At 34.5% G+C, this 72,089-nt stretch overlaps 3 protein-coding genes, 1 long non-coding RNA gene and 1 pseudogene across 6 annotated transcripts; 2 read left to right on the top strand and 3 right to left on the bottom strand.

Moving 5' to 3' along the window:
• Positions 1 to 18,254: 18,254 nt before the first annotated feature.
• LOC114405304 lies at positions 18,255 to 19,327 on the bottom strand. Its single transcript, XR_003665178.1, has 2 exons — positions 18,939 to 19,327; positions 18,255 to 18,846 (listed from the first exon to the last, which is right to left on the bottom strand). It is a non-coding gene; the product is annotated as an uncharacterized LOC114405304 (long non-coding RNA).
• Positions 19,328 to 20,014: 687 nt separating this feature from the next.
• Positions 20,015 to 32,170, top strand: LOC114416938. 2 transcript variants are annotated; one of them, XM_028381991.1, is made up of 5 exons: positions 20,015 to 20,735; positions 21,075 to 21,114; positions 25,279 to 25,508; positions 25,866 to 26,093; positions 31,844 to 32,170. In XM_028381991.1, exons 1-3 carry the CDS (start codon positions 20,169 to 20,171, stop codon positions 25,425 to 25,427), a joined length of 756 nt encoding a protein of 251 aa, XP_028237792.1. In that variant the 5' UTR covers positions 20,015 to 20,168; the 3' UTR covers positions 25,428 to 25,508; positions 25,866 to 26,093; positions 31,844 to 32,170. The 2 variants fall into 2 exon arrangements, with proteins under 2 accessions (XP_028237792.1, XP_028237783.1); XM_028381982.1 differs by having other exon boundaries at positions 25,276 to 25,508.
• An 11,398-nt stretch (positions 32,171 to 43,568) lies between these two features.
• Positions 43,569 to 47,013, bottom strand: LOC114416928. 2 transcript variants are annotated; one of them, XR_003667666.1, is made up of 4 exons: positions 46,301 to 47,013; positions 44,528 to 44,593; positions 44,069 to 44,409; positions 43,569 to 43,981 (listed from the first exon to the last, which is right to left on the bottom strand). XR_003667666.1 is itself a non-coding variant. In XM_028381966.1 (3 exons), the coding sequence occupies exons 1-3, from the start codon at positions 44,677 to 44,679 to the stop codon at positions 43,960 to 43,962; spliced, it is 438 nt and encodes a 145-aa protein (XP_028237767.1). In that variant the 5' UTR covers positions 44,680 to 45,214; the 3' UTR covers positions 43,569 to 43,959. The 2 variants fall into 2 exon arrangements, 1 of the variants encoding a protein (XP_028237767.1); XM_028381966.1 differs by lacking the exon at positions 46,301 to 47,013 and having other exon boundaries at positions 44,146 to 44,409; positions 44,528 to 45,214.
• Positions 47,014 to 57,953: 10,940 nt separating this feature from the next.
• Positions 57,954 to 65,965, top strand: LOC114416919 (B3 domain-containing transcription repressor VAL2-like). The gene is made up of 13 exons (XM_028381960.1): positions 57,954 to 58,311; positions 58,415 to 58,552; positions 59,610 to 59,691; positions 59,835 to 59,936; positions 60,325 to 60,965; positions 61,104 to 61,200; positions 61,336 to 61,510; positions 62,015 to 62,091; positions 62,271 to 62,588; positions 63,490 to 63,539; positions 63,718 to 63,831; positions 63,917 to 63,984; positions 64,660 to 65,965. The coding sequence occupies exons 2-13, from the start codon at positions 58,440 to 58,442 to the stop codon at positions 65,439 to 65,441; spliced, it is 2,619 nt and encodes an 872-aa protein (XP_028237761.1). The 5' UTR covers positions 57,954 to 58,311; positions 58,415 to 58,439; the 3' UTR covers positions 65,442 to 65,965.
• A 459-nt stretch (positions 65,966 to 66,424) lies between these two features.
• On the bottom strand, positions 66,425 to 69,002 carry LOC114405293 (annotated as a pseudogene).
• Between the last annotated feature and the right edge of the window lie 3,087 nt (positions 69,003 to 72,089).

Here is a 72,089-nt window from a genome sequence, read left to right as displayed (position 1 = left end):
GCTTGCTCTGAACCTGAACATGATGAGGCCCACATGCATTTTTCACTGCCTCGCCTCCTTGACCCACTACATCTGAGACTAGACAATTCAATTGATTAAAACCATCCGGGTGAATCGGCTCCATCTCAGTAGCAGTACTCGCAGCAACAATTATATCAGTGTTATCCTCCATCATCTTCCACATGCTCATATTACTTCCATCATCGTTGTCATCTTTTCTTCATGGCCTCTATATTGGCCTTCATTTGTTGCTGTACTTCTTTGATTTCACTCATTATTTTGGACTTGGCACGCATCTGGTAAGGGTGTCGTAAAGTGTGATCTTTCTCTTTGGTTACAATGATTACAATTTTGATTTCAAGAAAAGAATGCAATGAGCAATGCAACCAAAGTGTAAAGACAAACAAGCATAAATGCATGTGAATGATACGTTGCTAAAGTATTGTGAATTTTACATAGGACATTCAGTAGAACATAGGGTCAAATCAACTCGAATTTTCATTAAATCTCGTTAGAGTCAAAGTGCAACTGGAAATAAAACATGGACACATCAACGGTTCCTAAATTTGTAAGTTATTAGCTCAATCATGTGTTGGCAGTAGTCAAAGAAGCTATGTAAATTTGACCCATCTTCTGCCCCAACTTTTGCAAGTTGGTTACTTCCATACTTTGACCTTGACTTGATAAAATCCTTTTCTTAAAAGACTACACTCAGTTCGACCCTATGTTCGCAGGAACAGAAATTTTGATCGCCAATATTTCAACAACCGACATAGAGGAGATATCATGAATGATCAGGGCATAGTTATGCTATGCATGAAAAATGTATTTATCAAACCGACACAGGACGCCCAAAAGACCACTCTTTCTTGTTAACAATGCATTGGGTACCATGTTCATGTGATTTCAATCATTTTCGGGAGAGAGTATTGTATAACCCTAACATGGTTTATTTATAGCTATTATCATGGTACCCAACACATGAAACTAAAAACATGGTGTAAACTTTCATACTCCATTTATAGCAATCATTTTCGGGAGAGAGGATTGTATAACCCCAACATGGTTTATTTATAGCAATGATCAAAACATCATATGTGAATGATAAAAGTATTATACCCGGATGAAATTAGGGTCTGATAGGTAGATATCTTCACTTGATCTTCATCTAATGATAAATGGTCGTTATGGGCATTCAATGCACGTCCTTTCTTTACGTAGAGAGTCGACTCTTTGAAGCTAGCGTGTTAAGTACTGCAACAGATAATCACTTTCTTTATGTCAGGGTAGATCTGGTGCATTAGAGCTCTTCTTTTGATGGAAATTGAGGAATTTCAGACCTTGACTTCATTTATTCATCATAGGATTCGATAGATCCTAAGAGTATGTTTTTGCAAAAGAGATCTTAGATACAAAGTGTTAAATGAAAAGTTAAATGTCATATTTAAGTGCCTTATCCGATCATTCCTACAAGTGGATTTTCCTCAAGTTCTTTGATTGTTCTTAAGGTTTTGGGTTAGATGATGGTGGAGCGGAGTCTTTTCTTTTGGTAGGAAATTTGAGTCTAGGTTGGCTAGATTTAGATGGTTTTGGCTTGGTTGAGCTTGCTCCCCACGAGTCTAGTGAGTCACTACTCTAGACTCTAGATCTATTGGCTGCTCCTGAGCTTTTTCCATCTGTCCAACCACAAACCTTGAATCCTCCATAGTTTCCCTCTTAACCTTTCTTTTGATGAGCTTGTGAGCATATTCAGGAAAGTTGTCAGCTATTCACATTTTGACAAAGGTCATACATTTGATTTGTGTAGCACCTGTAGATGGTTCTAGCACAGACACATCAACTCCATTGTTCCTCATGATCTAGGTTAACAATATCTCATAAGGAACAAGATTCTTCTTGTGTTTAGTGTGAAATCTGTCCTTGAATCTAATAGAAGAATATAACTCAGGAAGATTCACCTTTTCACCCACCATCACCTTATACATGTAGAAATAGTCTGTCGTTTACATAGTCTATTGATCCCAATATAGGCATCACTATGTTGAAAAGAAAATTGTGGACAAGTCTGCACACATATACGAGGTTGGCGGTCCTCATGAAGTTGACCAAAGCCTTTTTGTCAAACAATTATGGATGCAGCTTTCCATAGAGCATGATGTCCACCGTCTCTTGGGTTATATCTTTCTGCTAATCTTTATGAAAGACTAAACCCTTTTATGGAGACCCAATCACAGTAATAAGGGTCTTAGGCGAGATTATCCCCTTCTTTCCATTGAAGACTCCTTGAATGTTGACTCTATCTTGTTTTGAAGTCCCCTAGAATATGGCACAAGGACCATAGTGTCATGAGCTGAACTTCACCAAAAATGGTGTCTGATTAGCATGATCAAAAATGCTATTGACAATAGAGCCTTCTTCCATTAGACTCTGAAAGTTCACCCATTTCCCAATGATGAACCAGTCTTTTGGAAATACCTTCTTGGCACTTTCAATGTTGTTGATAATAGGAACCTTAACATGGTCACTCTTATTGGGGGCCATTGTTCACAAAGATTCAAACTTTTTAAGAGAAATGAGAAAGTTTTTGAAGAACCAAATTGTCAAAAGTATTTCTTTGGTAACCCACCTTTTCCTTTTATAGGTTTTTGAAATAAGAGAGAGAAATAAACAATAATGGTTCAAATCATAGTTAACATTTTTGAAAAATGTTTCTCAATCATCATGAAAAGATGGCGACACACTATTTTCAAAAGGAAGCTAAAAAGTTGTCTTTGTGAACACACTTCTCCTTCTGTTTGTACACTTGAAAACACATTAGTAAAAAAAAAATTAATGAAGTGCTATAAGACGATGATATCATCTGAGACAATATACATCGTTAGTCAAATAAGCTAACCATATTTAAGTGTGCCCTTATACAGACAAAGGCTTAGTAAAGATACCAACACATTGATGATCTGTGTCTGTCAGACCCTAATTTCGTTCGGGGACTATCATTCACTAACATTTTGATTCTCACTAGCCGAATTGAGTTGTTCGACACCAGTTGCCGCATAAGACGAAATATTATTCGACGTCTTGGTATAGAATGCGGAAAATACCCAAAAGGGAGGGCAAAAGGGTCATTTTAAATCTTTTTCTGACCCCTGGCTCGCCCAAGCTAGCGTTTGGCTCGATTGGGCCCCCAAATAGCTTAGGGGTGAAGTAACCAGCTCGCCAAGGCGAGCAAGGTTACTTCATGTTCAAGCAAAAGCTTGCCTAGGCGAGCTGCAGATTAATCAAGTCCCCTCATTTTCTATAAATAGGCGTGAAGAGGGCAAAAGAAAGGGTTTAGCTTTCAAACATTGAAAGGATTTTGTGAAATTTGAAGAGAAGAAGAAGAAAAAAGAGAAAAATGAGGCCAAGGCGCTACCAAATCGCAACTGTAATCAACTTCTACATTGTTCTTCATTCGTCATCTGGTTAGTATTTATTTTAAGTATTTGGATACAATCTATGCACCCTTAGGGGTCCTCTTTGTTGCTTTGTACATCTTTATCTCATTCTTCTACCATCTGTAATCTTTTTTCTTCTTGTAAAGTGAGTTTTGATTGATCATTTACATCAGAAATCATCTTTTAATGAGTTTGAAAGTTAATAAGTGAAACCAAGATAAAATCAACATGTAATTGAGTTTTTATTCGTAAAATTCGCTTGAATCCGTTCAAGGTCCAACACCTTAATGGCCTCTTTTGTTTTTGTCGGTTAAAATGAACCTTTCAAAAGTTTAAAATAAACTCAATGCACAACTTTCTCGCTTTTAAAGAACTAGGTAGGTCTGAATTCCTCATCGCACTTAAGGATACGTAGGAGCAAGGGCAACTCTCTTGTCGACCCCAAAAAGTAAAAAAAAACATAAAAAAGGGAAATAAATAAATATTGAAGTCATGATTTTGCACGCTCAATTAAAGGCTATCGCCCTTTGTGACGGACACGTGGGGTGCAAATACCTTCCCCGAGCGTAAACAACTCTCGAACCCTTATTCTTAAAATTTGCAAACCCCCTTTTTGGTTTTCCTAATGTTTTCCTTGAATAAACCTTGGTGGCGACTCCCGTGCATTTTTTTTTTGAAGACACACCCGTGAATCTCACCTCACCCTCCCGCCGAAGGGTAGGTTGCGACAGTTGGCGACTCCGCTGGGGACATTTTGTTAGAGAGTTAAGCCATTTAATCTGTGTGTAATATTTATCGTGGCCTTTTCTTCTTTTTGTTACCTTTCTTTCTTTTGTGTTCTTATGTTCATATAACTCTCTTTTTGTGCTTTGGTATTTGGTGTGGTTCTTTACCTATCACATGTATATTTAGAAATATTTGTTTATTTTGTGCACACATGGCACCTACACCTTTGCACACACAGTGAGTTGTTGGGCCCTATACCCAGGTCCGTGGAGACATAGGAAGTGGAGGTTGATCTGTGGTCATGTTGGGTTTCTGACTCGCTTGATGACACTAAAGCCTTATCTAGAGTTTTTCTCTTTGATGATACATTGTCGTTGGTAGTCCCTGCCGCCACAATGTTTGATATCAAAGAGGATGATATCTCTAGAAACCTTTGAAGTTATGTGCGACCACCTTTGGGAGTTGTCACTAAATAGCGAACCTTTAGCTCTTTCCAATAGATTCCTATTTTAGGGACATGGAACAAACACACTATGTTGTTTCCTTGATTTGTCCATGCATATTTTTATGACGTCGTGATTGTGTGTGTCATTCTTGTGTTTACCATGTTGTTATGTCATTTCGGCATTAATTGATTGTGTTATCATGCTTGTTCGTCTAGTATGTTTCTCTTTGTGCTACCAACCACATGCTCTCATGCATGCGTACTTATATCGTGTTATCACTCATGCATCGCATTTGTCTCGTCATCTTTGTCAGGAAGTCGGGAGGTCCACATCGCCTTCTTAATTGCATGCATGGGGCACCATGGTAATGACTGTGAATGAACCATGATACCCAATGCATTATGGTAAGAAGGGATGATCTTCCGAACTCTTGTGTTCGTAGGTAAATGCATTTTGTCACGCATAGCATAAACATTCCCTAATGCATTCATCATACCTCCTCTATGATAGGGTGTTGAAGTATTGATCATCAAAATTTTCATTCTAGCAAACATGGGGTCAAACCAAGTGCCCTCTTTTAAAAAAGGGTTTTATCATGTCAAAGTCAAGAGCCTAGAACTAGCCAGCTTGCGAAAGCTAAGGCCGCGGATGGATCAAGTTCAATGTCAAGCCTTCCATAAGGCATATGGAAAAATTTGGGATTTGGCCATGATAGAAGTTTCTGTTGAAGCCATTGCATCCCTCACTCAATACTATAACCAGTCACTCAGATGCTTCACATTTGGGGACTTTCAGTTGGTGCCAACCATAGAAGAGTTTGAAGGGATCTTGGGATGCCCGCTAGGAAGAAGGCAGCAGTATCTGTTTTCCGGATTCTACCCCTCCATGGCAAGAGTAGCAAAAATGGTCAAGATCTCGACACAAGAGTTAGACCGAGTGAAGCAAAATAGGAATAGGGTGGTGGGGATACGAAGGAGGGCTTGGAGGAAAGGGTCGAAGCTTTGGCAGATCAAGGAGAGCGAACTTCATTCATTGATATATTAGCACTGTTGGTGATTGGGACCGTTCTCTTTCCAAATGTAGACGGGCTAGTGGATTTAGCAGTGGTCGACGCTTTTCTTGCTTATCACCATAGCAAGGAAAGCCCGATCATTGTTGTTTTGGCCGATGCATATGACACATTCGACCTGAGATGCGAGAAGAGCAGTGCAAGGATTGTCTATTGTACACCTGCTCTTTATGTATGGTTTGTCTCCCACGTTTTTCGTCATGAAGGTAAACATGTCTATCCCCTACAAGGTCATTGCATGTGTGCCGAAAAAGGAAAGGAAAATTGGGAGGAACTCTTGGCAGGTATGATAGGAGTGTCCGTTCGTTGGTTCCCCCAATGGAAGGAAGGAGAGGCCGGAGTTTTGTGCTCATGTGAAGGATTCCCAAACATCCCCTTGATAGGAGCAAAGGGTTGTATTAATTATAATTCCATACTGGCCATAAGACAATTAGGCTACCCTATGAGAGGGGCACCGTCGGAAGAGATCATCATGCCTTTCGTCGCATGGGGTTTCAACGAAGGCAATGCAGAAATGCTTCAGAGAATCCGAAAAGTGTGGAATACAATGGAAAGAAAAGATAAGGAGCTTTGGGGAAGCAACAACGGTGTTATTGGTGGCTATCATAAGTGGTTGAAGACTCGGACGCAAGGGATAACTTGGCTCTCAAAGCTAAAGAGTCCAAGTAGGGAAGAAGCTGAAGTCCCTGAGGAGAGTGATGAAGTGCCAGCCTTGAAAGCAGAGCTTGAAAGAACGAGAGTGGTCAAAGAAAAGTTAAAGACGACAGTCACCAGGGTTAGGAAAGACTGTGATGAGCTAAAGGATGTCAACGTGACTACGGCCCCCGAAAAAAAGAATATGACAGAAACAAGTTTTGAGGGGCTCTATAGGGCAGTAACAATGAGCTCAAGCTTCGAAGGACCGAAAGGGACGAGTCAAAGGTGGAAAGTATGATATTAGAGGATAAATTGAAGGCTTGTCAAAAGTCGAAGAGAAGTTTGACCGAACAGTTGAGTAGAACAAAATAAAATAAGTTGACAATCATTGACCAGTATAAGAGGAGCTAAACCTAGTTGCAAGCCATGGGTAGAGACTAGAAGATGAGCATGCGAAGGTATCGGCTCTGCAAGTGGAAAGGGAAGAAGGAGAGAGGGTGATAGAATCATTGCACGGGGAAGCTGTAAATGGATGGATAGATTCGCTCTCCCTCTAAATGGGAGTTGAGAGCTACCAAGGCTGTTTGCCAAAGCCAAGGCAATGGCGGATGTATACTCAGCTCCCGAGGAAGTTCATGGGCTTTTCGATTATTGCCAACACATGGTCGAGTTGATGTCCCACATAATTAGGAACCGCTGAGGCGTTTGTATTTATGCTTTGGCTTTGGCGAGATAAACAATGTTGTTTCTTAATAAAAAAAATGAGTTTTGATTCAACCCTATGTCTTTGTTGAAATTTCTGTGTAGCTTCAATACTTCGGCAAGTTATCATTATCATGCATTCATGTTTATTTCGTTGTCGCGTTACTCATTGCATTTTGTTGTTTTTAGTAGTCGTAGTCAAAAAGTAAACACACTAACCAAAAAGAACGAACGTGCTTTACGGCACCCCTACCAAACACGTGCCAAAACCAAAATCATGAGTGAAATAGAGGAAGTGCAAGAGCAAATGAAGGCCGACATGAAGGCCATGAAGGACCAAATGACCTCCATGATGGAGGCCATGTTGAGTATGAGAAGGATGATGGAGGACAACACGACCACAGTTTCCACCTCCAATGTCGCCGCTTAGGCAGATCTGACTCACCCATGTAGCATAAACCAAACAAGTCATCCAGCCCCACACATGGTAGGTTAGGGAGGAGAAGTGTTGGGTAGTACGGGCGGTCCCCATATGGTGCAAAGTAAGAATTCTTTCCTACCATACGGCTTGCCACCTAACTATACACCACCCAATGCGGTGCATGTGCCCAGCGAGAACGCCAACCACTTTGTTCTTGTTCTCCTTGAAAGCCAGCAACCCTAGTTGGGGCATGCACCCTTTGCTCAACCTATGGGAGAAGCCCGTGAAGAGCCCCGGGACCATGCTCTAGGCGAGTTTGAACCTTACACTACATATGCCACTAAGGGGCCAACGTTTGGTGGCATGCCTCAGCCCCATACCTCAGGGGCCCCTCAACACCACCCGCTGCAACCCCTGCATTTCTCGATGGGGAGACTACCTCTGACCATGGAAGAAAGAGAGAAATATGATCTCATAGAGGAAAGGCTGAGGACCATTAAGGGGATCGGTGATTATCCATTTGCCGACATGGCGAAGCTATGCTTAGTTCACGACGTTGTCATCCCTCCCAAATTCAAGGTGCCAGACTTCGACCAGTACAAAGGGACCACTTGCCCCAAGAATCACTTAAAGATGTATTATCAGAAAATGGGGCATACTCAAGAGATGAGAAACTCTTGATGCACTTTTTCCAAGATAGTTTGGTTGGGGTGACAATCACTTGGTATACTAACTTGGAAGCTTCCCGGATTTAGGGTTTGAATTGAGGAATTGGTAAGTTGTCAAACAACCCAGGATTTCCATGGCAAATTCAATGTAATTCGTTAGTTCCAACCCTATTATTGGGCCTAGGGTTTAGGGTTTGCTTCCTGTTTGGGCATATCTTTTTGTTCTGACTAATTATAAATACAAACCCTTTTTCATTTAATGAGTTCAATCTTGCACTTTCGTCTATTTTCATTCTTCTGCATATTTATTTTTGTTGCGATTAAATGATTTGATATAGATCTAACAGTGAGTCCTATGAAGGTAGTGATGTCGAGGACTCAGATGTTGATTTTGAGCAACTAATAAATCAAGTTGAGGAAGAGGAAGATGAGGATTGGGGGCTTCCTCTAGAATTGAAAAGAATGGTCGTGCAAGAAGAAAGGGAAGTGAAGCCGCACCAAGAGGAAACAGAAGTTGTAAACTTAGGGGTTGGCGAAGAAAGAAAGGAAGTCAAGGTCGGCACTGGCATGTCCACAAACGTCCGAGATGAATTGGTAGCTCTGCTGCGAGACTACCAAGACATCTTTGCTTGTCCTACCAAGATATGCTTGGTTTGAGTTCTGACATCGTATAGCACAGACTACCTCTAAATCCCGAGTGTTCTCCGGTAAAGCAAAAGCAGAGGAGGATGAAGCCCAAAATGTCCTTGAAAATAAAAGAGGAAGTAAAGAAGCAATTTGATGTTGGCTTTTTGGCCGTTTCACAGTACCCAGAATGGGTTGCCAACATCGTGTCAATCCCTATAAAGGATGCAATGGTGCGAATGTGCGAGGACTATCGGGATCTAAACCGAGCCAGTCCAAAGGATAAGTTTCCTTTGCCGCACATCGACATCCTTGTAGATAACACGACCAACTTTGCCTTGTTTTCTTTCATGGATGGGTTCTCGGGCTATAATCAAATAAAGATGGCACCAGAGGATATGGAAATGACAACCTTCGTCACCCTATGGAAAACTTTCTGCTACAAGGTGATCTCTTTTGGGCTCAAGAACGCTAGGGCAACTTACCAGCGGGCTATGGTGGCGTTATTCCATGACATGATGCATAAAGAGATTGAAGTCCACATGGATGGCATGATCGCTAAATCAAAGACCATGGAGGAACACCTTGTCAACTTGCAAAAGTTGTTCAAGCGGCTGCGTAAATACCGATTAAGGCTAAATCCCGCAAAGTGTACTTTCAGGGTCAAATCTGGAAAGTTGTTCGGTTTTATCATGAGTCAGAAAGGAATAGAGGTAGACCCAAACAAGGTAAAGGCCATCCTCAAAATGCCCGAGCCACGCACCGAGAAGCAGGTCCGAGGTTTCCTGGGACGATTGAACTATATAGCAAGGTTCATATCACAACTAACCACCACTTGTGAGCCTCTCTTCAAGCTATTGCGTAAGAATCAGTCCGTCCAATGGGACGATGATTATCAAGTGGCGTTCGAAAGGATTATATGATGCCTTATGAATCCTCCTGTGCTCGTTCCACTGGTGCCCGGAAGACCCCTTATCATGTATATGACTATGTTAGATGAGTCAATGGGGTGTGTGCTGGGATAGGATGACGAGTCCGAAAAAAGGGAATAGGTTGTTTATTACTTGAGCAAGAAGTTCACGGCGTGCAAGATGAACTACTCTTTGCTAGAAAGGGCGTGTTGTGCCTTGGTATGGGCAGCTCACCGTTTGAGGCAATACATGTTGAATCACACCACTTGGTTGGTATCCAAAATGGATCCAGTCAGGTACATCTTTGAAAAGCTCGCTCTCATTGAATGGATCGCTCGGTGGCAGGTTTTGTTGTTGGAGTTTGATATTTTTTATGTCAGTCAAAAGGAGATAAAGGGGAGTGCCTTGGAAGATTGCCTGGCTCAACAACCCATTAATGACTATCAACCTATGCATCCAGAATTCTGAGATGAGGACATCATGACCTTGTTCGAAGAGGAAATAGAGGATGAAGATAGGGACAAATGGATTGTGTGGTTTGACGGCGCGTCTAATTCACTAGGCCATGGAGTTGGGGTAGTATTGGTTTCCCCGGACGAATAATATATACCTTTCACGGCTAGGTTGGGTTTTGACTGCACATACAACATAGCTGAGTATGAGGCGTGTGCCCTTGGGAAACAAGCGGCAATTGACTTTAAGGTCAAGTTGCTCAAGGTATATGGGGACTCGGCCTTGGTAATTCACCAATGGAAGGGTGAATGGGAGACCGGAGACCATAAATTGGTGCCTTACCAGGCTTACATCAAGAAGTTGATAGAATTCTTTGATGACATATCTGTTCATCACATTCCTAGAGAAGAAAATCAAATGGTCGACACTCTTGCCACACTAGCATCCATGTTCCAGCTAAGCCCACACGAAGATTTGCCGTACATCGAATTCAGATGTCGTGGCAAGCCTGCACATTGTTGCTTAATAGAAGAAGAGAAGGATGGTAAGCCTTGGTACTTCGATATCAAACGATACATCGAAGACAAGGAATACCCACAGGAGGCCTCTGATAACTACAAGAGAATGTTGTGAAGGTTGGCGGTCGGCTTCTACCTGAGTGGGAATATCCTATACAAGAGGAACCATGACATGGTACTGCTTTGATGTGTGGATGCCAGAGAGGCTGAGAAAATACTGGTAGAGGTACATGAGGGATCCTTCGGAATGCATGCCAATGGACATGCCATGGCCCGAAAAATTTTGAGAGCGGGGTATTATTGGCTCACTATGGAGAGCAATTGTTGCATCCATGTGAGAAAATTCCATAAGTGTCAGGCCTTCACTGATAATGTTAATGCCCTACTCATACCTTTGAACGTCTTGGCAGCACCTTGGTCATTCTCTATGTGGGGCATAGACGTGTTCAGAGCCATTGAGCCTAAAGCTTCAAATGGACATCACTTCGTCTTAGTCGCCATTGACAACTTCATCAAATGGGTCAAAGTAGCTTCATACGCCAATGTGACTAGGAGTGTGGTGATTAGATTCATAAAAAAGGAGATAATTTGCTGATATGGGTTGCCCAGGAAAATTATCACCGATTATGCCACCAATTTGAACAACAAGATGATGAAGGAAATGTGTGAGGATTTCAAAATCCAACACCATAATTCCACACCTTACAGGCCTAAGATGTATCGTGCAGTTGAGGTTGCTAATAAAAATATCAAGAAGATAGTCCAGAAGATGATTGTGTCATACTAGGATTGGCATGAGATGTTCCCCTTTGCGTTGAATGGTTATCGAACTTCGATGCGCACATCTACTGGGCAACCCCTTTCTCTTTGGTGTACGGGATGGAGGCTATGCTCCCGTTTGAGGTGGAGGTTCCTTCTTTGAGAATCCTAGCCGAGTCGGGGTTGGAAGAATCCGAATGGGCCCAAGCTCGCTTTTTGATCAGTTGAATCTTATCGAGGGTAAGAGATTGGCCGCCATGAGTCCTGGGCGACTGTATTAAAGCAAAATGAAGAATGATTTTTACAAAAGGGTGTGCCACGCAAGTTAAACGAGGGAGATCTTGTTCTAAAGAAAGTATCGCAGGCTCAAAAGGACCACAAAGGGAAATGGGCCCCGAATTATGAAGGACCATTTGTTGTGGAGAAGGCTTTTTTCAGGAGGAGCATTGTTGCTTACAAGCATGGATGACGAAGAGTTGCCTTCGCCTGTGAACTTTGATATCGTCAAGCGGAATTACGTATAACGCCTGGGGCAATTAGAAGGTTCGACGTATGGTCGTCCTCAAGGACTCATTGGAATCTCCAAGTCTTGAAATCTTTTGTAAACCATAAATCGTAACATTAATAAATGTGGGTTAATGATTTGAATATCTACCTCCAGTGTTGTGTCCTTCACTTTTTATTGTCTTTAAGAACATACACTCTCGATCTTGCTCACTGAACTCAGAGCCATTCGGCTCAGTCAACGGGGTGTCGTAAGCATTTAAGTAAAATTGAACACGATAACACTTGTTACATTTAATGTTCGATCATAAACATGCATGCATTTGCATCTTATCTTCTGGGATCCTGCAAATCGGAATATGAATAAAAAGTCATTTTGGGAGATGGTCAACAACACACCAATTTGGGTAAGCGCTAGGGGTGAGCGAAAGGTAATGCAAGCATCTTGTAGTATTGTTTCACATTTGTTGCATGATGCCACTTTCTTTGTCCAACTTAGGGGCAGGTACGAACAGGTGCTAGGCCCGTGATCGATCGATCATCACCCTACGTCTAGCTAAAGACATTAAGGAAGCACTCTTAGTAGGCAGCCTAGTATCTCTAACTTTGCTCTTTAATTTCCTGTTTTGTACTTGTTCATTTTCTTGAATTATATCCTGAATTCGCCTAATTTTATATGCAAATATAGGATTTTTAGAGAGAAAATATAACAATGAATAACACAATTTTGCAAAGGATCTTTTTTGCAAAAAAAAATTGAAATTGGCTGGGGTGAAGCCATTTTCACCCCATTCTTCCCCAAAATCAAAACTTTCACCAAGAGCTTACGGGAGCCACCATTGGAAGTAGCCCCAAGCTTCCTTTGTGCACTTTTGCTTTCGTTTTTTCCCATTTCTTTCATCTCACACAAGTAAGTACCGTCTCCATTCAAATTTTACCTTTCCATTCTGGTATCTGGGTGCTTTATTTGTTATGTTCTTTGCAATGTTTGTGAGATGAATTGTTTGTGAATCCATGACTTGAATGCTTGATTAGGGGCTGCAATGGATGGCCCTATGCCTATCCATGATCCTATTGTAGTTTGGCATGTCATATTATTCTCCATTCCTCATTCTTACATGCTTGAACATGTGCCCACCAACCGTTCAATAAAATGCCTCAATGACCATTTCGTGAATTGTTGTGGAATTTGAATTGTGAAATGATGTTGGCACATGTATAGCCATCATTTAGAATGTGTGAGAAACTTAGTGGTTAGATCAAAATGCCAAGAGCATGAGCTAGGCATAGAAATCTAGACTTTGTTTTAAATGCAAAATGCATGAATTACATAAATATGTGAAAGTGATTGGTTGGAATTAGCCTGATTATTAGTTGAGCTTGCTACACTTGATAGGCACCTTGCATCTAGGTAGCTAAAATGTTTTTCAAAAAAAATAATATATGCACCGATGTATGATTGGTTTTAATTAGTTGCATGGTAACACTTGCAATTAGTAAAAAGAAACATACATCGTCCAAAATTGGTTGGCTTTTGCTTGTTTAAGATAAATGAAATGATGGTTGTGTGTTTAATGCAAGCTAACTTTTCATGGATGTGTCTTTGCAGGCAATGGCTCCAAAGAAGCTTCTCTCTGAGAGGGCAAGGAAGGATGCCGCGGGAGAAGGATCCAGTGTGGCTCCACAAGCGGACATGGAATTCGACGGACACTGGTTCCAAAGTGAGGAACACCAACGCTGCTTTGAAGCGATCAAGAGTTGGTCTTTACTCAAGGAGAAATGGGTCTAGCTGAGAGAGGGAGAATACATTGAGTTATAGGAGGAAGTTGCCAGGAGGCAATGGACTCAACTTGCAGGGCCCATGGATAAATATGACTCAGAAATAGTCATGGAATTCTACGCTAATGCATGGCCTACAGAGGAAGGAGTCGGGTATAAGCGCTCTTGTGTGCGGGGCCAATGGGTCCCCTTTGATGAAGATGCCATTAATAAGTTCTTAGGGCATCCGTTGGTCCTGGAAGAGGGGTAACATTGCGAGTTTAGTGAGAGGAGGAGCCAGGCTTCGAGATTTGATGAGGAGGCCATAGGCCAGCTGCTGTGTGTTTTGGGGCAGGACTTCGCATGAAGTGTGACAGGAAGACCGGTGCGGATCATGCGCACTAGCATGACCACCCTAACACAGATCTGGATGACACTGCTTCTCAGCAACATCCTCCCAGCGATCATAATTCTGATTTTCCCTTGCCGAAGTGCCAGCTGGTCTACGCCATCTTGACTCAGGTTAGTATTCATGTGGCCCATCTAATCTCAAACGCCACTTACCAATTTGTAGGGATCACGCCCCCCAGACACCTAGTGGACCCAGAAAAGTTCAACAGAGCATTGGGGTTTTCGACCTTGATCACGGGTCTCTGCCAGTTCTATGAGGTGCTGGTTACGCCCACAAAGCTTATCTGGCCTCCCATTAACAGGACCTTCATAGAAAAGTACTGCATGCCAACATAGGCGCAGCAACAGAGGCAGGACCATCAGCAGAAGCCATCGGCAGATGCACTGCCGCCGCCTCTACAACAGCCACCATTCCTAAAGTCCATCTCTGCTCACATGCAGAGGATGGAACTCTATATGAAGCATGTGACTGACCAGCAGGCGGCCAATCATAAGGGCCAGGTGCAGCTGAATGAGAGTTTTTATCAGTATACCCTGCATCAACAGAGCCAGGATCCCAGTCCTTACTCGTGGCCTACTCCCAAGCAATTTGAGGCCACAGTTGCATGGCCTGGAGATAGGCCCAGTTTTCAGGAAGGGGCAAGACCCATAGGGACCCCCAGAGATGAAGATGGAGCTCAGGAAGACGATGGCATGGCCGATGTGATGAACTTCTTCCTTTGAGGAGGCTGAGCCGCTTAACTAGGATCGCTTAAAATTGTGAACTCGTCTTTATTTTATTCATCACTTTCAGTATTTCGTTTGTTGTTTCGTTGTGATGGAACTTTATTTTATCGCTTTCAGTATTTTGTTTGTCATTGTGATGGAACTTTGTTTTGTCGCTTTATGTATTTTGTTTGTTATTTCATTGTGATAGAACTCGTCTTTATTATGTAGCTTCCAGTATGTTGTCATGTTATTTCATTGTGACGGTCCGTTTGAAACAAGAAAAAACCAAAAAAAAAAAGAAACAGGGGGATTTGTGTATGGTTTTCTTTCTTTCAGGTGTCCTTTGTCCCTTTAATAAGTGCGGTCTCAGGTTATAACTTTGCCTAGGATTCAAACCTTTTCTTTAAAAAAAGAAACTAAAACTAACATGCTTTTGGAAAAGAAATGATCGTCGGTTTTCTTTGAAAAATTCAAGGATCAAAACACGAAAGGTTTTTTGAAAAAAAAGAAATGTGCACCTAGAGGGTGAAAACAACGAAAGACTTTCCCGAATGCCAAAATGGACTCAGATGTTTGTATGACTTGATAAAAAAGCAATCATTGAAACACTGGTTTGGCCTGAATATGGAAACAAACCCTAAGCCTTAGTGTTTATATGGCCACAAAGCCTTATATTTGAGTGTCCGCATGGATGCGTGCTATGATTAGTTTTGCATGAATTTCTAATTATCATAATATGCGTTTCATGGAAATGATTTGGGTATTCCCTTCTTTCTGAGCCATTGGCCAAATAGATATCATGACATACATTATGTCCCGCCATTTGCAGGCCTTTTGAACCAAACATCGAATTTTTGCCATAACCTTGACCTAGGATGGAAATTTCCAACCTTACCCTAGGATGAGAGAGTAAGAGGGTCTTCCAAGTGAAGTTTCTATTATCTTGGTTTAGAGGTGTTCATCAAAACGAAAAAGAAAAGCAAAAGAAAAAAACACAAAGAATCAAAAAAACAAGGAAAGAAAGCAAGAAAAAAGAAAGAAAGAGAAAGAATTAATCAATCAGAGATAGAGGAAGAGCAAAGGAAAATGGAAAAGAAAAACAAGTTCTTTGGACCAAACAATGTCTGAAGAATGTGCAAAATTGTCAAAAAGAAAAAAAGAAGAAGGAGAGGAGCAATAGTAACTTGGTTAAGACATGGGGGTGTAAAGTGATCTCCTTCTTTGGTTACAAACCAAATCTTTGTGTCTGTTCTCCTGTTCCACACCAAACAAAAAAAGGGTAGGGAAACAGAAAGGGGAAAGGCCGAAACAACCAAAGCCAAATTTCCTACCAAAATTCGACCTTATAAAGTCCTATTGATCCATGATGATTATGCATATTATCTTTGATTTGATGGGAAATGATTTGCAAAGTCAATCTATGACATATTTGTGGTTTGGAATTGAGATGAAACACTTGCATGTGTGAGACTTTGTACACCTTGAGCGGTTTTCCTCTATTCGGTTGGACCCAGTGTTTCTTCTAATGTTCTTTTAGAGACGAAATGATAATGTCTTAAATCTCATTTTTGGTTATGAGAAATTCTATCTGCATGCTTTCATTTCCCATCAGTCACATTGTTTTTCTTCAAAAAATGTATGTTGTTCTGATCGGTTTAGGGGTCTGTTTCTTTGCTAAGTGTGTTCCCGTTTTAGTGAAAGATTTCAAAGACTATCAATGTCTTTTGTCAAGACTATCAAAGTCTTCTTTACATTTTAAAGACTATCAGAGTCTTTTGTCAAGACTATCAAAGTCTTCTTTACATTTCAAAGACTATCAATGTCTTTTGTCAAGACTATCAAAGTCTTCTTTACTTTTCAAACACTATCAGTCTTTTGTCAAGACTATCAAAGTCTTCTTTACATTTCAAAGACTATTAGAGTCTTTCGTCAAGACTATCAAAGTCTTCTTTACATTTCAAAGACTATCAAAGTCTATTGTCTTGCAGAGACTATCAATGTCTTCTGCGCTTTACTTTTCAAAGACTATCAGAGTCTTTTGTCAAGACTTCAATGTCTTCTTTACATTTCAAAGACTTCAATATCCTTTGTTAAGACTTCAACATCTTTTTTACATTTTAAGACTTCAATATCTTCTTTTACTGTCAGACCCTAATTTCGTCCAGGGACTATCATTCGCTAACGTTTTGATTCTTGCTAGCCGAATTAAGTTGTTTGACACCAGTTGTCGTGCAAGACGAAAGATTATTCAACATTTCGGTAAAGAATGCGTAAAATACCCAAAAGGGAGGTCAAAAGGGTCATTTTAAAGCTTTTTCTGACCCCTGGCTCACCCAGGCTAGCCTCTGCCTCGCCTAGGCTCCCAAATAGCTTAGGGGTGAAGTAACCAACTCGCCTGGGTGAGCAAGGTTACTTCAGATTGAAGCAACAGCTCACCTAGGCAAGCTCCAGCTCGCCTGGGCGAGCTGCAGATCAACCAAGTCCCCTCAATTCCAATAAATAGGCGTGAGGAGGGCTAAATAAAGGATTCAATTTTCAAACATTGAAAGGATTTAGTGAAATTTGAAGAGAAAAATGAGGCTGAGGCACTACCGAATCGCAACCGTAATCGACTTCTACATCGTTCTTCGTTCGGTGTTCTTCGTTTGTCATCCGATTAGTATTTATTTTAAGTATTTAGATACAATCTATGCACCCTTAGGGGTCCTCTTTGTTGCTTTGTACATCTTCATCTTATTCTTCTACCATCTGTAATCTCTTTTCTTCTTGTAAAGTGAGTTTTGACTGATCATTTACATCACAAATCATCTTTTAATGAGTTTGAAAGATAATAAGTGAAACCAAGATAAAATCAACATGTAATTGATTTTTTATCCTTAAAAGTCACTTGAATCCATTCAAGGTCCAACGCCTTAACGGTCTCTTTTGTTTTTGTCGATTAAAATGAACCTTTCAAAAGTTTAAAATCAACTCAATGCACAACTTTCTTGCTTTTAAAGAACTACGTAGGTCTAAGTTCCTCATCGCACTTGAGGATACGTAGGAGCAAGGGCAACGCTCTTGTCGACCCCAAAAAGTAAAAAAAAAAACATAAAAAAGGGAAAATAAATAAATATTGAAGTCATGATTTTGCGCACTCGATTAAAAGTTAGCGTCCCTTGTGACGGACATGTGGGGTGCTAATACCTTCCCCGCGCATAAACAACTTCCGAACCCATATTCTTAAAATTTGTAGACCCCCTTTTTTTTGAAGACGAACCCGTGAATCTTGCCTCGCCCTCCCGCCGAATGGTAGGTTGCGACAATGTCTACAAATTTTATATCAAAAAATCTTTTTTGCACATAATCACAAATGAAATAATATATTATCTCAATACACACTTAGCCTTTGAATGTCATATGGGATTTTTAGACAAATTGATTGCACTAGTGTTGTCACAACATAATGATATATTATTCTCAATACTAGAGTAATCTTCTAATTAATATTTTACTCAAAACAGTTGTGAATAACAACATGCAACAACCATGTACTCAACTTCAAATATAGATAGTTCAATGGAGTTTTGCTTCTTACATGCCCAAGATATTATACAAGGTCCAAGATAATGGCATCCGCCACCTATACTTTTTCGTTCAACTCTATCTCTTGCATAGACTGCATCACAATATCCTACTAACCTTAAATCTAGAATTTTCTTATAGACCAGACTTTGGTTAGTAGTGCCTACTAGATATCGTAATATCCTCTTAACAACTTTGAGATGTGACTCTCAAGGATTAGACTAAAATATAGCACATAGACATACACAATACATGATATCAGGTCTATTTGCAATCAAATATAGAAGTGATCCAATCATACCTCTGTAGATTGTTTGATCTACTAGTTTACTTGATTCATTTTGCTCAAAGAATTTGAAGCATGGATGGGAGTTTCCATTACTTTAGCATCTTCCATCTTGTACTTCATTAGAAGTTCTTTAGTGTATTTATGTTGATGAATGAATATACCTTTGTCATGTTGCTTCATCTGAAGCCCTAAAAAGAACTTGAGATCTCCCATCATGCTCATTTAAAACTCAACTCCTAGAGAATCTACAAACAACATAGGGTTGGCCTTTGAAGGAAGACTAAAAAACAACTATCTATAAACAAAATGCTCATAGCTCAAGTACAGTCCTTGCTACCTTCATTGTTGGAACCATCGATGATTGATTTAAGGACATGTGAACACCACCGCTATTGGAGGAAGGGTTTTCAACGACATCAAAACCATTAGGATCTTGAAATAGATATGAACCGTGTTTTTCTTAGTGAACCACTCACCCATAAGTCTAGAAGTATATCTTCAAGCAGATTTGATCGTCGGTGTTGATGCCACCCTCTAGATTTGTCCCTGGTCCTCCAAGGCTATCACTTGTGTGGCCATGCTTCTAACATGTTGACAAGGACGTCATCAGAGGTAAAGGTGGCCTTGGAGGGGTTGTTAGGGGAAAATTGGAGGAGGAAGGGATAGGAAGGAGCGACAGATGGAAGAGGTCAAAAGAAAAAGTATAAGAAAGAAAAGGCATAGATGGTTGTTGAGAAGTGAATACAACACTTTCTTATTCTCATATTTTTTATATTTAAGGTTATTGCACATAAATTAAGAAATATTTAATGGAACTAAAAATTATTATATTCGGACTAAAATCTCCTTATTTAATACTTTGATCTTTGATATTTATACCACTAGTAATAAGTCTTAAATAAAAGTATATTGTATTTGTGGGAAAAAAACATTAATTAGACTTTCAAATTTTAAAGCATTAGTTGTTTTGAAAAGAAATAATAGAAAGTTAAAACATCAAAAAATATATAAAAGAGATAGTATTGTTTTTGAATAATAATAAAATTGATGTTAAGTTGTTTGTGCGTAGGTCAGAACGTAGAATGAAATGAATTCATTAATTTGAAGGGAAAATTTATAATTGTTCGATCAATTTTGGACCGAAAATTATGTTTTAGATCAAAAAATCAATTTGACAATTAAAAGTTGACGTCAACTTAGCTGGGCTTCATCAAAATTGCAGGACTGTCTCTTCCATTAAATTTTATATTATAATGTTATTTTTTAATCAATATCAACATTATTTATTTAAAATAAATGTGATGATTCCATTTCCAGCTCAGCTTTGTCTTGATACAAGTTGGTAGTATATACTACATAGTACAAGTTGTCCAACGACCATAGTATTAGTAGCCGGCCATTTCAATTCAAAGTAACGCGTTTGACAAATCAACAAAGAAAGATCAACTTTAACATATAGTATAATGCTTGACCTCAGTCTCATTATACTGTATAGAGAGTTTGCTCCATCTTGATCTTTGTGTACGTTGTTGTGACTGTTTCGGTGTTTGTGTTGTGCTTAATTGTCATGGATGCAGCTTTGGGGGCTTTGTTTGGGGAATTGCTGAAAGCCATTTTGCTCGCAAAAGACAAAGCGATTATGTTCAAGGAAACCATGGACCACCTCGAATCCACTCTGAAATCAATAGAACCGGTGATAAGAAAGATAGAAAAGCACAACAAGAAGTTGGGGCGTCCGAAGGAGGAACTCGAATCGCTGAAAACAAAGATGGAAAATGGCGCGAAGCTTGTTTCCAAGTGTTCCGAAATCCACAAGCTAGATTTTGTGACCAAGATTCGTTACCAGAGTAAACTAGAGGCACTTGAAGACTCTCTCACGAAGTTTTTCGTCATTGACCTGGCAGCTCAGACGGCGAGAGATCAGAAGGAGACCTTGCGTAAGGTTAGAAGAATGGTAAACGCCGCTAAGAAGTTGCCCTTCAACTCAGTTGATGAATCTAACCCTAAGCCTGCAGGGGAGGTGATTGAATCTGAGATCGAAGCTGAATCAGATTATGATGATGCAGTGAGTGTCGATTCTGCACCCATCTGTGAGAATGAGTCAGATACTATTTCTCATTCTGATGAGCAACAAGTAAGTCCTTTTACATTATTCTAGCAGTGTGCTACTTTTCAGAGAAACTATTGTAGAATACTATGTTTTGTGCATGCAACATTATTTCGTTACAGCTACTTATTTTATGCAACCTTTTTTTAGATAATTAAGCGTTACAGTTCTGCAAAAGTGATGAACATTAATTTGATATAATTAAGTATAGAATAGAAATATCTTCTGGATATGAAATACCATGATTGATATTTTCTTGGTGTCCAAACGAGGAGTGCATGTAGCTATATTACAACTTGTGGGAGGAGTACCCTAACCCCCATAGATCTGACAAATAGTATTTTTATATTTCTTTTATGAATTTAGGTCAAAATTAATGAAGGCGTGGATTCAAGCGTCATACAAGGTATACAAATTATAGCTTAAATTTTATATATTAATTGTGATTGAATATGCTTGCATTTACGTGGATCTTATTCTCCAATATTCTATTAAATTTCCCACAATATTGGTGCTTTTCTTTTCTCTCTTTTATTCTCATAAAATGTTTCGAACGTCATCACTTTTACTTTTAGACTCATATATTGTAAGTAGTATGTATTCCCTTAAGAAAAAACAAAGCAGTGTACAAACTCCAAAAAATAGTGAGAGTCCGTATCCTTGTCAGCATCTGCGTGTGTAGGGCATTCCATGTGAATTGGTTGCTTCAGGCACCCTCCGATAGGAAGAAGCTGCAGCATAAGTCCAAAAGAAGCACAAACAAACCAACATACCTTGAGAACTATGTGTGACTTTTGTGAATGTTAGATAACAGCATAGCTTTCTGTTTAACAAAATGCTAAGGTTTGTTAGTAGTTATTAGTGGCGTAGTCTGTCAGTAGTGATATTAGTGGAACGTGAATTCTATTAATAGTGGAATGTTATCCAGGTTAGCACAGAAGCTTATATAAGCATGAAATAGAAAGCAATGAAGATAAGATGAATTTCAGAAATTACCTTAGTGTAGTAAGGAGGTCCCTTGTCCTCGAATTCAAGGTCTCTTTCCCGTTATCTTTCCCTCTGTTTGTCCTCAAGATGTTGGGTGTAGGAAAACAAAACCTGGATTCCAAATTAAAGTAGGTGTAGGATTGAGTGAATGAAGATTGTTGAGGAGGCAGAGCCATTTGACAGCAACGAGAATGGTGTAGATAGTGAGGAGGATGGGGTGGTCGAGTTCTGTGTCTCTGACCTTGGCGGCGAACATGACGAAAAGGGATAAGCGAAGGTTGGAGGGAAGGATATGGCAGCTGGGGGGCTCCGAATGGACCTGGTGAATGGCGGCCCGACGAGGGTCGAAAGAGGATGTATGGGGCTTGCCATTAGCAAAGAGTTGGGAAGCTGCCATGGGAAGGGGAGGCGGCATGATTTCGGCTATTGGCGGTGACTTTGCAGAGGAAGAAGATGAGAAAAGTTGGCAGGTTACCATGGGAAGCAGAGACGGCATGATTTTGGCTGGTGGTGGTGACTTCCTAGAGGAAGAAGATGGGGAAAGTTGGTTGGGTACCATGATATTCAATTTCAAGAGAATGACATCGAGTTTGGAGTCCATGGAGGCTTGGATCACGACAAAGCAGAGTTGAGCAGCAACAAGTTTGGCAATGACGACCTCGAGGCGGTCCAAACTGGCTGAGGCAGGTTCGGCTTCTGCCATTGAAGGGTGACAAGTCGGACCAATTGATAGAGGCAAAGGGAAAGACAACGGGAAAGGGACCTTGAATTTGAGGACAAGGGACCTCCTTACTACACTAAAGGTAATTTTTGATATTCATCTTATCTTCATTGCTTTCTATTTCATGCTTATATAAGCTTCTATGCAAACCAGGATAACATTCCACTACTAACAAAATTCACATTCCACTAATATCACTCCTAAAAGACTATGTCACTAATAACTACTAACAAACTTTGGCATTTTGTCAAACAAAAAGCTATGCTGCTATCTAACGTTCACGAAAGTCATACATAGTCCTTAATGTATGTCAGTTTGTTTGTGCTTCTTTTGGGCGTGCTGTCATGGGCTTCTCCTGCAACTTCTTCCTATCACCCTCTCAATTACTTGAACTTGATTCTTTCTAGCAAGAGCTAATACACCATATCATTCCTTCTGTCTAATTTATAAACTTTTATTTCACTTGTTTTATCTGTGTGAATAAAAAAAATACTAAAATTTTACAATATTCAAGTATATTTTTCAATCAATTAAATTAGATATTTTTGGTTTTATTTCACCTTTTTAGTTTGTCTATAATATTTTTTATTTTAAAAAAATAAAAATCAAATATTTCTTTTTCAATTATATACTTCCATTGATTGGTACTCCCTCCGGACCAGAATATAAGCAATAAAAAAATAATTTTGGATCTAAATATAAATAAATATTAACTAATTTTTATCTTATTTAATGATAGTATTCATATTATGTCATTCATTTAATAAAATCTTATTTCATGTAAATCATTTATTCTTATTTTCGAGTATTGCGATGAAGGATATTTTAAGAAAGAAAATAAATTTTAAATAAATTTTTTTAAATTAAATATTATTAACTGAATTTCTTAATTCATATACTGATAATTAAATTTATTTATATTTAAGTTTGGAGGAAGTATACTGCTTAAATATTTAAATGACTCGACCAACTTGGAAGAAGATTCATATCACAGAAAATGGAAAAGTCAACCAGTATCGTCCACCCACAAATCCCCTTCCCAAAAAAATCCAAGGAGTGACATATAAAGACCTCCAACTAGCTTTTATGATATACCTGGACATGCATAACAAAAGGACGCAATTTGATTCACTCCAAAACAGCATCCTTGCCACTTGTAAAATCATACAGGACATCAATGCTAGTTAATTGCCTGCGTTTGCTGTCGTAAAAGCTTGTTTGCACTATAGCTAGCTAAAACTAGCCCTTCATCAATCATCCAACTACTTGTCCATGATGTTAAGTTGTTAACCTCGATCCTTTAATCCAAATGTACCTTTTTCATTCAACTACTTGCAACCTGCAACATATTAGTGGTCCCACCTTAAACACTAGTTCATTGTCCATGAGTAACCAACCTCCTTAAGCACTACAATATAGTTTACCAAAATGCTCAAGTTCTTTCTATGGCCTTTAGTTGGTGGTTATTACAATACTTTACATTAGATACCATCATACTAGTATTACAAATAGAATTAATAGGTATACACTTTAAACATAAAAAATTATTCAATATGAATAAACTTCATCATCTGGATTAGGGTAATTATCATCCTTCTTTCTCTTTCTCTTACACATACATGTAAAAAAAATAATGCAAGTAATTTGATTCCCTTCGATCTCACTCATCACCACCATTCCCATCATCCAAACCTTCCTCGTCTGGATGGGTTGCTTTATTGGTTGTTTTCGAGGATGTTAAAGTAATTAAGACCCTTCAACAACTTCAATTCCCTTCTAAATTGATTAATTAAAGTAATTAGTTGTTTTAACGTTTTCGTACTTTCTAATGGTGTGACCAGTGTGACTACAACAAATTGTTTAATTCACATTAAAATTGGGTTTCACACATTCCAAGCATTAAACGTGACTACATACAAAATTGAAGCTTTTGGGTTGAAGAGATTAATATTTTAACGCTTTTTCATGCACACCCTTTAATCCTTCAACCACATTAAGAGACATCATTTTATATACTATACACACAGTCACCAACACAAAAAGCTTCAACTAGAAATAGAAAGGACCGTGCAGTACATATTATAGGAAAATATGTCTGATATTTTTAGTTTTTAGAAAATTAAAGAATAATTTAGTTTATTTTTTAAGAGTTGTTATTTGTTTTAAATTTTTAGGAAATCTTTTAGAATTAAAAAGTATATTATCTTTTCTAAGATATTATTTAAATTGAAAGATATAATCTAGAATTTATTTCCTTTTTTTAAGATTATGATTTTAGAGTCCATAAATAAGAGTTTTTTAATATCAGAAAAATCATTCACTTGAACAGGGTGTTACCCCACCTCCCAACCACAAACAGGAGTAATGTCAATAGTTTTTGCAAGTTCCAAAAAAAAAAACTTGTCAAATATGAAAAAAGGATTTGATAGTTTTCGTTTAAAACTTGTCATATGGGTTTGACAAGTTTCATAAAAACTTGTGACGAAAATTATATCTTGAGGTTTTTGCAAGTTTTCCTTGTCCATACAAATTTGTAATATCCATTACTATGAATGAATTAAACATTAAGAGAAGCTCCTACACAGACATATCTCTTTCTCCTTCAATAATATATTTCCTTCCTTTTACAAATATATCTCACACACAAAAATACACAAATATAACATATTAGTGTACATATATAAATAATGATACACAAATACCTTATTATTTAAAACACTGCACTAACACCTTATTTATTTTTATCTCTTCTTTTATATCACTTTACAAACCCTATCAAACATTTTTTTTTCTTTCTAGGTGTTCATGTAAAAATTTTCATGTACATATATGCTCACATTCTCTCTGAACTTATTGAAGCAGAAGAACCACCTTCAATGACGACTGTCATCGGGCCTCAATATTGTGCTGAATTTACCACCTTACTAGAGATTGTTAGAACGGTGAAGACTTTCGGCCCTGATACATTCAGTGTCGCAAACGTCAACGACGACATTGTGTTCAACCTTTAAAAGCCTTCCTTCTTCTCCATTCATGAACGATATACCTTATTTGATGAGCAGAAAAACCCTATTGTCACTCTGCACAAAAAGGTTTGAATTTGATGAAATATGTTTAAATCAAATTTACTCTCTATTTCAAAATAACTAATGTTTTAGCATTTTTAAAAAAAATACTCCAAATAAATTATATTAATCTAATAATTTTGTGATATTTTGTTTATCGATTTTTTAATCACCACCACTAATTAGCTAATATTTATGAAGAATAAAGATATTTTAGTAAAATTATTTCAAAAAGAATTTTTATTTATTACTCTTCATAATTTGTGTAAAAATAAATACTATATGTTATTTTGAAATACAGAATAATATATTAATTAAGTGCAGCAGAGGTCTTATATTGGATAAGATTTACTGATATTTGTGTGCTTTTAATTATTTGTGTAGAAAATGACAGCACATAATCGTTGGCAAGTTTTTAGGGGTAAAAGTGACCAAGCAGATGATTTGATCTTTAACATACAGGAGCACCACATGATCCAGCTAAAGACCAAATTGGACGTGTTCTTAGCTAAAAATACCGAAGAAAATGATTGTGACTTCAGGGTAAAAGGAACTTGGTCCGGCATATCTTATGTTGTTTACGCCGTTCCGTCTAACAACATTATAGCTCAGGTAAGTTCTTTTATTTTTTTTCGTAAAAACACACACAAACTATTTACCAACAAGTAAAAAATTTCTAAGTGTTAGGAATTGTCTTGTAGTTATAACTTTTATATAATGAAAATTAAACTTTTAGCATGAACTTTAAAGATATCACTGATAATAAAAATGTATGTTTAAATAAAATTTTAATCCTTATAATTTATATTTTTATTGTTTAAATAAAGTATTTTAAAAATGAGAAATAAAACTAATCTAATCATTAAAAATAAAATAAAAAATTATCAGGATAAAAACTAAAAAATATTAAATTATAAAAACTAAAAATATATTTATGTTTGTAATGTATTGTATTTACATTTGATATATTAATGTTCTACACTAACAATTTTTTCTGTTTATGAGTAGTATGAATTGTTAATATAAAATTTCAATTTGTATATTAAAAATTATAATTAATTGTTAGTAATGTTAATATTTTATATGATAAAACTGAGATCAACATTTTTATTATTTAATTTTTAAATTGAACAACGATATCTGTTCGTTTTTCAAACATTAATTACAGTAAAAATCTAATCCCTACACAAGAGACCAATGTAGCACAGCCAGCAAAAAAAGAAGTGATTGGGCCAACTGACTCAATTGACCATCTTTCGCGGGAGTTTCTATTCACAATACCCAATTGCTATTGGCATTACCTCATCACGTGGGTGCCCCAAAATTACCCTTTTGACGGAAATACAACAGAATCATATTTTCATTGCATATATGCAGGTGAAAATAATCAATCATAATGGAAACACGATTTTGTTGTATAAGTTTGCAACGAAATTATATCTTCGTAATTTTTTTTCATACCTCATATAGGCAATAGAAACATGATTTTGTTTTAGACTTTGATACTTATGAAATGGAATCATTGTTGGTTCAATCTCCTCGTTCCCCAACTAGAACCACAACCACTCAAATATCCCAAACCCACCATCCCACACCATTGACAACAACAACAACATAGATTTAACAACACATTCAACAACAAAGCCTAAAAAAAATCCAAAAACAAGAAATAGATTTCGTGGGGGGCAAGGGGAAAAGCCAGAAACAGATGGAGGCAAGGGGAAAGAGCGTGCGGTGGTTGGGCGGTGGATCTTGATGCACTGTGACACAGTTCTAGTGGGGTTGATATCTAGCTTCAAAACCCGCAGCGGTGGTGGACTCCTTAGTCGTGAATGGTTTCAAAACCCAAGACTCTCTCTTTGTCTTTCTGGGATTTGGACTCCTTGGTTATGCATGGCCAGAAACACTAGGGTGACGACGACGACGACTGCAAGGGCGACAACAACCTTGGTGGATGATAGTGGATTGTTTAAGGGTGAGAAAATGAAAATGGAGAGTCGGTGGAGAGTAGTTGAAACAGAGAGAGAGAAAGGGGAAGGTGTGTGGAAAAATTGAGCTAGGGGTAATTAAGTATTTTCAAATGTTCTAGTAATGTTATTAGCAATTATGGTAGTGGGAATAGTTGTTCCCTTCTTTGGCCTATGATGTTTGTAATGAAGGCTTAGGCTTTGATCTATTTAATTTAACTAAGGAATGACCCAAGAACGCAAAAGAATAGGAACAAATAGAAGCAACAAAAACAATCATTAGGTAATATGAGCTCTGACAGTAATGTTTGCAACTATGATAATATCTATTGGCTCAAATTAGGGGGAAAGGTTGTGAGAAGAATTTTGGAATTGGGAAAGGCTTTGGGGATGAAGTATGATGGGAATGAAGAGATATTGTTAAGGCTTTGGTGTCCATGGAATTAAGAGACCAACAACAGATCCCAGACATTGAGAAGAGGACAAAAAGAGGAGCAAACATAGTGCCAATATGAGATAGAAAAATGGTTGAGAGAGGGGGTGCACTTTCTGTGTGCAGGAAACAAATAAAATTTCTTTCCAAAAGAACTATGATATGCTTTGTGGAGTACCCATGAGATAGAATGGACTTTTTCCCTTTCAGTTGGAGCAACTGAAGGTATTTTATGTATATGTGACAATCTATCTTTTGATGTTACTTCTTGCTTTAGGGGATAGGGAGTATGGAAACAAAAAAAAATTGTGAGGTAGTTGTAGTGAATGTTTATTCATTATGTGATAGAAGGAAAAGATTTCAAGGTTGGAAAGAACTAAAGCATAAGAGAGCTAGTAGTATAATCAAGTTGTGATGCATAGTATGGGACTTTAATTATGTGAGAAGGCCTTTTGAGAGGGAAGGGGTTGGAGATGGGATGTTATGACGGAGGGAAAGGGAGGAGTTCAATAATTTTATTGAACATATGGAGCTTGTTGATGCTTCTTTGGTTGGAAGAAATTTTTCGTGGTATAGGCCAAATGGGTTGGCCAAAAGTAGAACAGATAGAGTCTTGGTTTCTTTGGAGTGGTTTGATATTAGGTTTGGTTGTACCCAATATATTCTTAATAGGAATATATTTGACCGTTGCTTGATTTTACTCAAAGACTCTACTATTAATTGGGACTCAAACTGTTTAGGGTCCTTGATTGTTGGATGAAAGAAAAAAGTTTTCAAAATATGGTGAAGGAGGAATGGAGTGAAATGAAAGTTGAAGGGTGGAGGGCTTACATACTCAAAGAAAAAATAAAAGGGTGAAAAAAATGAAAGAGTGGAATACACATGGGTTTGGTGATATGATGTTAACAATAAACGAGATTGAAAAAAATAAGTGATCTCGATAGAAAAAAGGAGGAGAGGATGCCAAGACAAGAGTTTGGGGAGGAATTTTGGAAAATGACCACATATGTAGTATCTATTTCTAGAAAAAAACTCTAGATGTTGATGGGTGAGAGAAGGTGACCACAACTTTAAATTTTTCCATTCACTTGTAAAATGGAGAAGGAGGAAAAATGCTTTGAGAGGTGTATATGTAGAAGGGAGATGAAAGGTAAGTCTAGGTATTGTGAAGGAAGAAGTGACAAAGTATTTCAAGAAGAGAGTTAGTGAAGTTGGTGGACCTAGACTAACTTTGGAGGGAGCTAGCTTTAATCACATATTGGAGGAGGAAAAACAAGTATTAGTGGCAGTGTTTGAACAACAAGAGATAAAAGAAGTAATTTGAGAGTGTGATAGTCAAAAGAGCCCTAGCTCGGATGGTTTGAATTTTAATTTTTTGAAGAACTTTTGGGAGGTAATGAAGGAAGATATTGTGAGATTTGCGTCTGAATTCCATAACCGTGGGGTCTTACCTAGAGGAAGCAATGCTTTTTCATAGCTCTTGTACCCAAGATGAAGGACCCTATGTCTTTGGGAGAATTTAGGTCTATTTCTTTGGTGGAAAACATGTATAAAATATTGGCTAAACCCTTAGCTGATAGATTGAACAAAGTGCTATATGAGGTAATTCACAAAAGACAAAGTATCTTCTTGAGTAATAGATTTTTACTCCATATATAGCACTTTGATTGCAAATGAGGTAGTTGATGAGGCTAGAAGGTTGAAGAAGAAATGTATTATTTTTAAAGTTGATTATGAGAAGGCTTACAGTTCCATCAATGGGGAATTTTTGTTTTACATGCTTAGAAGATTGGACTTTTATGAAAGATGAGTGGGATGAATCAAAGCATGTTTATCATCTAGCTCCATTTTGGTATTGGTGAATGGAAGCTCAACTTCCAAATTCAAGGTGCTAAGAGGTTTGAGGAAAGGGAATCCTCTAGCCCTGTTTTTGTTTAATGTTGTAGTTGAGGGCCTTAGTGGTATGATGAGACAAACAATTAAAAAGGGTATCTATAAAAGATTCTCAGTGTGCAAATTGGAGGTTGGAGTTAATTTACTCTAATATGTTGATGACATGTTATTTTGGGGGGAAGCTTCCTTGAATAATGTTCTTGCCATCAAAAGCATGTTGAGGTGTTGTGAACTTGTGTTGGGCCTCAAAGTGATTTTTCATAACAGATTCTTTGACATTGGGGGCGGAAAATGAAGACTTGAAAGTTATGCAAATAATATGAATCATAAGTTACTTAAATTACCCTTCACCTACCTTGGTATTCCAATAGGGGCCAATCCTAGGAAAGCAGACACATGGAAGCCTATTGTGAACCAAGTTGCTAAAAGATTGTCTTCATGGAAACACAAAACTCTATCACTTGTGGAGAGGGTGTGCCTTTTAAATTCGGTAACTTATTCTTCACCTCTTTTTTATATGTTTACGTTTAAAATACCTAGGGGAGTGATTATAGAAATAGAGAGCATGCAAAAATGTTTCCTTTGGGGAGGAGTGCGAGAGAAAAAAAAAATTGGGTGAGTTGAAGAAGTAGAGATGGAATTTGTTTTATCAAAAAGATGCCTTGTGGGATAAAGTGTTTGATTCTAAATATGGTTGTTGGAAGGATTTATTAGATGCAAATGTGCCTAATATCTCTTCTATTTGGTGGAGAGACTTTTGTTTAATATGGGGGAAGCCAAGGTGAACCTAAGTATTTTGATAAAATGGTGAAATGTAGGGTTGAGAATGATGAGAGAGCTAGGTTTTGGTTACATAATTGGGGTGGTGATGATACTTTTGCTAATCTATATCTGAGATTGTTCTCAGTTTCCCTTCAACAAAATAAAATTCTTTGTGAAGTAGGTAGTTGGGAAAATGGAGTGTGGAGATGGTGTCTAAATTGGAGAAGGCCTTTCTTTGCATGGGAAGAAATCCTGAGAGATGAGATTCTTACCTTTCTTAATCAAAAAGAGGTGGAAAATTGTTCGATTCACTCTTGGGATTGGTTATGTAATAAAAGTGCTTTGTATTTAGTAAACTCCATATTAGGCAATTATTGAAATGGAAGATGGCTGCCAAGAAGATCCGTAGTTGCCGGCAAGTATTTGGAAAATTCAAGTTCCACTTAAAATTCATTATTTTATGTGGAGATAGATTGCCATAAAGGACAAATCTAGCCAATAGGGGTGTATAAATTAACTATGTGTTGTGTCTGTTTTGCTCATTGTGTGAAGAGACTATGGACCACATCATTTTCTCATGAAAATAGAGCTCTAAAGTATGGAATGAGAGTTTGAAGTGGTTGGGGCAAAGTTTTGTGCTCCTAGGATCGGCTATCATTCATTTTTCTCAACAAAAGGGTGCCAAGTCATATAAACGTGCCTCTAAGATTAGATATATTTTGTGGGGAGTTATCTCTTGAAACCTTTGGAAGAGAAGGAACATTCCCGTTTTTAATCAGGGAGAATTTCAGCTTCAATAGATTTTGCACGATGTTATCTTCTTTGTGCGGTAGTGGCTGAAAAACTTGTCTATTGAAGATGTCCCAGTATTTTCACAATGGCAAGCCCAACCAGCAGCTTGTATTCAGAATCTTATTTTTCGTTGATGCTCTTCTTGTTGGGTTTTGGATGGAGCATTCCTGAGGGAGGCTAGGATAGGGTGATATAATTACTTACATGGCTGGAATAAGTGAAACCTGGTGTCTCATCCTGTGACTAAGTACTCGACATTGACTCTGTTTTAGAAGGGACATATCTTTTTTTGGGTATATATAATTCTTATTGACCTGGTTACATTATTAATTATTTGTCATAGTAATAAATATCAGTAACCAGATTTTGTTTCCTTTGTGTAAATCTTAGTATCGTTAGTATCTTTTTTATTAATATATTGATTTCCTTATCAAAAAAAACATTATGCTTATAATCATAAGCACTTTTTATCCCCCTTTATACTTCGGCTAATGCAATATTATGGGAAATTGCAGATTTCTAAATACATTGCTCGTGGAAGAATTGGGGCCTCTAAAGAGAGTGCCGTGGTCAGAGTGAAAGCCAATGTTGATTCTGCATTCATTGTGGCACTAACTATTGTCATTCTTAGGAAAACCTAAAGGCAAGCATGGAGTATGTTGATGTCAAATTTGATTTTGGTTCAAAAATTCTAAATAAAATTGTGATATAATAAAGCATAACCTGCTATGGTTCATGCACTCCCATTTGAATGCTTCCCACAAGTAATGATCATGATATCTATCAATTTATGTTGATTTTTTGCCCCAATTTTGATCATTCTCGAAGAAAGCTTGAGTAAGCAAACCTTACGAGCATTTTTCTCTTTTTCTCTCTCTTTTTTTCTTTGGTGATGTCTTGGCTTGAAGAAAATTGATGCACAACATTCTAACACCCATAGAAGTGAACGTTCTTTAGGGTCATTTGAAGAAAAAGTTTCATTCATTTTTTGGCCCAAAGGGTGTCAATTAGAATCAAAGAAATAGTTAACTTTTTCTTATATAAGTGAGTTTGTTTAAATTTAAAATAAATAATTTTAAAATAAGTATTTTTTTAAAAAAAATCTTTTTTAAGAAGCAAATCCTATTTATTTATCAAAATAAAAAAATATTTTTTAAGCATAAATAGTTTAGATAAACATACTTAAAAAATAGAAAGTACTGGTTTTATTAAAATATGTATTTTTTCTAGAAACAAGTTTAACCAAACTCATCCACAATTTTTATATATATTAATAAAAATGTTTTATATATATTAATAAAAATGTTATAGGTTAGTGGTTTAGTAAAAACTATTAAAATTATGTGGCATGAGTTTGAATCAAGCCGTAATATTTTACAATTTTTTTCTTTATTTTAGTCTACAATGTCATCCCATTAAATTTGAATTTAAAAAACTAAAATCACACCATTATGTAATACAACAAACTAAAAATGACACAATTATAAAAGCCTGACTAAAATCAAACAAGCCAAATTTTAAACCACATAAAATATCAGATCAATCGCTGTGTCAACTTAACGTGAATACCAAATTGATCAATGTCACCAACTACCAAAGGTATTAAAATCACACACTTGCAATATTTAGGAGACTCGATTAATTGGAGAATTTTTTAAAGAAAAAATTAATTAAAAATTAAAATTATACAATTACAATACATAAAAAATTAAGGTTTAATTACTCATTTAATCCTTCCAATTTTTAAATTTATCTTTTAATCCCTATAATTAATAAGTGGATTTGTTAGTCCTTCAAGTTTAATAAGTATATTTTTTAGTCTTAAAATTTACATTTTAATTCTAAAAAATTTCCTACCGTAACTGTAGGAACTTTTTGGAAAGATATTCTAGAAAAACCAAATTAAACATAAAATGCAGAGGAGAAATCCTTAAAATTACAACTTTATTTGTTACTAAGATATTCCAGAAAACCATCAAATTTGCATATTCTTACCATATAAATCAAAGGGAAACCCAAAAATCAAAGGTGAACAAAATTACCTTTCAGAGCAAGTTTCTTACCGTGGCCACACGTAGAAAGAAAAAACAAAAAAATCATATCAAAATCGGAATGCACTAATATTGATAGCTATCGATTTCCATGAAATCGATTTTTACCATTTGATTTAAAATGCAAATCCATCAATAGTCGTTGAAACAAATACACAAAATGAATATAAATTAAAATATGATCTCTCAAAATTCAGAAATTGCTATAAATTAAAATAGAAAAAGAACAAAATTTGATAAAACAGTAAAACCGAGCTAGGATATAAGATAAAATACTTTTCACTATATGTGTCTCGCATTCATAAATCGAGTTGAGAAACCAAGCTATACAACACATAAATAAAAATATTCAGTTGTGCATAGCATATTGCATACATCATAAAAGTGTAAAAATTTAAGGGGTTTCCTAGACTATCAATTATAGGAAACAACAGGATCTTAAAACCTATGATTCTCACAAACAATCATTAAATAGAAAAATGATAATGCGTACCTTTCTCCATAGGAATACTTCTACCTTTCTTCATAGGAACTTCTCTCCGGTGCACTTTGATTTCCTTGAAAGATGAGAGAAATAAGATTTCACTTCCTTTGACCTTTCTTTCTGCCTCTCTCCATTTGTGATGGCTATGAGTGAGAGAGAACACTTTTATGCCAGGAAGGGGACCTTGTTTCACGTTAGTGGGTATTAAGCCCCTTTTATAACAACTACTTCCTTCAAGTAGCAGTTAGCTCTAGAAACTTCTCCTATTAAGCTCAATTACAATTTAGCCCTTAATCGTTAATTATTTACTTATTAGTCCCTACATAAGTCACATGTCTTTCACATGAGACATTAATTCTAACATTCTCACACTTGGCTCATGTGACATTAATAAACATTATGGACTAAATAAATAAATAGATTAACTAACATAATGCGCATTAAAAATTGACTAAATTGTTCTATACATTGGGTACATCATAATTTCATGATTAAGAATAGGAACCAATTCGAGTCATGGCAGTTGTACATCATCTAATCGACATAGTCCCTTCCATGTACTACAAATTAGCCTTCTCCTTAATATGACCATAAGTTAGGAGTACATAATTGGTCCAACACAATATCTTTCATTCAAGACAAAACCTGTTAACATTACTCTAACACAAACATGCATGCAAACATAGAGAACAGGTAATCAGAAACATATCATAATTGAGCTCAGAGTGTCACTAAAATGCATAAGATAAATTACACTTAATGATCATCAATAACAATAATGTCCATACTTTCAACATGTTCTATAATGTCTTGGGCGGTAATCTCTTATTCAAAGGGTCAACTATCATAAGGTTTGTGCTGATTTATTTTATTGACACTCTTTATTTCTGAACTTCTTCCTTCACGACAAAGTACTTCAATTCCATATGCTTAACACCCTTAGAGTACTTGTCGTTCTAATAAAATACTGTAGCGAAGTTATCACAATACATTTTCAACAGCCTAGCAATACTGTCGACAATTCCAAGCCCTGAAATAAAGTTCCGCAGCCAATTAGCCTGAATTGTAGCCTCAAAACATACTACAAATTCAGCTCTCAAATGCAACAACAACTGATGCATACAAAATTACTTTCATTTGTTTTCGTTCCATATCATTTCTAGGACATTGTGCGAGACTAAATTTGTCTCATTTATAAATTAGAATATGTGATGTTAAACACCTTTCCATCTTGAATCTCTCTAGTACTTTATTGATATATGTTTTCTGAGATAAGCCTAACAATCCTTGTGATCTATTACAAAATATTTTTATCCCTATCACATAGCTTACCTCACCCATATCTTTCACTTCAAAGTTTCTAGAGAGAAATTTCTTAGTCTCATGAAGAAGACCAAGATCGTTAGTTGCAAGCAAGATATCATCAATATACAAAATTAGAAAATAACCTTACTCCCACTGACCTTCAGATACATACACTGATAAACAGTATTTGCCTTAAATCTAAAGGAAACAATGGTATCATTAAACCTCAAATACCATTGGCAGGAAGCTTGCTTTAAGACTATATATTGATTTCTTTAGTTTGCACACCATGTGTTCCTTTCCTTCAACTGAGAACCTCATTGGTTGGTCCATATAAACATTCTCCTCTAAATCTCCATTTAGAAAGACAATTTTCACATCCATATGATGTAGCTCCAAGTCATAATGGGCTACTAATGCCATGATAATCCTGAAAGAATCCTTTCGTGAGACCGGTGAAAACGTCTCTTTATAATCAATGCCATCTTTCTGAGTAAATCCCTTAGCAACAAGTCTAGCCTTGTAACGTTCAAGGTTGTCATGAGAGTCACGTTTAGTCTTGAAGACCCACTTACAACCAACTCTCTTACAACCCTTTGGTAATTCTACAAGGTCCCAAACACCATTATGTTCCAAAATTTATCTCTTCTTTCATGGCATTTAACCACTTCTCAGAATTATCACAGCTTACAGCTTGTGAAAACGAAACTGGATCATTATCATTAATGCTTAAGCCTATTTCTGTTTGATGTAGGTATACCACATAGTCATTCGAAATAGCTTGTCTCCTTTTCTCTTTAAGACCTTCTTAATGCTACTTCTTGTGGTTCTTCCATAATAGGTTCATTATGCATCATGGGTTCATTATTGTGTTGCTCCTCTTCATTAATTTTGTAGCAATAACTGAAGGAGCAATCACCTTACTGTTAGAGGCATAAGCTAAAAGGACTTACACTCTAACTTCTTTAATTTCCACTTCTCGTGGAATTGTACTCCCACAGATTTCATCATTTTCAATGAACCTTGCATTTCTAGTTTCGACAATTCTCATACTATGATTAGAACAATAAAACATATACTACCCCTTTGACTTTTCTGGATAACCAATGAATTATCCACTGATTGTTCTTGCATCCAATTTTCTTTCTTGCAGATTATAAATCCTTATTTCTGTCTGGCAACCCCAAACATACAGGTGCCTTATACTAGGTGCCCCATTTTTTTTCCCAGTTCAAAGGTGTCTTTGGAACTACCTTACTAGGAACCCTATTCAACAAATACATGGCAGTTTTCAAAGCATACATCCACAAAGATACGGATAAAGTCTAATTGATTAACATACTCCTAACCATATTCATCAAAGTTCTATTACGCATTTTTGATACATCATTTTGTTGTGGTGTACCAGGCATTATGTATTGCGCACAAATGCCACGTTTCTGAAAAAGCTTAGCAAATGGACCTGGGTGTTGCCTAGTTTCATCATATCTTTCGTAATACTCACCACCTCTATCATATCTAATAATTTTCACATTTATGTCTAATTGTCTTTTTACTTCATTCTAGTAAATTTCTAAGGCATCCATTGCCTGAGAAATCTCAGGCAGTAAGTAGACATAACCATAACATGAATAATCATCAATAATGATGATAAAGTATCCTTCCTTTCCGAAAGAACTAACATCAAAAGGTCCACAAATATCAGTATGCACAATTTCAAGAAGTTGAGTGCTTCTTGTAGCTCCTATCTTTGTATGTTTTGCTTGTTTTCCCTTAATACAACCCACACAAATATTTAGATCCGTAAAATCTAGATAAGGAAGAATTTCATTCTTTATTAATCTTTCCATCCTTTCTCTAGAAAATGTGACCTAAACGTTTATGCCACAAGAAAGCAGATCGTTCATTCACTAAACTACGTTTAGTGCCAACATTATGATGCAGAGTTAAAACAGTTTCAGCATACAAACTGTCTATTTTCAATTTATATAAACCATCACAAGAATATCAGTACCAATGAGATGATTATGCTTAAATAAATTTAAACATTAATTACCAAAATTAAAAGAGCATCCAGTAACATCAAGTTCAGATAATAAAACTAAATTCCTAGATAAACTAGGTACATAAGGAGTTTTCAATAAATCTAAATGATGTCCAGTGTCGAGTTTTAAACAATAAGTCTCAACTGTTTCCACTAGAACTTTCACTCCATTCCCCACGAAAATGAACTTCTCATTTGGGCTTATGGTTTGGATTGTAAGGAATCTCTGCATAATGTTAGAAACATGAGTCATACATCCAGAATTAATCCATCATGTATCATGGGAAACTTCAGTTAAGTTTGATTCAAAACATACATGAGCATTAAGCTCACTTTTCTTTTTGAACCAAGACTTGCACTTTAGGTAATCCTTCTAGAAATGTTCGGATTTCCTACAAAATTGACAATTATTTCCCTTTGATACCTTCCTTTGGATTTGCAAAGAGTCGTCATTGTTCTTTAATGACCATTTGCCTTTATCATGCTTCTTCATAAATTTCTTTCCAGCTCCTTGATTTCCTTGGTGGCTTATAACATAATGGACTGAGTGACTTCCTTGATTCTTAAGCCTCGTTTCTTCCTGAACTAACATACCATGTAATTCATGCACATTCCATTTATCTTTCATGGTATTATAGCTCATTTAGAATGGGTCAAACTCAGACGGTAATGAGTTTAGAATAAATTGAACAAGAAAGTTCTCATTCACAGCCATTATATTCCCAAGGTCTTAAGTCTTGTTGCAATGTTTGTTATCTCAATGACATGTTCATACATAGTACATGAACCATCAAATTTCATGGAGGTCAATGTATTCATTAATGTCCCAGCAACAGACTTATCAGCTGTTTCCACTAATCACATAAACTTTTTAGCACTTTCGATTTTAGGGAGAGTTATCTTAATACTGTCTGCAACAGTCATTCTCATCAACAATAGGCTGAGTCTGTTAGATCTTTTCCAAGTTTTATAATGAACTTTCTCTTCATTGCTACTAGCATCAATAATAGTAACAAACTTCCCTTCCAACATAGCAAGATCATGATCCAAAACACCGAGGTGAAATTGGACTTGCTCATTTCAGTCAGAGAAGTTAAGCCCATTAAAATTGGCACATATGATACATAAGAATCCAATGAATTCAAAACATGTATTACATAATAAAATTCACATAAGTGTTTTGAGACATAAAATACATGTCATACATATGATTCATTCAAATAACGATCAATGTATATTGATGTTCTCCTTTGGGTGATACACCAACACACAACATACAAACATAATGATGCTAATAAAATTTTAACATTATTTGGCAATTAAATATGCACCAATTAGTAGTATCTATTTCCTTTGGGCATATAAATAAAACTAATGATACACACAAATCGCCTACAATTATATTCATTAATTATAAGAACAACTAATCAACCTTTGGGCGATCCATAAATGCCTTATAACAATGAATTTCAATTACCCATAAACCAATAACCATATAATTTAGCATCCATTATTCTATGAGTAATCAAAATAATCATTAATTTGAAATTAAATAACCTTACAAATTTGGTCACTTTGCTGACTAACAAATTCAACATACATTTAATTCCAACCAAATATAATTGAAATAATCATTAATTTGGAATTAAATAACCTTAAAAAGTTGGCCACTTTAGTGACTAACAAATTCAACATACATTTAATTTCAATCAATTATAATTGAAATAATCATTAATTTGGAATTAAATAACCTTACAAATTTGGCCACTTTGGTGACTAACAAATTCAACATACATTTAATTCCAACCAAATATATATATGACCTGCACATACTTATTGCTATTAACAATCCATAATCATTCTATTAATTTCATTCTTGGCCATAAAATAATATTTGCATTTATTTGTGTTTTTGCATTCAAACACGTTCAAGCAAATATGTAGCATATACATATATTTATTGCTATCAATAATTGCAAAACATTCACATTAATTTAATTATAAGACATAAAATTTCAATTCTTCAATAACATTCAACAATAACATTCAAAAAAAAAAAGGCAGGTGGGATTGGAAATAACAAACAAAGATTGCAAATAGCAATTTCCAAAATATTCATTCTACCTGCAAGAACTTATTTGGTATGCCTCTTCGAAACATTATAATTAAAAATAACCTACGTACCTACACCTACGTATTGCGCAGCTTTTCAAAAGGAATGGAATTAAAGGTAACCTACTTTACGGCCACGCAGCTTTTCAAAACATTTGAATTAGCCTTTCTCCATTAGAAATAAATTAATGGCTTTCTCTACTCTCATTCTAGTTAAATGCTTAACGTCCATTAATGGTGGTGGCAGAAGCTTTCTCATGATATACATAATTTCATACTTTGCAGCGAAAAATATAATTAACGCGAAAGGCACGTTATCAAAACATGTAATTGAAAATACATGTAACATAAATTAAAATCCCTAAATTTCATAATTAGGTTTGATGCATAATTTGGAAAAATTAAATTATCCCTAAATTTCATAATTAGGGTTCATGCATAATTGGGAGAAATTAAATCTTTCTTGGAGAATCATAAATTTTATAACACATGCTCTGATACCACATGTAAAATCTTTAAGGGGTTTCCTAGACTATCAATTATAGGAAACAACAGGATCTTGAAACCTATGATTCTCACAAACAATCATTAAATAGAAAGATGATAATGCGTACCTTTCTCCATGGGAATACTTCTACCTTTCTCCATAGGAACTTCTCTCCAGTGCACTTTGATTTTCTTTAAATATGAGAGAAATAAGATTTCACTTCCTTTGACCTTTCTTTCTGTCTCTCTCTATTCGTGATGGCTATGAGTGAGAGAGAACACTTTTATGCCAGGAAGGGGACCTTATTTCACGTTAGTGGGTATTAAGCCCCTTTTATAACAACTACTTCCTTCAAGTAGCAGTTAGCTCTAGAAACTTCTCCTATTAAGCTCAATTACAATTTAGCCCTTAATCGTTAATTATTTACTTATTAGTCCCTACATAAGTCACATGCTTTCACATGATACATTAATTCTAACAAAAAGGTGTAGCAAGTAAACACATAAACTGAGCATCATGTAAGCATGCCCATTAGTCATCCCCTGCTTTCTGATCCATAAGCTCCAATTGAGAACACAGAGGTCTTGCATTTTACATCAAATAGCAACTGATTCAATCAAAATAATATATTTGTCCTATAAAATGGCAATAGTGTTACATAATCAAAATAATATAGAATACCTTCTAGTGCAATGCTGGGAGTATAAAATGACTTCTAACTCATCATATTTCACAATCAACCAGGATGAGACCTTTCCCCATTACAAAGTCTAGGATCTCAGCCAAGATACCCTGCACATGAAGAAGTACTTAGAATAACATGCAAGTACAATGTATGAAATTAGGGCAAGAACAAAAAGCAATGATTGATACTTAGCGGAGGCTTTGAATTCTCTTTCAAAATGTGTTTTGTAATAGACGGATCAAATACTATTAGAAAGGCCTGCAGGATAACCAAAAACAAAACTCAGTAAGAAACATATTGAACTCAATTTTGTTTATGTATTCATAGAGAATTTTTCATTTCTTAAACTGCTGAAGCTCTAAAAGATTTATTCCAAATATTGAAACTTTAATCAGAAGACAGATAAATCTGAAACTAAATCTTGCCAAACAAAGCAAAATCAAATTTAAAAAACAAAAAAAGAGTAAAATAGAAATAATAGTGAGAATGAGAATTTGTAGGAGAAATATTGGATTTCTCTTAAGGCCAAAGAGGTTAGCTAAGATTCAAAAGCTAATACAAATAACAAAAAAAAATATAATTACAATAAGTTACCCCAAAACCAAGAAGAAAAAATATTCATAGAGAATTTCCATTTCTTAAATTGCTCTAGTTCTAAAAGCTTTATTCCAAACGTTGAAACTTTAATCAGAACACAAATAAATCTGAAACTGAATCCAGCCAAACAGAGCAAAATCAAAGTAAAGTAACACGGGGCTATCAATTTAACCTCTTCAGGCTTCTGTATTAGCATCGATAGCTGTTGTTAGTGGTGGTTATGTAGTATTTCTATCTGGTTATGATTGAAATACACCATAACCTCCTTAAAAAATTTATGTTTTTGGTACCTTGCCCCTAATAATATATATTTAATTTTGCTGACAAAAAAAACATGTTATATGTTTAGCTGCGAAGTGAGCTACCTCATAATTGTTTAGCTGCAAAGTGAGCTACCTCTAAAATTATGCCCGTCTAAAATATGTACAACAACATATTACTACTTTATTATGTCCCTTTAAAATGATAATCTGTAATAAGATGTGAAACAATGTTAGGAACTACGACTCAAATACTCAATTATTATTTTTTTTCTCTGATGTATATGTTTTTGCACATAAAAATATAATCAACTTACCATTGCAGTGAATTTCAACCTCAAACAGGGTTCTTTCCGGCTCGGGAGCTAGGGAGTAAGCATGCAGAAGTAATGCCTTCAACAAATTGAACAGATGATCTGGCTAATTAACTTAAGCCTGTCAAACATCAAAAACCATTTGATGCATCATAAAATTAACTTAAGAAAACCAACCAAAAGCTCAAAACTGAAAAGAAAATATTATCAGTGCAATGTAAAAATCGATATACTTTACTTACAACAATATGAGTAATTATTTTTCTTTAGTGTCTCTCTCTTAAAAACTTAACTCACAATTAACCAATCAACTTTAATTATCTAAAATCCTCAAGAATTGGCAAATTCCCAAAATATAAAAAAAAAAAACTAAAATAGTCACCAATCCTCCAATCCCTTTAATTATCTCAAAAACTAGCAAATACCCCAAAGTTACAAAAAAATTAAAATCAAAACAGCTAGAGCCTAACAATTCCATGAAAAGCAAAGCATAATATAAAAATGAAATAAGAGAAAAAGGGACTCACAATTGGAAACCTTCTAGAAACTTGTCGTGCTCCTGCTCCTGCTCGATCCAGGTCTCCCTGGACTGCCTTTCCTTATAATAATATATTAACTAACCATGTACAAATCAATATACTTGAATGCAAACGGCATTCAAGTATTTCTCAAGTCAACAAAAATCATATTTAGATGGGTCTTTAATCGAGCCAAACGACATCATATGATCCATGTGGAAGACCTCACCTCGTCGGAAAAGGCTTTTTGTTGTTGAATGACTGAACTCAACACAAAGATATAACAAAATTCTAGTAGCAATAACACTTAGACAAACCCAGACAAGCAAGCTTATGTGTCAACATCCCAAAAATAAAAGGAAAAAAACATTAATTAAGTGAATATATGAACCAAGGAGCCAATATCTTAGCATCTGAGATAATAATCAAAAGATACCTTCTTCCTTATAGCCTTCAAAACCTAACATTAAGTATTCATTCATCCCCAAACCAATCATCATACAGAATAACCTCATTTTCCTTCCTTACCCCAAAATAAAATGACTATTTACGAATTTCTCAGAAAAAAAAAAAACACAAACACGTCGTTGACACTATGAAACACATAAAATCCCCTAAAACCTTCAAATGCCAGCTGAACCCTACACGGCCATACTTTGCAATCGGCAAATCGAAACAAAATGCATAGGAATTTCGCGAAAAAGGAACTCCACGATGTTTCCTTTCAAGAAAAACTAGACTTTGGCATGTGTCGATGCACGGGCTTATACTAATATTTGAGATTTCTTAAATGTTAAATATTACTAATATTTAAGAATATATAAAAAAATTAACTTTCATATTTATTTAAGAATATATAAAAAAGATTAACTTGTATATTTAAGCAAATAACAAATAGTCATATAGTCTAGTAATATGGTTCAGATTACAAAGATGGAACATTGTCTGGTAACACTGGTTAATGGAATTACAATTCAAAGTACTATGATAGACACACATAATATATTCATGAACAAACAATTATAAAAAAAAGTATGAGATGTCATCTTCAATCGGAGTTTCTATGATCCCAAACAATCAACTTTACTCCGTAAAAAAGAAAGCATTACTAAGTGTTGGCGTTGGATCAATGGTCTGCAACAGTAAATGTATACACTAAGTACATAAAAAATGTAAAGTAGACAAAGAAAGATAACAAACCTGTACTCCAAGAAAATGAAGCTCTACATTTCATTGTCTCTTCGTTCTGCAAAGCTCAATTACCACTTTCACTAAAGCATAGGCCTTTGTCGAAAGCTCAACCCATATTATTTGGAAACAACACACATTGAATATAAAAAAATAATAAATGTGATAGAAAAATTGAATATAAAACATTGAATATAAGAAAATAATATATGTCCTGTTGTTAACGATGTTCATCAGAAAGTAAACACAAAAAAAAAAAAAAAAATTGTTACCCGAAGGTAATTAAATTACAACCATAATATAAAAATCAAACAAACATAAATAATTAAAGAGTTCTTCAAGTGGAGTCATCTTCGTCCTCTTCCTCATCCCATTTAACCTGCTTCCTATAGACGACCTCCCATAAATATTGGTCGAACCTGTAGAAGAAGACGACCTCATCTCCAGGCTTCAAATGATTGTCAGTTAAGTATTGGATCCATGACTCAGCAACACATGGTAGGCCATTATTCATGGTGATCATCCATTCGTAACGTCTACCACGACCACGTTGCATAGTCATATTTTTTTTATCCAAATAAAAAATTTAAAGCCTCTGGTAGTAGAACCTACGTTTGAACCAACACAGTGATTAAAGATAGCAACATCAAAAATAAATAAAATAAAGGATTATTATTATATTAACAAACTCCTACCAATTGATAATTGTGTTGTATCATATCTTCGATAACATCTATGGAAAAAAACATGGTGTCTGGTGGTTGCGACTGACCTTTCACGTGTTCGTCTATAGAGAGGTCCCATGACCTCCACATGGAAAGTAGTATTTTTGTCCCATGCAACAAAATGCATGATGACACTTTTGTAAATGTCGTGGGTTCTTCTAAGTCCCTTGAGTTCATCACCAAAAAAGTATCGGTTACCATATTTATGAAGCTTTATAAAGTGCTCTTCTCCTTTGTATTTGAAGAGCACATAAGTTGGATAATTCGGGTACCATTGTCTATGGTAAGAATAAAGGAACCTCAATGACATTCTGCAAGTAAACATGTTAAACATATCACCATTGTATCAGGAAAATTTAATAAGTATATCACATATTATTTATTTGGGATTAAGATAAATAGTTAATGTTTAGATGGGGAAATCGTGACCTTGTCAACATGGAATGCGGCCTCAAATCGGTGCACAATTGTAGACAGCAGTGAATTTGATGGGCCCTAGATGACAAACATTCATGTAATGAGTAACTCAACAAACTTGTACCCGTTGAAAGGAGAAGATAAGTATGCACAATATCGAACATATACTAAGAACGAAAAGAGCAAGCATGGAAGGACAAAAAACTTAATGACAATCTATATCGAACATATACATGTATGAAGCAAAAAAGCAAGGATAGAAAACTTAAAGATGAAGGATGCTCGATGAAGCAAACTCGAACATATACTTATAAGAAGGTAAAGATGAAGGATGGAAAACTTAAAGAAACTTACAGCATTCGACGCGTTGGATGATTGTGTAGTCATGGTGTTTTGTGTTGGGTGATGTTCTTGGACAAATGAGTGAATAGTTGGTGATACTTGTTGGTTATGGTTTGATATAATACTTTGTTTTAATTATGAGTTCCAATGAATATATATAGTAAATATGTTTATGATTGAATGAGGTTTTGATGTAACTGCCGTAGGAGTTAATACATACATAGGCAAAAACCACTACTTAAAACTCCTAGAATACTGTTCAATAGTTGGGGGGGTGAACAGTTATAATGAATAGTTAATAATGTACTTAGTATATTAAGCGTTAGGCTTTTACACTTCTCGTGCATATTACTGTATCATAATGATAATTTTTTTCCACTTCTCATGCTAGACTTTTATTATGAATACTAATATTGTTGTATATTTATTGCGAGACTATTACACTTCCCGTAATCGTTGATATTTATTTTATTTATTAGAGGCTATGTACAAAAAATATTTGAAAGATTAAAAAGATAAACATAAATACGAAAAGTCAATAAATCTTATAGTAACATATACTATAAGTGAAAAAATCATAAATCTTAATAACATATTACTATATAATATGTACCACCACAATTAAATTGTTCTTAATAAAGTATATTTATTTTATTCAATAATAAATATTTCCAGACGCAGAAAAATGTTTAAAAATACTTACCATTACTGTTAATAAAAAAAATAATTATATGTATCATAATCATTATCTTTTTCACTTCCCGATTTATGATTAGACAGGTAGTATTTTGGCATTGGGAAATTACACTTCGGCAAACATCTAGTCTATTAATTACATGAATTCTTATATCTACTCTAATAATTACTATGGACTGTCACATGTGTAAATTGAAATTAGAATATTGAGGGTCACTACACACAGGCTATTGATTGAATACATCTTTATATCCATAGGATAAAGTGTTAGGAGTCATTAGCACCTATATAAGCATAAATTCCAAAAAGATCTACTCACGGGATTTTGTATTATTCATGCAACATTACAGATTTTAACTGAAAAAAGGGCCACAAAACAATCAACATGCAATATTTTCACTGGGAGAACTAACAAAAAATTCAATTTTTTTCACTGCAAGAACTAACAAAACAAAACAAAGGCAGAACAAAAGAAATACGAAATGCAAAGGAAGAACAACACTCAAGCATGGTCAAATAAAGCTAAGAAACACACAAAAAAAATTCAATATTTTGTACCGACAGAACCCAGAAATCAAAACAAAGCTCCTTTTTTTTTTATTCATGCAACATTACAGATGGTAACTGAAAAAAGGGCACAAAACAATCAACATGCAACAAGTTATAAAATAGAACAATAAAGATTGCAAACAATATTAAAATTTCAACCAACACAAAACTAAAGGAGAAATCAAATACATCACAAACCTGTACTCCAAATGCCGGACACTATTAGTCGTCTTCTTTGTTGCTCTCGGTCAAAAATAAAAGCCAAGTTCAGTTACCATATACCAAAAAATAAACACCCTTAACTAAACAAAAGTAAAACGGCAACAACAAAGAAAGAAAACACCAACAATATGGTAGGGAACCACAAAAACAAAGTTGGCATTTTAAAAAAAATGGTCCATCATATGGTAACACACACTAAAGTAACCAAAGAAATGAAGCACAAAAAAAATTAAAACAAAAAAGGGAATAATACACATGCACCAACAAAATCATTGACAGGTAAGGTAGAAGCAAAAAAAAAAAAAAGGAAATCATACACATGCACCAACAAAAGCAAAAAATTAGAAACACAGGCTTGATGTAGACATTTTTGGGCGGGAAACACGATTAACCATAGGCCGACACGTAAGTAAAATAATCCCACGTCAGCCACGCTTAAAATCCAACAAATTTGAAGGCAATGATACAGATCTTCCCCGTAATAAGCCCACACAAACAAAATGCTGGAGATCTCAGCAGATTCATGAACAAATACAATGATGGAGAAGTTTCATGAACAGATGCAATGAACAAAAAGACACTAAATTTTTTTATCTTAAATTTTGTTTGTTTTGTTTTCTGACTTCTCACAATACAATCGTTATTGTATGCAGAGAAGGTGGAAGAAGACACTAAAGCTGTGATTTTTATCTCCAAAAAGTTTCGATTCATAAAAATTGAAGCTTTTTGGAGATAAAAATCGCAGCTTTAGTGTCTTCTTCCACCTTCTCTGCATAAAATGGCGATTCATAAAAAACAATGAACATGTAGTGAAAAAACAAAAAACCGAAAAAAAAAAATGCATACAAATACAAATAGAGGTAAAAAGAAAACGCAGAAGACGGGGAGGGAAAACGAACCGCATCAACACCACATCAACTTTGGTTTTTTCCTCAAGGGAGAAAAAAATAACTGCCAAACCAAGCAACAGGGATGTTGGAGAAGCTTGAGGAACACAAAAAAATTTAAGCTTTTGTATTGTGAGAAACAAAGAAACAAAGAAAACGAACCTGTAGACAGAGAAACAAAGAAAACGAACTAGTAATCTATCGAACATACTATGATCTGTGGCTTTTGTCTTGCAAAGGAAGAACAATACTCAACCACGGTCAAATAAGGCTGAGGAACACAAAAAAATTCAATCTTTTGTACCGACAGAACCCAAAAATCAAAGGAGAAATCAAATACATCACAAACTTGTACTCCAAATGTTGGACACTATTTGTCATCTTCTTTGTTGGTCTCGATCACAATGAGCACGTCGGAGAAGGCTCAGGAACACAAAATAATTTAAGCTTTTGTCTTGCAAAAAGTCATAAAACAAAACAAAGATACCTAATGCTACAGATCTGAACCCAAAATGCAACGCAAACAAATGTATTGAACCAAAAAAGGACGAAGGCACAAAAAGGTGGGTATAGGAAACAATGAGCATGTCAGAGAAACCTCAGGAACACAAAAAAAATTAAGCTTTTGTGTTGCGAGAAGTCACAAAACAAAATAAGGCAGAACACCCAAAAAAATTTAAGCTTTTGTATTGCAAAGGAAGAACAATACTCAACCACGGTCAAATAAGATTGAGGAACACAAAAAAATTCAATCTTTTGTACCGACAGAACCCAGAAATCAAATACATCACAATGAGCACGTTGGAGAAGGCTCAGGAACACAAAATAAAGGCAGGATACCCAAAAAAATTTAAGCTTTTGTCTTGCAAAAAATCATAAAACAAAAATTTATGAACTGCTATTCATCATGAAGGTAAAAAGAAAACGCATAAGACAAGGAGGGAAATGAAAAAATCTTCAGCCTTTGGGTTTTTCCTCACAGGAGAGAAAAGAACTGCCAAACCAAAAGAGAATGGAATGCGAAATGGCAGTGTAACCAGAAAATGCATCATTTGTGTTTGTTGGAAACGTAGAGTCATCATGGAAAAACGTAATGCATTAAACACAAAATGACAAAAACAATAAATGCTTGACATTGACATTTTTGGACGGGAATTGGACGCACCACAGGACGACACGTAAACGAAAAAATGTCAGTCGTCCAATTGTGGGCAGAATATAACACTTCACTCTTATACGGATGTTGAATATAATACTTTCAAGCAGTGGCGAATTTAGAATATGGGATCACTCGACATATAAAATTAAAATATAAATGTTAAAATATGTTTTGTACATCTAGAATTTTTTAAGTTTGATTTTAATATTTCTATAAAATTGTCGATTTTTCACTCTTCAATCTTAAAAGGTAATACTTTTGATTCTCAAAGTACTATTTAAATAACTTTTCCTCCTTTGTTAAAGGAATATGTAAAACATGTTGTGAAGTAAAAATATCCATGTCAAACTTAAGATATACAAAATGGAAAAAAAAAAACTTAAAAGGACTAAAATTAAACTTAAAAATTTTAAACGGATTAAAAATATATTTTATTATTTAAAAGAAAATGAAATATCCAACCAAATAATGTAAAACAAACAAAATAAATGAAAAAATTAATCAATATAAGAAAAAATTACTGACAACTAAAAACTCAAAAGCAGTGAGGTTAAATTATAAAAATAAGAGTTAAAAAAATAACAATAATAATGTATTTTATGTTTTTCACACCGTTCAAAGGGTGCAGATGCACCCTAAATTGTAGCTGGGTCCGCCACTAACTTTCAGCCTTCGCCAATTTCAACACCTAGATCAACCGATAAAATCCGCGAGATATTTTGGTTGCGTATTACATAATACATACGTAATGTTAGGTCATGTGCAAATTAATGGTACACTGTATTCTAATTTTACTCTGTGTGTATTTTTAAGTTTATAAAATCTATCTTTAGTTAATGTTTTTATATATTAAAATAAGATTCATTAAAAATTAACGTACCTGTTTGTAAATTTATTTTAATAAATAAATATATCATATGTTGTACAAATGTTTAAAATAGATATAAAATATCCAAAATATTTAAAATAATAAAAAGTAGATTTAAATATATTTTAGATTTTATAAAATAAGTGAGTTTTAATTTTGATATATGTAGAAATATTTCTTTGTTTATCATCTTTCTAAAATTTGAAATGTTTGTTATTCTTGTAAAATGAGTTAATTTTTATCAAGATTCTTATAAAATATTTCTCTTTAATTTTTATTATTCTAGATTCTAAAATTACTATTCCTTAATATATGAACTCATCATTTTTTCAGTGCATTAGCAATACACATCCAAATATTTAGGATAAAATAATCATTATCTTTCTATTTTAATTAATTTATTTTAGGATATTAGAGTAATTTATATATTTAATTTTAAAAATCATCTCTCTCACCTCTGTAATTTCGTATTCCATTTCTCCCCCATAACTCTCATTTTCAGTTTCTCTCTCCTCCGTAGCTCCCGTATTTCCCTTTTCTTATTTAGCTTACATCTCTCACCTCGCCACCATGGATGATGATTGATAATTAATGAGTCATTCATTCATTTACATACCAAACGTCCAAACCTTGTCTTTCCTCTTCTTTCTTTTGAAGATTGTCACTTAGTTAAATTCATTAAATTTAATATAAGAATATTTATCCATTTAAATATATTTTTCCAGCAAAAGATAAATATATTAATAATCACACAGGTACCAAAGGCACTCTGTCAAATATACAAGAGTTGTAGAATACACCAAGTTATAATATAAAAAGATTGAAGAAACCTTTCCCTACATAACTAAATTCAAACACATAAAATACTCTAGCTCTAGCTATATAAAAAGAATCATCCTGTCAAACATAATAAAGGTTGCATTGCCAGTCTATCTATTTTGCCAAAAATCCTTTAGCCTTTGAAGATAGCCACATCCATGATCTTACTTTAACCAACTCCACCATTTTTTCTAGTTCTGAATTTTCTTCTTTAAAAATTACTGCATTACGGTGTATCCAAAGCGTCCACACAGCTGCAAACCAAACAGACTTCCACCAAAGATTAGCCCTTCGCTTGACCCGATGAAGCCAGCCCAAAATGCTGAATATGTTGGTGCGTGGCGGTTTCTGGAAAGTGGATTTGGACTTTAACTTAATTTTACAAAATCGACTTTTAAAGTGGGGATTGTTCTCTATTTATATAATTTATCTCGACACTATCTTTATTCGATGTGAGACTTCAATACGTCCCATTTTTCTCATGGCTACCCGTCATGTGGAACTTTCAACACACTCGTCTATCTAGGTATGACCACATTACGGAATGCTCCTACTACCCCCTAACACTTAGCACACTTATTTAGGCATGTCAAGTGTATTTGTTCCCAAGTGATCAATAAGACCTTTTCCTACTTTGACGGATCGAGAAAAATTAAGTTGATTGAGTTGGATTCAATGTTAGATTTTTTTCGATTGAGAAAATCGGATTTGGGAATGAAATCGGATATGTTAGTCCTCATCCCCACCCCAATACTATTATGATAATAAATATTTTAAATCACTATTATAACCTTACAATATTTTAGTAACCCACTAACCCTAGAGTCAAGTAGTACCATTTCCATAGAATTCTCTTAACTCTAAGCACACCTCCAAGTGTTGTCCATGTGTTGCTACCTAGTGATGTCATCGACCCAACATCATCGTCAACCCACCCACGCTTCGAGAACACCACTGTTCGAGCGACGTCGTTAACTAACCCACGTCTCGACTCACCAACTATGCGACTCACCCGCATTGTGACTCATCAACATTTGAATTTGCTAGTTTATTGAATGAAATAGATTCGATGATGAAGGCATATTTTCTAAATCTAAAATTGCTGAATTATGAAATTAAATGTTACCGAATTTTGAAATTAGATATAAATATGAAGTTTGCTCGTTGCTCATTTCTTGTGTAGGTGATTTATTGAGTGACATTACTTCCCAACTCACTTTGAAGGATGATCAATAGATGTTATGATGCATGTCAACCACTTTCTCTTGTGACATTTTGCTAGACTTGAAAGTTTGGACTATGTTTTTTCTTTAGTTTATGTGCTTTTTGTTAGATTGTTGGAAGATGAAACCAAGACTTTATGTTTATTTTACAGCACTTTTTTTTGTGACACTACTTATGAGTTTTTATTATCAATTTTAATAGATTAATGCTTGTTGTATGTGTGAAATTATTATTTTCTTTATAATTATGTACAATTTTTACTTAATTTCATGTTGAACTCAAAAAATAAATGAGAACAAATAATTTTTATTTAATCTATTTTTAAACACTTGAAATTTTAATCTTGATAAACAAGGTATCATGATCATTATTTCTTTAAGTTATCCAAAAATAAAAAAGATTAAACAATTTTTACTTGAAATTTTAATTTAACATGTTATAATAGATTCAGTTGAATTTGAAAAAAATTATTATATTTTTTCCATTTTTATGAATAAAAGAAAAAGATAGGATTGAGGATGAGGCTGGAAACCAATCCCTAAGCCAGGGTAGGAATAGATATAATTTTTGAACTCCAATAAAAATGGAGGATTGGAGATAGAGAGACTAAACCAATCCGGTCCCACTCAATTGCCATGCCTCCACTTATTCCAAACTTGAACAGCAAATCTGCACTAAAAAACAAATGTTTCACTATTCCCCCTTGTTGTGAGCAAAACGAACACATGGAGTTCCCTTCCGTGAGGTTTACATTCTGCTTCCTTAGATTATCTTTTGATGGTACTCTGTCCAGTAGCATTCTCCACGTCTCCACGTGAAAGCAGTCACATTTGATGGCACAAAAGATTTCCACACACTACTAAAGATCCTCATATGATTCTATACGCTTCATTTACAGTGAATTTTCCTTCGCCATTTGACATCCAAGCCCACTAGTCATTTTGATGTTGTTTTAGTTGTAGTTGTCCAATGTCCTCTATAAAATTCTCCACTAATGGTTTTTCCCATTCAAACCATTATCTTCGCCAAGAGAGATTCCAACTCCAATAGACTTGATCCCATGTTACAAGAGCACTAATTAGACTATATTTCTGCTCCAAGTTACTAATTAGAGAAAATCCTTGGATACCTTACTGCAAGCGCCTCATTTCCAACAATAACTAGGTGCCACAACTCCACTTTAACTCCGTTCAAAGAACAAGTATGAAAATCCATTAATTTTATCCTTCGAACAACAAAACTTCATTCTTGAACAACATGATGGTTTTAAATGCATTAATACGCGTGACGAGAGTTACGGAGGAAAGAGAAATGACATTTTTTGTTTTTTTAATTAAATATATAAAATTACTCTAATACTCTAGAATAAATTAATTAAAATAGAGAAATAACTGTTATTTTATCCTAAATATTTGGTGTACATTTGCTGATGCATACCAACTTAAAAAGTCATCAATGTCTATTAACAAACTCATATATATATACACGATAAATTTGATAATAAAATCTAAGAATGAAACTTTGTTAAAAATTTGGATTATTTCAAGTGAAAAATATATCTCGTCCAAAAAAAAAAAAAACTACGTATATTAGAATGTATAACTCCTCTAATTTTATTACATATGATGATGCTCTGTACGTTATACTATTAAAGAAAATCGGGACATACAAGCAAACACGTGATTTAAATGAGCGGGTTGTTTTAACTTAATTAAAGTCAATAAAAAATTGGAATATTACAATACATTAGCTAAAAAAATAATTACATTATTATAGTAGTAAAATTTAAGGGTATATTTGGTAGTAGAGTGAAATGAAAGTAAATTAAGATAAAAATTTTAAATTAAATTATGATGTAAAAATGTAAATCTTATTTTTTTTTTCTTTTCACTTCAAATAAATTGATTTTTTTATATGTGAAAATTGACAGACTTACAAATGAGCGGATCTTACATTTAAAATTAAGATATTGTTGATTAATATTCTTAGAATATTAACTAAAAATAAAATAATAAAAATATATCTTATATAAATCATATAAAAAGTACAAAAATCATAAATAACATAATTTTCTGTTTACTGATAAAAGTGTTTATACTTTAAATTTTTTAATTAATACTCTTAATACATTGATTAAAATTTTTCTTGAAATTATGAGATGATGATTTTAATACTGGGGGATACAAAGCAAAGCAAACGGAAACCGAGAAAGAAGAAGCAGGTTTTGCGATGTGTGAGTGTGCGCAGCCAGGCTGCCACCACAGCAATCACGCGTGCGACTCAGATGGAGATGGGTCTGTCATTGTCGACGTTATTCCTTTACCCTTCATTCTCCTTTGCGTCACCCTCGTCATCACAATTCACACAACACACTGATGTCATAATAACTCAACTGAAAAAAGTGCTTTTCAGATTTAAATAACACTTTATAACTGTCTAATCTTTTAATATTATTATAACAATGTTTTTTTCCTTATTATTCTTATTATTTAAATATTACTTTATTGCAGTGAAAATATATTAATTTATTGACTAACATAATAATAGATGTTTGAATTAGTTTTATACAAAAAATTTGGTAGCTAACTTATTATTATATAAAAAATCATTTTACTTTATCACATTATAAAATTAAATTATTTATGACAAGGATTTGCTTTTCATTTTAATTTCACATGTAAAACTTGTGAAAAAAAAATTAAATATTTGATTTGATTAGACAACAACTTATGTAAAAAGCATGAATTTTGGGGAAAATTATTTTAGTTTCAGATATTGCAATTTACTACTTTTAAATATAGATATAGTACTAAAACTTGTAAAAGAAAATAAATAAATATTTGATTACACAACTTATGTAAAACGCATGAATTTAAAACTTGTAAATATGTATAATATTTGATTACACAACTTAAGTAAAAAGCATGAATTTTGGAAGAAAAATTATAGATATTACTTTTTTTTTCTAAATATAATAATATTTTTTTAAATTTATTTATTCCTTTTATAAGATTTTTTTTCTAAATTATCTTTTATATTATTTATTTTTAATTAAAATATTCTTAATTACTTTATAATAATTTTATTCTCTTTTATAAAGATTGAAGAAGAAAAGTAACACATGTTAATTAATTAATTAAATAAAAATAATTAATTAATTATAAATATTTAATTCATTGTAAGGAATAATAAGTAAAAAAAAATTATATTTCATTAAAAAATTAAAATACAATTATAATAAGATAATTTTTTTTTCTAAGTAACCATTGCAATGAGATGAAAGGAATACTATTTAATTGGGCCCACATCGAAATTGAAATTGGACGAATGGACGAAAAAGCACAAACCTCGTTGACAAGTGAATACGTGCTCCTACGTTGTGGCCATCAAAGGATACTATAGTAAATCCATCAAAAGTAACTAACTAAGTGACACATTTTCCGGTGCTACTTAGTTACTTTTGATATAAGTGAATAGAGTTGATGCATTTAAGACTAATGTTGTGTTATATAGGATGAATAACAAATCACACGTATTACAGTAAAAAAAAATCACACATATGTTATGTTGGATAATGGATATTAATTATTGATTTTCTCTGAAAGAATCGAGATTAATTTATACAAACCCAAACAATTTTTACTCAATTATTTATTAAAAAAAACTAATAGTTGTATATAAAAATAAATTCTATTTTTTAAAAAAATTGATACTCATTAGTATTTTAATAAGTTCATTACATTAAATAAATTTAATTTTATATAATTATTACATTATATAATTGTAAATATCAATGTTAACCGATAACTATTTATGTATTTTATATTTTTTGAAAGAGTATATTTTTAATTTCTTATTAATTAGTGTACCACACTAATTATTAGTAAAAAACATATGGGACTAAATATAAAATTTATAAAAAAATTATATATGATTGTCATGTCAAATTCATTAATAACATAATAAGTTATATTATTAAGAGGATTAACAATGTAATTGTCACATTATTAACTTAAAAGACAAATATGAATATTATTAAGTGGGCACAAAATGTGATATAGCTTATAATAGAGATACTATATTATAGATTAACAAAGAATAACTAGCAAGAATGCAAAGTTATACAAAAACCTTAAGGCATTCCATCTTAATCAGACTGATAATAAACAATTTCAAATTTTTACTAATAATAAAATGAATATTTTTATTTGATTTCCATATTTTATTGGATATTTTTACCCTTTAATTATCTTTTAAACTTTTAAAATTTTCTTCTAACCTATAGTATCTTTCCACTATTTCTATGTTGTTAGTTTTTTATTTGATCACCTTTTTTTACCAATTGTATTTAACTTTTTTTTATTATTTAAAAATTTTAGGGAGTCTTCCCCTAGTATATATAAAAGTAAACAGAACCGTGTTCTCATTTTTTTAATTCATATGTTTCAAACTTTCTGTAAAAAAAAGTCATATGTTTCAATTTATAGATAAAAAATAATTTGATTTTATTTAAATAGAGGGATTTGAAATGAATAAGTGACAAATATTTATCATTTAAAATAATGAAATTAGTGAATAATTTTATATTTAAAAATAAAATACCAACCCTTCCCTTTCTTGTATACCACATTTTAATTAAATAAATTAGGTTGTATACGACATACGGAACTTTTTTATTTTTAATTAAATAAATTAAACTATTCCTATTAGAATTCTATTTTTTGAAATAAAATTTATACAATAGATTTATTAATTGTTTAACTTTCTTACTGTTAATTTTTATCACAGAAAAGTTAATCTTTTAATTATTTATAAATGAAAAAGAGTTTTACTATACCTAATTTTTTTTAAAAAAATTCATTTTTAGTTTCCAAACAAAATTTATAGCATTTTTTATTTCCTAAATTTTTATTTTATTAACAATTTTAGTTTCTACCATCAAATATTAATTAACGGATGACATGACAGTTATATAACTTTAATTATCATCAACTAATCTAATGTGATAATTATTTATGTATTTTTTATTTTTAGAAAAAATATTTTTAATCTCTCATTAATTAGTTTATCATCACTAATTATTAATATGAAAACATGTGTCACTAAAAATATAATTTATAAAAAAAATTACATATAATTATCATGTTAGACTCATTAATAGCATAAGTCATGTTTTTAAGAGGGCTAACAATATAATTATCACATTACCAACTTGGAAGACAAATATGAATATTATTAAGTGGACACAAAATTTGATCTTACAATAGAGACACCATATTATTATAGACTAACAAAGAATAACTATCCTACCAAGAATACAACTATACAAAAACCTTAAGGCATTGCATCTTAATCAGATAAAAACCGCCACCTCCACTTAGCCAGAAGACTGATATTAAATAACTCCAAATTTTTCACTCACAAATCACCTTTTGACTTTGGGAGACATCGTTGTTTTCTAATTAACCCAACATATATTCTTCGTCTCCGAAAAGTACTCCACAAACGTCGTCTCTGTAATTTTATCAACTCATGAATTTCTTTAGGACTTTATAAAAATAGAAATAATATAAAGGCAAACATAAGAACACTGAATTTAGCAAAGTAATCCTCCCCTGAGACAAATAACGACCCTTCCACCCAAACAACTTTTTTCCTGAATAAGCCTAACATTGGATCATATGTGCCAGTTCACCTAGAATTAGCACTAATGGTTATCCCAAGGAATTTAAAAGGTAACATTTGCAACCGATCAATGAAGAAATGATGAGGCCCTAACCAGAAAATTATCAGACATTAACACCATATATTTTGCTTTTAAGAGAATTTACCTTCAAAACCGAGACAAACTCAAAGCTCTGTAGAATGACTTTAATAACCCACATTTGGCTATCAAACATGCCTCAAAAAGGATCATTTGAAGTTGTCGAATCATTTGCCTATTGCATTAAAGAAAAGGAAATAAAGTCATCATCTTCAAAGCCTAAAAAACCCCACACCTCCACAAATTTATTAAGGAAGTTATTCAATCCCTCAACCACTATAAGAAATTAACAAAGAAAGCGTCAAAGGATCGCTTTTCAGATCGCTTTTCAGACCCCTTTCCGCTACAAACTGCACTATTAGACTACCATGCATGGACCAGACCATATATGTGACTTGAGCAAGTGATTGCTTTAATCTACTTTCTCCAAACACTATAAAATCCCAAGACCATCTAACACGTAATCAAGGAATTTTCCATTAACATACAGAGTCACATTATCAATTAACGCTACTACTTAACAAAAAAGAACTAAAATTGTTAACAAAAGAATACTGGACAAAAAAATGCTAAATTTTTTTGTTAAGAACTAAAATATAATTTAGCTATCTCAAAAATTATTCTCATCTAAGAAAGTAAGAAAATTTTATTCTTGTTTATAATTTAACATTTAAAAAAATTATTTCCTCAAATTAAATATCAAAATATTTTATTCATACATTACTATTTAAAAAATGATAACATATATTTAATTAATACTAAACATTATCTAGCCAAAAAAGAAACTGGAAAAAATAATGAGTAACAATATAAACACAATGATATTGCTAATAATAAAAGCTAAAAAAAAATAATGATGATAAATTATAAATAAAAAAAAGAGAGAGAGAGCAAGTGGGGGAGTTGGCCGAGTCTTGAAGTGTAATCATCGTGCATGCATTTTGGTTCCTCTTTCTTTCTCCTATCTTATATTTCTGCATGCACACGCCTCCTTTCTCTCTCTCTCACTCTCTCAGATTCACCCCTCTTCTCTCTCCGGTTACCGTCGTCCATTCAAATCTCTCTCCGGTTCCTCTCCTCCGTTCAGGTTCCGATAACCTTCCGATCACACTCCATTCCTCTGCCACCGCGTGAATGCGAATCCCAAACCTCACCACTCGCCGCCCCTCCTCCGCTTAAAAATTAACTTCCGGCGACCGGAACTTCCCCTCGCGAACTTCCGGCGACCGGAGGAACCACTCGAGCTTCCTCTCCGGCTTAATTTCGGTACGGTCGCTTCTCCGCTGCTGGATTTTACATCCGGCGTCGAGCGAGCTGGTGAGGTGACAGTTAGGGTTTTTCGTTCTGATTTTTCTGATTTTTTTTGCAGAGTCTGTGTGGAATTGGAGTTGTAAATGGAGTCAAGGAGCTGCATGAACGTGGCGTGCGCCACCTCGACGACGATTCGGTGGCGCAAAGGCTGGGCCCTGCGATCCGGCGAATTCGCCGATCTCTGCGATAAGTGCGGGTAATGATGCTCTAGATTCCGAATCGATGAGCGTGAGTTGAAATTGACGCGTGAGTTAGATACGTGGATGTACGGAACACAACAGTGGATTAGAAACATTGGAGTAATTTTGTGATTTGTGGCTTTGTTATTGTTAATTGTTTGCTGTTTTTTTTTTTTTTTTTTTTTTATGTTTCTACGTTTGACAAATTAATGTTTTTACTTTTGAATTTGCTAATTTGATTCTTTCTTAATCTAAGCTCTGACTCGTGGCTACTTTTTTTTTTCCTTCCAATTTTCTAAGGTTAGTGTAGCGGCTTTTTTTGCTGAATTTCAGTGTAGTGGCGTTTACACGCTTTTTATGCTTGTTTTATTATTTATTTTTTAAAATTATATGGTAAGTAATAGAAGACTTGAAGTTGTCGTAGGTAAAATTGGGTCGCCGAATTTTTATTGTGGCTGCTGACCAGAGACCGCAATTTAAAACGTTGTTTATGACATGTGTTTTTATATGGCATGTGTTTCTTATTTACAGTATTAATTTTCCTTACATTTTTTTAGTAAATGACAAAAAAAATTACTTGGGATAAAATGGGAACAGAAATTAAAAGAAAAAACATTGTATTTGTATAACCAGTTTGTCCGATGGCAAAGCTTGTGTGAGGAACAGTGGAACAAGGATTTCATCTGGCTGAATTTTATTGTCAAAATCATGTTGAATTTGAACGGTGCCTAATATCATTCTGTTTGGGAAACATGGAATGAGTTTGGGATGGTATCATATGATAATTCCATAATAAGTTATTGAAATTAATATATATGCTTCCACTAATTTGTCTCTTGGCAAAGTTATCAAGCATGCAATGAAAAAGATGATTACAGTTGCTCTTACAATTTTCGTTTTCAAACTCAAGTTCTGTATAAGATGTAAACAATGTTATATGGATAACATGTGTCCTTTAGAGTAAGCATTGACTTGGATCAATAAGTGTGCAGATCTTCTTTATTTGATTGAAATTGGGCATTACCAAGAGATTCATGCTCTGATTCTTAATCCTGATTTTTTTCTCTGTTGTAGTTCTGCTTATGAGCAATCAACGTATTGTGATATGTTCCACTCAAATGATTCTGGTTGGAGAGAATGCACTTCATGTGACAAGGTAGAGTTAAAAAAGATATATGTATTTTGGTACATTGGTAGAGTATATATAAGACTGGCATAACTCTTTTTACCCCAATTTTGGTATTTCCATGTTCTACATTAAGGTTAATGATCCTATATGTTTTGTCTTATTATCTGCAGCGTCTCCATTGTGGATGCATTGCTTCTATGTCTCAGCTTGAATTATTAGATACTGGTGGTGTAAGCTGTATAAGCTGTGGAAGGAATTCAGGACCGCAACCTGTAAATTAACTTTACCATTTTATTTAAATAATTATTATGTTCACCTCTATGCAAACACATCAAAATATTGTTTCCTTTATTGATTATCACAATTGCCCCCAAATAGATCAATATTTATGATGTTTGATAGCAGGTCTAAATTTTCAGGTTAAACTGAATCTTGTATCACCATAAGGTTGATAAGTTAATTATTGATTTGCATGTAGAGGTAAATTGAGTGTTCTATGATCTAGGTATCAATAAAAAAATTTGTTATGCAGGCTCTGCAATTCAAATCTGTGCTCCCATAAATAGGTTATTGCTTCTTACGTATTTGATTATTTGTGTTGATAATTGAATTTTCAAGTCTAACTGTATGTTCCTAAAATTGACAATGATAATTTGACAGATTGCAAGCAATGAAAAGCCTAATGGATCTGGGACATCAAAAGTACAAAATGTCAGTACACAGCAGCAGTGCACATCTCTGGCTAACCAATTAACTGTGAGGGGTATGCAAGTAGGGCATTATGCAGAGAATGATGAGCTTCAGTGCTGGTTCAAAACTCACAACGTTGAAACAGATGGGCCTTTTGCAGAAATGAAACCAGAAATTTTACCCTCAGTTGGAGAACTTGGAAACACATTGATATCACAATTTCATTGTGAGTCTAATGGATCGTCTAAGGCTTCCAAAGCAGAGAACTGTAAGCCAGAGACAGAAATGCGAGATATATATGAATCATTGGCACAGACAAATTTGAGTATGACCCTTGCTGCTCCTTTAGGAAATTCAAATCCCTTTCATAGTGCTGTTGTTGATGAAAGGGAACAAAGTAAAACATCTCCACTTTTATTGGGGTCAAGGTCTCACCATCTTTTACCTAAGCCTGCTAGGTCAACTATTGGGACAAGCTTAGAAGCAAATGCTGGCATGGTATCGCAGATTCGTGTAGCAAGACCACCTGCTGAAGGACGGGGAAGGAATCAATTGCTTCCACGTTATTGGCCTAGGATTACTGATCAAGAGTTGCAACAAATATCAGGAGAGTATCCAACATTGTAATCTGTCCTATAAATTATTATGAATCACTGACAGGATACTTACTGGTTGATACACTTATTATTATTTTGATAGCTAATCTTTACCTTAGTATTTCCTTAACCATGATTCATGATATGTTCAAGTTCAAATTCTACAATCGTGCCACTCTTTGAAAAGATGCTTAGTGCAAGTGATGCTGGTCGAATTGGTCGCTTGGTTTTACCAAAAGCATGTGCTGAAGTAATTTATCTTAACTCATCTGTTGAACTGGCATTTACTGTTGTCATTTTATATTAACTAACAATTCTAGTAAAAGTTGTTTTTCTTGATGAGTCTGGTAATTTGTTAAAACTGAAAGAGGAGACCATTGTGCAGGCATATTTCCCTCCAATCTCTCAACCAGAGGGCCTTCCTTTACGAATCCAAGATGTGAAAGGAAAAGAATGGATGTTTCAATTTAGATTTTGGCCAAATAATAACAGCAGGATGTATGTTTTAGAAGGTGTAACCCCCTGCATTCAGTCTATGCAATTGCAAGCTGGAGATACTGGTATGTTTTACTGAGAATCCCTTAATTTGGTAAATTACCCATTCTAAGAATAGATAAACCACATGGACACTTTCATTTTCTAAGAATATATCAACTAATACGTGTCTTTTACAAAAACATGTATTAAGTGTTACCTAATCAGTATCATTTTCTAAAAATCTGCTAATTTTTCACGGTGTTAACTAATCAATCAGCATAACTAGAAGACATTCTGTTTTAAGATACCAACTGCAATGGTTTTTGTAATGTATTTTCTTTTCTTTCTTTATCTTCCGAGAATGTTTACAAAGTTTACTTCACTGACGTTTTTATTGTTCCTTGGACAAAATGTCGCTCATGTCTTTGGAGATATATTTGATTTGTTTCTCTTCATTGAAAAACAATTGATTTCTGTTCCATTTTTAAGTTTCAATTGCAACATGTGTTTGCTTCTAATTTTTTTTTAGTTTCATCTTGAAATTTGGTTACAAAATTGTTTAAACTTTTTTTCTTAAATTTCTGCAGTAACATTTAGCCGTATGGACCCTGAGGGGAAACTTATAATGGGGTTTAGAAAGGCAACAAATTCTACTGCAGTACAGGTAACAGTTACTTTTAGTTCATATAGCAAACTCAAACTTTTAGACTTGATATTTAATCACCCATTAAGCAGGAAACACTACCATCTAATATGCCCAATGGTTCTCATTCAAGTGAAACTTCCTATTCTGGTGTTTATGTGAATCTACCTATATTAAGTGGTTACTCTGGCCTTCTTCAGTTACAAAAGGGATGTTCAGAAACCCACCTAAATGCGCTGTCTAAAAAATGGAACTCAGCTGGTGGTGACATGAGTTGGCATAACATTGACATGCCTGAAAGCAGAAAAAGAGATGAGTTGCCGTTGCCACCTGTGATGGTTCCTGAGAAGAAAAGAACTCGGAATATTGGGTCAAAAAGTAAGAGGTTGCTTATTGATAGCCAGGATGCACTGGAGCTGAAACTTACTTGGGAAGAGGCTCAAGATATGCTCCGTCCACCTCCTACTGTTAAGCCAAGCATTGTCATGATCGAGGATCATGTATTTGAAGAATATGAAGTAAGTAAACAATTTAGAAGGAGCAGTAATTTTATGAAATTCACCCATTCTATTAGTGTTAGGTTAAATTGATATTTTTGGTGTCTGTTTAACTCAGACACCAACTTGACCCAAATAAATATGGATGAGCCTTTCTTTCTAATGAGTTTCTTAATGCGTTCATCTTTCCTTAAACTTCTGTCTAAATCTAAAGAAGAAAATCTGACTTCTAGAAGGTTGGAACTTCTCAGATATGGGTAATTCAGCATACATCTAGTTGACCTTTCCTGGTATTTGCAATTTCCGTAATTTATTGAAATTGCCATCTAGTTTGAACTTGTTAAAATACTCGTCTAGTTCCAGGTTATATAGTCTTTGCATTTAGGGCATGTATTTGTATAGGAAAAAAACAACTAGTACATGGGTAGGGGATTCCTTTGTAATTTTTGGAATAAGAAGGGAAGAAGGCATGGGTTTCTCAAAACTCAGGTTAGGTGAGTGATGTAATTCATGATTTTGAAAGGATCTTCTTAACAAGTGTCTTAAGGACACTGGTTAAGAAACAATAATCACACTTTATTAAATGCTTTCAACTACTTAAAATAGTAAATATAATTTTTTTTGTGTTTTTTAATATAATAAATACTTTTCTATTCATCAAATATTTTCTTGTTTTTGTTTACTTTCCTAAGGGCGCTCTTTAGCATTCTCCTTTATAAAAATTAAAAAATGGGCTTTGCTTTCATCAGTTATGCCTAGTCACAAGACACCAACCAATATTAGGGCTAGTGTCTCTGCTTCACAAATGTCTTAATACATAAATTTTTAAGTCTCCACTCAAAGACTAGGTAAATAACATTAAATTTATTATATTACCTGTTTAACATCATGCACAGGAATTGACTTACTTCAATTCATACAGGAACCTCCTGTCTTTGGAAAGAGGAGTATATTCGTAGTTCGATCAACTGGGTAAGATGAGTATTGTGCATTAGAGTTTTTTTCTTTTCATTGCTTATGTCAAGTTTTCCCTCTTTTACCAGCCTCTTATTTTCTATTGAACCTGATGAGTTCTTTTTCAAGTTATAGCAATGCATAAATTTATATATTTTGATTGAGTATTTCAATTTGGAGTGCTATTGGATCTCAGGGTAAACGAGCAGTGGACGCAGTGTGATAGTTGCTCAAAATGGCGGAAGTTGCCTGTTGATGTACTTACTCCCCCAAAGTGGACATGTGTGGAGAACTTATGGGATCAGAGCAGGTGAGCAGACTTTCTAGTGCAATGCTATTAATACCAATAGTTTTTCTTAGTTAAGACCTTTATGCTTCTGCATTGCTGTCAACAGGTGTTCATGTGCTGCTCCCAATGAATTGAACCCAAGGGAACTGGATAATCTTCTGAGGCTGAATAAAGGTATTTCTCTTCCTGTGTTCATTATGCTTTCTAGTTACTGCTGATCAATACATACTTGTAGAAAATGGTTTCGTGTGCAAAATTTTACATTTTGAAGCTATGCTTTTCTGGCAGTTTACCTATTCATATTTACTAATTGTACTGAAATATGGCTGACTTCCCAAGCATATTACTTAGACTTTCTTTTGATCCAGAAATTTATATTAGTGACTTAATATAGATGAATGACTTTTGTAAATTTCAAGTTTTTATTACTATTTTGGTAAATAGATTTTCTTAGGAATATTTGTAGAATGGGACTCACAAACGAACTAAGGATTTTACATAATGACTTTAAAATTCCAGGTAGTACCCTTTTTAAACATTCTTAACTGATCTTGAGCCTCCAATTGAAAAAACCGACTTTATGTGCCAGTAAGAGAACAAAAATGAGCTGGACAATAATGATTAGTTGTATGGAGGAGCTACCACACTGTTGCTTGTATTAACGAGTTTTGTCTTGCTACTGTCTTTATGCTTACTCTTTTTAATCTAATTATCTTCATTCAAGAAACTGACAAATCTGCAATCCCAAATTATGCTGCATGAACAAGGATGGTGATTCTGTGACTTTTATGAATGTATGGTGACATGTTATTCTTGTATATTAATTCTTGATCTCATCAAATATAATAGAATTCAAGAAACAAAGACTGGCAGCAAGCCAGAGACTGGCCCTGGAACATGAATCTTCAGGACTGGATGCTTTGGCAAATGCAGCAATACTGGGTGATGATGCAAGTGACTCTGGCAGGACATCAGTTGTTAGCACCACAAAACATCCTCGGCATAGACCTGGGTGCTCTTGCATTGTCTGTATCCAGCCACCAAGTGGGAAGGGCAAACACAAACCCACATGCACCTGCAATGTGTGCATGACAGTTAAACGTCGGTTTAAAACCCTGATGATGCGAAAGAAGAAGCGGCAATCCGAACGTGAAGCAGAGATTGCTCAGAGAAATCAGTTATCATGGCGGACCAAAGATGAATCAGAAGTAGATAGCACCTTACGACATTTAACTCCAGTTGACAGATTGGAGAATGAGGTACGGGTGCAAAATGAATTGGATTCAAGGAGTCAAAACCATGCTGTGGCTGAAGCTGCCAAGGGACAATTAGATTTGAATTGTCAACCTGATCGAGAAGATGTGCAAGCTTGGCCGAACAATTTGAGCATGACGAGTCTTCTTGAAGAAGCAAATCTCCCGCTGGAAACCTACCTAAAGCGAAATGGCCTTAGTAGCTTGATATCAGAGCAGCAAACAAATTCAGCTTCAAATGTGCAAGCACAGACAACCAATGATAGTGAGGGAAAACACAATGAGGATTGTGGAACCGCTTTGGTTATTCATGAGAGGGAAAGCAGTCCTGAAGAGAACAGTGGGCAAGACAGAGAGCAAAACAATTCACTCTCATGAAATCTTGCCAGTTATATTATAATTTTTTTTTCCTTTTTTTTAACTCAAAAATCATTTTACAAGAATCCTTGCATAAATTATAAAATTATAGGAGGTTCATTTGTATGTCTATATTTTTTTTTCTTGTTATTGTTGTCTGTGTCTTATGGTTGTGAAATTTCCCCCCAAAACTCAATAACCTATATACGCCAAAGCGTGTGTTTTAGGGTTGTAAACTAGTGAGAGGCAAGGAGTTGAAGGAAAGCACACCACCTGGTTTTTTTTTCTTTGGTGTGTGTGTGTGGTGAGTCTGAATAAGCATTGTTTTTCTTCTTTTTTGTTATATGGAGAAAGGGAGATTTCACCTAATTTCGTTTCTTAGTGCGTGTGTTTAGTTTGAAAAGCCATTATTTGGCTTGCCTTTTTAATAGGAAAATGCTCTTTTGCATGAAAAACATTTCACTGATGTTGTACAGAACTAATGTGACTGGTTGATGTATGTAATAGTTATGTGATTTCTTCAAAGCTACTTTATATTATATACTATGTTGTTGTGCCACGTTACATTCCTTGCGTCAACCAAAAGACGTTAAATTGCCATGAGTTGCACTATTCTCATTTTTATTTCATATATCAAGATCATTCAAAATGAAATAATACGCAAAAATAAATTTTAAGAACGTCAAAGAAAAAGAAAAAAAATACAAGATTCAAATCGTATTCTGAATTGTTTAATAGTACAGAAATGCTAATTAAAATTTATAATTTAACTACTGTTATAGTTTAGTTATTATTGGAATAGAGGTCGAATTCATGTTCAAGACAGGTATTGCGGGGGGAAATGCAACCTCATCCCTAAACCCAATCAAATCAAGTTTTTCCTGTCAAAATTGGGCTAGCCAGGGAAGACACCCGCGGATATTATTTTTTGTTTTGCCATGTTTAGTGTTGAGTGGAGAAATAGTGTTGAGAGGAGAAAGGAGTTTGTGGCCATGTAAATTTTTATATCAAGGAGTTAATTAATTGAACCCAGTATAACAAACCTTTGCACTATCTACAAAAGAACATCTTCTCATGGAGAGAAATAACAAGGTGTAAGAACTAAACCTTTATCTCCTATACACTTATGTTGAATCACTCCAAAAATGATAATAACAAGAAATTTAGCCAGTCAATATCCTTCAACACTAGCTCTCCGACACATGGAGGATGATAATTTCCTGCTTTCCGGCCTACCTAGGAGATGAACTGGAGGAACAAGCATGAAGAGGAAGATGCAGTGTGGGCACACCACCAGACCTGGCAGACCATCTAGGAGATGAAACAGATGGTCTTGCTACTACTGATGCTGCTGAGGGAGAGAAACTCAACCTAGGTGGTGCGTGACATATGATACCATTAAGACTTGGTGATCTTGACATTTCTTTTGCTGGCTCTTGCAGTGGGAACCTACAAGAGTACTTCAAATCTTGTACCGTTTCGAGATGCTCAACAATGGTTCTCATGGTAGGTCTTTCTGATGGCTCCTTGTGGAGGCATCTTTGTGCTATGTCAGCCACTGTTCTTGTGCCGCTTTGGGAGGAAATTGACCTTTAAGTTGAGGATCCACTTGACTAAGTTCCTCTCTTCCTTGGGGTGATGGCTATCAAGATTCTTTCTGCCAGTAAGTAGCTCCAAAAGAACAATTCCAAAACTCCATACATTACTTTTTGGAGTAAGAATTCCTTTTTCCAATGTCTCCACTGACAGGTTTCCAACAGTCTGTACAATAATAAATTCATCAACAGAACGAATGAGAAAAAAACTTATGGAATACTTATACATGTAAAATAAGATTTGAAGGTAGACAATATCATATGAATAATGTATAATTTATGATAACACACAGCACTTTTGAGTAAATGAACTTACACATGAACTGCTTGAAATCTCTTCCTCAGGAATACGTCCAACACAACCATATCCAGAAAGCTTTGCACTGAAATCTTCGTCAATCTGTATGTTGGCTGCTGAAAATTCATTATACATTGCCTACAATTAATTGATAAAGGTTCATCAGCAAAGATAGAAATGTAGTAATATACAACCTAAATTAATATTTAATGTACTAAAGGAACATAGAAAAATATCTTATCATATAATTGTTCAGTCCATATTAAGATACACAATAACTCTAGTCCAATGGCATTCAATGAGGTCAAAAGACCACATAGAGAGAAAGGCAAAAAAATGTGCAGACAAGACCACCGAAGGCTGCTTCAGTTTTGAATATTTGACATAAATTTTACACCAAATTAAGCTAAAAACAGAAAGTTCATTACCTGGAATGGCCCTTCTTCATGCAAGAAAGTAAGACCTTTGTGCAGCACATATGACAATTTTCATTCGCGAGTTCCAATCAATTGAAGAACCATCAGATCTCCCAAACAACTGGCGGTCCAAGCTTCCATGGCATAGCCTCTCATAAACCAACATCCTTGGTTCCGAACCATCACATGCATGAAATCCTAGCAATTTACAGAGGTGTGGATGTTGCAAAGATGCAAGGGTATTAACTTCATTTATGAATTCCTTCAATCCCTGCAAGAGGCATCACATACACGTAAACCACGTCAGAAAGTTCTCAGCTGCTTTCAGACTTTTGTCTAGGGAGAAAAATCATAAACCTCTCAATGCAAGGCTAACAATAATTCATATTTACGCTTGAAACAGTAACAATGCAATTCTTAACAATTTTCATCGTTTGATTTCAAAGTGGTTTACAAACATTCAATGGGCTAGAGAAGTAAGAGAGGAAGGAGGACAGCAAGAAGAACAAGGTTTAGAAGCTGCTGCTAAATATTAAGTTGGATGACACCAGAGGACAAACCTAAACCTTTGATGCCTCTCTTAAAATGGTTTTCGTATGGCTAACAATCTTCTATCAAAAAGTACATGAAAAATGAAACATTGAATTCTAACCATTTTAAGAAAACAAGGCATTACTTCTCTATATTTGGTAATAGAAGCATCGGCAATTCAGATGACCAGCCATCATTTACTAGGCATGAGGATACCAAGAGATGAAAGTAATATATAGCAGAATGAAGAAAAGTACATGAGTTGATGAATGAAGGCGGGTGACAGTGGCTTCAAACTTCTTCGCACTTGAAGCATCATCACCAAATGAAGCACTATATATGGTAGAAGAAAGACGTTCTGACATGCATCGATCTGAAGAAAAGTTGTGGCAAGCAGCAGCAATTTCTTCATATGTAAAGTTTCTAATCAACCCTGTAGGCGGAAGATGCAAAGGTTGCGGAATAGATGAACATTGCTCCTTCATCAATCCAACTCGGTGTTTCAACCCTTCTAGTTCCTCATACTCAACTGAGGAAAAAGCATCTTGTTCTGCTACATCAGGAGCTGGTCCAGAAGCATACAGAGATACACTAGCTATCCCCGACTTAAAGCTGTCAATAGCTTTCAATGCACCACCACCCTGATGTGATGGAAGAGGTAAAGGTTGAGGACTAGATAAACGCTGCTCCATCAGCGAGAGGACTAGATACGCTAGCTATCTCCGACTTAAAGCTGCCAATAGCTTTCAATGCACCACCACAAGTCAAAGAACAAGATAAAGTAAATCTAAGATAAAAACTTAGTAAATTTATTTAAAGAATCTTAATTTAATTGCTTTAGTTTGGCCTCAACATCTTTAGTATCAAATACTCTTTTATCAAAGACTAATAGAGTTCAAAAAGATATTTTTGAACTGGCAATCGATTATCAGACTGTGTAATTGATTATCAGAGAGTTTGTGAAGATATTTTTTACTAACGGTACAAAACTGTTTGAATTTTGATCTTTGTAATCGATTACCAGAATCCTGTAATTGATTACCAGTGAAGAGATTTCAAAAAAACCTTTGAAAAGTCATGACTCTTTAGAAATATAAATGTCTGATCGATTATCAGAATCTTGTAATCGATTATCAGAATCTTGTAATCGATTACCAGTGAGAAAATTTCAGAAAAACTTTTTAAAAAGACATATCTCTTCAAACCATTTTGAAAAGGCACAATGAACATATATATATGTGTGTCTGACTTCGAAAAACACAAAGATTTTAAAAAGAGAACTTAATGGTCAAATGCTCTCTAAACAACTATTGGTCAAACACTTACAAATCAATTAAGTATTTTTCTAAGATCTTCAATTTGTATTATCATCTCTAAAAGAGAGAAATTCTTCTGTACATTCTAAAAATATTGTTGTGATCAAGAGATTGTTCGTCTCTTGACTTATGAAAATCCTGAACACAAGGGAAAGGAATCCCAAGGTGTGTTCAAAAGTTGTAAAGAGTTTACAAAGATAGTGGAAAATCTCAAGTGAGTTACTTGAGGGCTGGACGTAGGCACAGAAAGTGGCCGAACCAGGATAAAAACAAATTTGCAATTCTCTCTTCCTTTATCTCAATTATTTTATTGCAGTTTACTCTATCTTGCGCATTTAAAAGAATATTTTTAAATTGATTATTTTTTCTTCTACATTCTGAGCCTATCATATGTAATTTAAAAGGGGGTTAAAATTTGTTACTCGGAAAATTTTAAAATTTAATTCACCATCTCTTAAGTTATTGAGGCAACTTATCCAACAATTCATGCTTAGCCTAAATCTTTGGCAGTAGGAACAATTTGCTTAGCGCGCACCAGGCTTCAATTTTGGCCATTTCACCCTTGAATTGGGTCCCACACCAGCTATATTCTTTCTTCATTTATTTTTACACCAAAATAAACTAAAACGAGATGAAAAATCAAACATTTAAACTATTTCAAAGCTATTCTAATTTATTCAAAACTTAATTATAAACAAAGCCAAACAAGCTTAAACGTATTGAAATATTAAGATAATTGCTTACAAAATGGTCATTAAAATAAGTTTCAAGACAATTATCAACATGGTAACCAGTTTCTCGCTAAATTATGTTTTTAGTCTCTCATCTTTTTATGAAATTTACTTTTGGTTCCTCAACAATATTCTTTTTACCAATCTTAATCTCTTAACAATTTTTTGACCAATTGTTGTCCTTTAACAATTTTGTTGATTGATCTTAGTTCCTCAACTTTTGTTTGTCATTAGACTACTAGTATAATGTAATACTCATATGATAAAATATTTCTAATTCAAGACATTTTCTTATGGTTCTAAGGCGCTACAAATTGTTTTACAGTATAAAACTACTAGGGAAAAAGTTTGAAAAGTTGAAGGAAAAAAAAAAACAAAAGGAGATGCAAAAAAGAAAAATCAAGAAACCACATAGCATGAGATACACAAATCAACAATCCACAAAATCAACATCCAAAGCACAATATCAACAACTCATGATAAACAAATTTATTGTTGTCCCTTCATTCTCGATGCCATCTAGCCCTACGTCCACACTCTATGCATGGTGTTGCCCAAGAACAAGAGCAAGGTTTAACATTGGGATTAAGAATTGAGATTTAACATTGGGTTAAGAATTGAGGTTTGGGATTGGGATTCTAAAGGGTCGGAAGACTAAGGGTTTGGAAAAGTTCATAAGTTGCATTTCTTACTTTTTTTTTCATTCTTTTAAAAAAAATCACTCAATGAACCATTTTTTAGTAGTTTTACACCGTCAAAAAATTTGTGGTACTTTAGAATCATAAAAAAATGTCTTGAACCAAAAATATTTTACCATGTATGATTTAACTGCTACATCATGCTAGTGGTCCACATGACAAGTCACATGGTTGTCATATCTCCGCCTAATGATGATACATGCTATAAAGGACTAAAAAACAATGACGAGTAAATGTTGAGGGATTAAGATCGACAAAAACATTATTGAGGGAGCAAGATTGGTCAAAAAATAGTTGAGGGATTAAGACGAGTAAAAATAATATTGAGGAAATAAAAATGAAATTTTGTAAAATAACGAAAGACTAAAAACATAATTTAACTAGAAATTTGATATGTTAATGATGTATCAGATTAGTATATCACATGACTACTACCTTATTTCTTAACGGTGAAAATACAAATCCAAATTCAAAATGGATAAATATGGTATGTATTAACAATGAAAAATTTATATTATAATTTAATTATAAATTATTATTATTTTATGATAAATTTATTAATTTTTATAATAACTATATTAAAAATTATGATAAAATTATTTTTTTATTAATTGACAATGTAATTTTTTTAACTAACAATGCATATCAATATTTTATTCTTTAGATGAAAAAGTATTTATAAATTAGTTTTTACTGTTTTTTAAAATTATAATAATGTTATTTTTCTCATATGGAAAGTAAAACGAAAAAAAAAATAGATATAAGGACTAAAATATAGAAGTTCTTTATATATGTCAAAAGTGTAACTTCTTTTTTTTTAGGGAATAAAATATAAAAACGTTGTTGAGTAGTGATATTTAATCTAATAATGTAATATCAAGAAATAATATGGATCAATTTATATGATTTTTTTTATGAAAAAAAGTAAGTTCCTTAAAAAAATGAAAAAAAATGTTTTAAGATTTTGTCATATATAAAATCTAAAGTTAAAAGATTATGTTGTAAAAAAATATTTGATTTTCTCAAAATCATTTTATCTTACATTTCATATAACTTTTTTTTTTTTGTCTTTGTTTTCCAATTA

Source organism: Glycine soja, chromosome 1, assembly GCF_004193775.1.
Source record: "Glycine soja cultivar W05 chromosome 1, ASM419377v2, whole genome shotgun sequence".
Lineage (NCBI taxonomy): Eukaryota > Viridiplantae > Streptophyta > Magnoliopsida > Fabales > Fabaceae > Glycine > Glycine soja.
This window is presented reverse-complemented; position numbering and strand designations above follow the sequence as displayed.

Coding starts and splice junctions, on each gene's coding strand:
- LOC114416938 (XM_028381982.1), top strand. CDS start 20,169: ATGGATGCAGCTTTGGGGGCTTTGTTTGGGGAATTGCTGAAAGCCATT. Junction 20,736..21,074: donor CTCATTCTGATGAGCAACAA/GTAAGTCCTTTT, acceptor TTATGAATTTAG/GTCAAAATTAATGAAGGCGT. Junction 21,115..25,275: donor GGATTCAAGCGTCATACAAG/GTATACAAATTA, acceptor AACTTATTGAAG/CAGAAGAACCACCTTCAATG.
- LOC114416928 (XM_028381966.1), bottom strand. CDS start 44,679: ATGTTCGATATTGTGCATACTTATCTTCTCCTTTCAACGGGTACAAGT. Junction 44,410..44,527: donor CCGCATTCCATGTTGACAAG/GTCACGATTTCC, acceptor GTTTACTTGCAG/AATGTCATTGAGGTTCCTTT. Junction 43,982..44,145: donor TATAGACGAACACGTGAAAG/GTCAGTCGCAAC, acceptor GTTCAAACGTAG/GTTCTACTACCAGAGGCTTT.
- LOC114416919 (XM_028381960.1), top strand. CDS start 58,440: ATGGAGTCAAGGAGCTGCATGAACGTGGCGTGCGCCACCTCGACGACG. Junction 61,511..62,014: donor ATTGCAAGCTGGAGATACTG/GTATGTTTTACT, acceptor AAATTTCTGCAG/TAACATTTAGCCGTATGGAC. Junction 63,985..64,659: donor TCTTCTGAGGCTGAATAAAG/GTATTTCTCTTC, acceptor CAAATATAATAG/AATTCAAGAAACAAAGACTG.